Source organism: Palaemon carinicauda, chromosome 42 (genome assembly GCF_036898095.1).
Source record: "Palaemon carinicauda isolate YSFRI2023 chromosome 42, ASM3689809v2, whole genome shotgun sequence".
Lineage (NCBI taxonomy): Eukaryota > Metazoa > Arthropoda > Malacostraca > Decapoda > Palaemonidae > Palaemon > Palaemon carinicauda.
In genome coordinates this window covers 8,934,331-9,005,651 of record NC_090766.1, presented here as the reverse complement: position 1 = coordinate 9,005,651, position 71,321 = coordinate 8,934,331, and the positions used below count along the sequence as shown (strand labels likewise).

The window sequence follows — 71,321 nt, the reverse complement described above, 5'->3', positions numbered from 1 at the left end:
TAAGAGAGTTTACGCCTGTCCTAACCAGCTAAATACAACCCTCAGAAGGAGTTGGGTGCTAAGGTCCGTCGTACCTAAAATCTTTTTACTCAGTTTCTCCCTGCTTGAACTTTCTTTAGGTGTTCTACATCAGAGGTGCAGCCAGCTACCTGTTGAACCATGTTATATATTAAAGGAATGGAAATATACTAGTCAATTAACCATTTTGTTAGGTTTTTGAATGACTTGTCTACGGTAAGGGACCCTCTGGTAATCATAGGCGAAGACTAGCATAACTAGAAGTGATTCTCTTGGGTTGGTTTAAATGAAAGCTATTGTTTAGGGTGATGTACAGCAGGTTTTAGGGGAAAATTAGAATAACATTGCAACTATGTCATTGATTATTAATAGAGGTGCCATTGCAAAGACAGTTCTTGAACGTGAATATGGTAGACAGCCTGGTACATTAAATGTTGATATGGTCAACAACAACTGCCCATATGCCATTCAGGTACATATGGGTATGCTAATGTAGAGGACCTAGCTATGTCTGGCAGCAGGGTAAGGCCCCTGATGAACAGTCTTGGCCCACTATAGGAACTTCTACTTCCTGAGTGGGACGTCATGAAGCTCCTTGGAACTCTTAAAAGCACACTGTATGAATCTTATTCGGAGGCGTCCCATTACGATCTGACAGACACTATTCCGGCTTGCAGTTGCGTCTGTGAAGGGTTGCAGAATTAATTAGTATTTCTTATGCAGTTTGTCATACATCATTTTGTCCATGCATGGGACAAATATTCTATGGATATTTATTTTTCATTGACCTATTAGTAATGGCCTACTCTAACTCTAGTTCCATCCCTATACCACAGATGTAAGGAGGTTAACAGTAATCAGGACTTTTGATCCTCAGGTTTGGTTATAGGAACTTTCTCTTAATGATACGTTTCGCATTGTTTTCGTAGACATAAAAACCACAAATCTGTATTGTTGCCTTGACTATCTCACATGCCCGTATGTCAAATTGAAGGGAGCTCTGCTTGTCCGGTGGGCAGGGCTTGCACGCCATCTGGCGACCAATTACGTTTATACAGTATTGATAGAAATAACGGCTTTTTCAGCTTCGTCGATGGTATACTTATTTAAGGTCTCCCATTTGTATGGGTTAGGAAAAAATCCAAATCGCTTTAAATTTTGTGATATTTTTCTTACGGGGCACTTCAAATGTTTTCACCGACACTTAAGGGGGGAACTTATTTGTAAGCAGTGTCACAACGATAGGATATGCTTTATTATTTCTTGTTTACTTTCCCTCATTATGAGAGTCAAAAGGATAGGCACTTCAAAAACACTACATTTGTAGAAATAGTTTTTACTATTAAAAAGTGAAAAACTAAATTTTTAATCATATTGCAGGAATTATTCAATTGATAATTAACCCTTTTACCCCCTAAGGACGTACTGGTACGTTTCACAAAAGCCATCCCTTTACCCCCATGGACGTACCAGTAAGTCCTTGCAAAAAAATGCTATAAAACTTTTTTTTTCATATTTTTGATAAATTTTTGAGAAAATTCAGGCATTTTCCAAGAGAATGAGACCAACTTGACCTCTCTATGACAAAAATTAACGCTGTTAGAGCAATTTAAAAACTATATGCTGCAAAATGTGCTGGGAAAAAAATAACCCCTTGGGGGTTAAGGGTTGGAAATTTCCAAATAGCCTGGGGGTAAAAGGGTTAATTATTTAAAAAAATTTACATTTTAATAATTTTGCTTTGAACGATAGTACTCTTTATTTTTAATAATTTTCCAACACCTACCAGATGTCCTGCCATTGTGTACGATGCTGGTCTGATAGTTACATAATGTTCTCAATTGACTTATCCTAATTGTAGGTCTGAATTAATATTTGTTCTCTTACAGATAAATTGTTAATATGAAAATGGCACGCGTGTACGTGGGTGGGTTGCACTACAACTGCAGGGAGAGAGATCTCGAGCGTTTCTTCAAAAGATACGGAAGACTAAGAGATTGCTTACTCAAAAATGGATATGGCTTTGTAGTAAGTCCCTTTTATATTTTAATAATGTTTTATTCAAGGTTTTGTTATGCCTAAAACTACTGAAACATATACTGTAATATATTTTAATTTCAAATCTCTTGGGTGTGCTTTCAAGCTAACTTCATCTGATGTGTTTTGATAATGTTTTATTCAAGGTTTTGTTATGCCCAAAAGTACTTGAACATATACTGTAATATATTTTGATTTCGAATCGCTTGGGTGTGCTTTCAATCTAACTTTATCTGATGTGTTTACAAAAGTAAGTCTGTTGATTGCAGGAGTTTGAGGATGAACGAGATGCCGACGATGCTGTCTATGAAATGAATGGACGTGAGCTTCTGGGCGAGAGGTAATGTAGACACTGATTGATTTTTTTACGGTTTCAACTACATACTTTATCAAAAGAGAATCATATGGGAGTATCTTCAACATGAAGAACTAGTAGTAGTTAAGGGAAACTGGATTACATACCCATTAACTTTTGCCGACCCTTACTCTTCCACCATTGAAGTAGATAATGTGATGTAACTTTAATGTGTACTTTTAAACTTTTTATTTTTTGTAGACTGGGTAATGTTGGTTTTGTATCATGGATGATTGAAAGATTGCTCCATTTTAACAGTGTGATGGGCACCTCATTCTGAAATGATTGCTAATTATTGGTATAATTTTGTTGTTACAGATTGTTATGTCACTCTTGGAGGTTTAAAGTTCTCGTAAATATGGACTTATTTATGAGAACTAGACCTCCAAGAGTGACATAACATAATCTGGTAACAACAGAATATAATTCAGTGACAAAAGCTTAAATTTTCGGTAAATCATTCTTCCTCCGCACCTTTGTGCCCCCGTCTATTGAATCGTTAGCGAATGTATCACGGAGACTAGACCCTTGTTGGTAGAGATTTCTTAATCTTGGAGATTGACTTGTTGGATGAAGACACACTCTCTCCAAGTAGTCCTTAGTCAACTTTTTAGATAAGACCATGGGAAGTTAAACAATTTACCTTTACAAGTAATGAAAGTTAAATCACATTCCTTAAAATGTAGATAGTGGAGAATGGAGCAACAAAAAGTTTTTAATGAATAAGTGACAATTTTTCAGATTTGTTAATCCACATCAAACTTATTTTAGCCTTCTACTTTAGGTTATTCTTGCTTTGTACCCTTTTAATGGAATGCCTCCCTTACTACTAGTAATTAAAACACTTAGAGCATTCTTATCAATATACATTCAGTGTTCAATAAGTGACAGATAATGTGTTATTACTTTTATTATCACTTGCAAAGCTTCAACCCTAGTTGGAAAAACAGTATGCTATAAGCCCAAGGGCTCCAACAGGGAAAGTAGCTCAGTGAGCAAAGGAAATGAGAAAAATAAACTACGAGACATAATGAACAAAATCTAATGGATGAAAATCTCAAAATAACAAAGAAAACTTAGAATATTGTGCCCGAGTCTACCCTCGTGCATTTAAAATCTAATGGATGAAAATCTCAAAATAACAAAGAAAACTTAGAATATTGTGCCCGAGTCTACCTTCATGCATTTAAAATCCAATATTGTATTCAAGTGTTCTTTATGCTAGTCTTGTCTGGTTATTGGAACATTTTTATTTGTGAAGTTCTTGTGGTTTTTGGTTGTTTTGATAAGGATGCAAACCTCAACTCATTTTTCTTAAAAGTATATTTTCTACTTTGAGAAGGATGCAAACCTCAATTCATTTTTCTTAAAAGTTTATTTTCTACTTTGAGAAGGATGCAAACCTCAACTCATTTTTCTTAAAAGTATATTTTCTACTTTGAGAAGGATGCAAACCTCAACTCATTTTTCTTAAAAGTATATTTTCTACTTGCTTTTTATAGAATTTTGATCAATTATATTTTGAAAGTTTTTTTTTTGTATAAAGCTAGCATGTTTGGGCAAGGTTTGGAAATCTTAGTACCTAAGGTTTAAAACTTTTTCCTTTTATTACAACTGCATCACATAGACAGCAAATTTACTTTTGAGAAACACATTAGGTCTGTCTTCTTCAATTGCACAAAAAATTGGCTTATTGAGAAAGTCTTGTAAGATTTTCGGTGATCAATCTATTCTGAAGTGTTTTAATTCTTTCATTCTACCTTGTTTTGAGTATTGTTCTCCTGTCTGGTGTTCAGCTGCTGATTCTCATCTTAATTTGTTGGACAGAAACTTACGGTCTATTAAATTTCTTATTCCTGATCTAGATATTAATCTTTGGCACCATTGATCAATTAGTTCATTATGCATGCTGCATAAGATTTTTCATAACTCTGACCATCTTTTACGTTCAGATCTCCCTGGACAATTCTATCCTGTTTGTAATACTAGGCAGGCAGTTAATTCTAATAGCTAGGCCTTCTCCATCATGAGGCTCAATACTACACAGTATTCCAGAAGTTTTATTCCAGCTGTTACTAAGTAGTGGAATGATCTTCCTAATCGGGTAGTTGAATCGGTAGAACTTCATAAGTTCAGAGTTGGAGCAAATGGTTTCATGTTGGTCAGGCTGACATGAGTTTTTATTGTTTATATATGACATATCTGTTTTTCACGTTAATAGTTTATATAGGACATATCTGTTTTGATGCTGTTACTGTTTTTAGATTGATATATTGTTCATTTATTCATTTCCTTATTTCCTTTCCTCACTGGGCTATTTTTCCCTGTTGGAGCCCTTGGGCTTACAGCATCTTGCTTTTCCAACTAGGGTTGTAGCTTGGCTAGTAATAATAATAATAATAAATGTTGAAGACCTTGTGCTTTCACTAATTTATGCAAGATGAAAGTTCCCAGAAATCTAGTGTAGACAAAAACATGCTGTCGACCTGAGCTAGCACGCTGCCTGACCCCGGGGTCGCCTCGGGCATGTACCACACTGCCAGAGGTTGACCCCGTAGAAAACGAGAAGAGGGAGATAAACTATACAAAAAGCTGGTCGGTTAGGTAGAGTTAACCAGTAACTCCTAAGAAGGTAGTTCTAGGTAAGTATGTTAGGAAAAATACAAATGACTTAAAAATTTGTGATATTGTAATTAATATGCCTCCTTTTTTTTATAGGGTTACTGTAGAACATGCCAGAGGTTTGCCAAGGAGAGGTGGATATTCAGGTTATGGTGGCCGTGACCGAGAACGAGACAGACGTCCAGCTTGGCTTGAGAGGTGAGGAATGTCCAGCTTCAGAAGTTTTGGAAAGGGAGTCAATAGTGAGATCTTTCCCCAAGTGAAATTTTTGTATGTAGCCTCATATTGCATCCATGACTTCTAGTTTAAAATATATTAAAACGGCGAAGCCTGTCCTTTATAGGTAAAGCTCCGATTAACAATAGCTGGGTGAAGATAATAGGTATCCACTGTAGTTAAAGGCTTTTAACCTTTTCAATTAAATTATTGCTTGTCATAAACCTTCAATATATTCCCGTCCAGTAGAATGTTGGCAACCTAGCTTTCATCCATAAGTAAAATTATTTTGTGTCCCGTACAGTTATGTAAAATGTATTCAGTTTTACAGATGCTGTATATAAATCAACTGTCAGAACATTCAGGTGTAATATTTTTGATTGATAATCCCCCAGTGTTATCCTCCCAATTAAATCATACTCTTTTGATGGTTTAAAAAATCCACAATGCCTGACCTAGCTTAATTTTATTGTTTTTTTCTGTAACGGTTTACCTTTGCCCTTTTTTTGTTTTTGTTTTTTTGGGGGGGTTAAGGTGGCTTTTCTTATTGCAATACTTAATCAGACCATCGAGCTGAAAAACTAGACCACAACGCTTGCTGGAAGAATCGATTCTTGAATACGTGTTGGTTGTTATCCCTTTAACCCCCAGGCCATATGGAACTTTCCAACCCTTAACCCCCAGGCCTTTTTTTTTTTCAAGCATATTTTGCAATATTTTAAATTGCTCTTATCTGCCTTAATTTTCATCATAGAGAGGTCAGGTTGGTCTCATTCTTTTGGAAAATGCCTGAAGTTTCTCATAAAGTTATCATAAATATCCAAAAAAAATGTAAATAGCAGTTTTTTGCAAGGACGTACTGGTACGTCCATGGGGGTAAAGGGATGGGTTTTGTGAAACGTACCAGTACGTCCATTGGGGGTAAAAAGGTTAAGGTCATCTAGAATGCGATGCAATTTATGTATTTTCTTCAATCCTCCAGCTAATTTTTAGGACTATAGATACAGTATATAGGAATATCCAATGCCTTCTAGTATTTGCAATCCAGAAAGTCCTCAACTTAAATAAAAAAAAATGGGCCAGGGTAGGCTTTGCCTGACTCGCATTCCGTTTCATATTGCATGTGTCTTGTTCATTGCATTATATTATATAATATTGGTTCAAGTTTTTCATTATGAACGTTAGAGGCAATATCAAGTTTTTCATTATGAACGTCAGAGGCAATATCAAGTTTTTCATTATGAACGTCAGAGGCAATATCAAGTTTTTCATTATGAACGTTAAGAGGCGATATCAAGTTTTTCATTATGAACGTTAAGAGGCGATATCAAGTTTTTCATTATGAACGTTAGAGGCGATATCAAGTTTTTCATTATGAACGTTAGAGGCGATATCAAGTTTTTCATTATGAACGTTAGAGGCGATATCAAGTTTTTCATTATGAACGTTAGAGGCGATATCAAGTTTTTCATTATGAACGTTAGAGGCGATATCAAGTTTTTCATTATGAACGTTAGAGGCGATATCAAGTTTTTCATTATGAACGTTAGAGGCGATATCAAGTTTTTCATTATGAACGTTAGAGGCGATATCAAGTTTTTCATTATGAACGTTAGAGGCGATATCAAGTTTTTCATTATGAACGTTAGAGGCGATATCAAGTTTTTCATTATGAACGTTAGAGGCGATATCAAGTTTTTCATTATGAACGTTAGAGGCAATATCAAGTTTTTCATTATGAACGTTAGAGGCAATATCAAGTTTTTCATTATGAACGTTAGAGGCAATATCATGTTTTTCCTTATGAACGTTAAGAGGCAATATCAAGTTTTTCATTATGAACGTTAGAGGCAATATCAAGTTTTTCATTTATGCAATTTCTTGGAGTTTGTGATTTCAGTTGGTTTTTTCTATATCCAAGTGTTTGTCATTGGGAAAAAAAAGTACACCGATGGCTGTATTTGAAAGGAGCCTATATGCTAGAAGACCTTTCTGAAAGATTTGAGTTCTCTAACCATTAACTGCATAAGGCTCAAAGGCAGGGAAGCAATTATAAAAAAAATAGTTGTAATTATTAGGTCTTATACTTAAGCTCGTTTTGAACTACCTGTAGTTACTAGTATAAAACATTCCATTGATTGGAACGTATTCAGTAACAAAAGTTCAGATACGTCAAAAAGTATATATAAAAGCATCTATAACTCTTATGAAGATTGATAACAAATACATAAAGGTTTTCTTTTTTACCTTCAGTTCAGTGGTCTGGTTAATTGTTTCAATATATTGAATAATTGCAAATAATAAGTTTCATTATGTACATAAAGGTTAGTCGATTGTAGAAGGAAAATCGCTGGTTTTTGTGGATTTTTTCCCATCTATTTGTTATTGGTGGAAGGTATGAAAATTTGACAGTATGCTTATACCTTTTATGCCATCCTGGTTTGTAGCACGTACATTTCTCCTTTGGGTGTTGAATTGTTTGATGGTCAAATACGGGAACACGGTTCCTCATGCGATTGTTTTTACTACAGGTAGCATCAATAACTTTTAAATCTAGGTTTTTTTTAATTAGTTTTGAATTTATTACATTGTGGAGTAAGGTATGTGTTATAAAAACAATTCTTTGAAGGTTAAAAGATTTTGATTAGTTTTTATAGTTCCAATTAGATAATCGTAATGATTTAAGAATATTTCAATGTAATTCTAAGTAGTTTCTAGATAGTACAACAAACACATGTACTAGATTCATTCCAAGAGTATGTCGGGGAGATTTCATGTGGACACAATCTTTCAACATTTTCCAAAGCTGTACTGCATTCTCTCAGTGAAAAGTACTCAAATTTCATTGTTTAGTCCTAACAAATTCTTTTAGGGTACTTTTAGATATACAGGTCCTTAACTTACAAACTTAATAAGTTCCGGAAAGCTGTTTCTAAGGCAAATTTTGGCCTAGGGTGGCCGTAACCTGAATCTCATGTCTATGATTTCCCGCTACAAAAGTCTGTGCTGTCTTGGCATGCGATCTCAGTCGTGCGTTTGCTTTTGTATGCGATTTCACCTGATAGTAGCGATATCGTGCTGAGAAGCAAGAACCATTAGATTTTCTAAACAATATATTCATACATGCATATACCATATACCAAGGCACTTCCCCCAATGTTGGGGGTTAGCAGACATCAAATAAATGAAACATAAAAGGGGGCCTCTCCTCTCTACGTTCCTCCCAGCTTGAGAGGAGAGGTCCCCTTTTTTTATTTCATTTGTTTGATGTTGGCTACCCCCCAAAATTGGGGGAAGTGCCAATATATACCAGGAATAATTAAGAAATATTAACCAATCATTGATGTTAGCGTGCGAAGTTCAAGATTACCGCTTTCCAGTACATTCGGAGAGCTTGATGTTTTTATTTTTTGGAGCGAAGCAAGCGCACGGCGAAGCAAGGACCATTAGTTTTTTTTTATTGAGATCGCGTACCAAAGTAAAATAATGTCTAACGTCACACCATAAATGAGATTGCATCCCTAAACAGCACCCAAACGTCAATGAATAGTTGGGTTTCATATAAAATAGATATCAGGTTGTTACAATTGTCATTTTGCTTTCTGCATTGAATGATAGTTTTATCACAATATTTCTTTATCTTGTATCTGGATTTATGTAAGTTGGGGACCTGTAAAACATTCACAAAGATGAACCTCGGTTGGTGAAAATTAGGGTTTTTTATTTTAATGTAATGCTTGTTGCATCCCATATTTTAATTTGATTTTTGCTTCCATTCCTGTTTTGTGGATTTTCTGTTTATACCCATAAGTTGACCTGCATAATGATTTTATTTCCCCTTTTAAGAATTTATTGCTAATAGATTTCAATTCTTGGCCTGGTTACCGACTTCATCCCAGGCTCTGATTTCTATAGATACTTGTAAACTATTGGTGTAACATTGGTCGAGATCATTAATATGTTTGCAAGGCTATTTAGTATTCATGTGATTTTAAAAGTATTAGCTAAATTGAAACTAGTTCAAAACTATTAAAGTAAACTATATGTTCAATAGTTTGGGTGATTATAGTCCATACAGACCAAATTATTCTTTAACTTTTGTTCATGATTAAGTTACAAGGTACTGATTTTCTTAAAAAATGTTCTGTACAGTGAATTTTTATTTTTCATTCCATTAATATTTCTGTAACATAAAAATTTTCTCTTAAGATTATTTGTCATTATGTGTAGCAATATATTTTGTTTATTGTAAGGCTATAAAACCAAATATTTTTTTGGTTCTCAATTGTGAAATTTTAACTTTTGGTAAAACATTGTTATTCACTTGTTAAAGAGCGAAGTGGAGTAAGCCAAGTGACCTTCACCGCAGGTACGGCCCACCAACAAGGACGCCTTATCGAGTCATCGTAGAAAACCTGTCGTCTCGCATAAGCTGGCAGGTGGGTCCCAATCACTGGTCTCTGCTCCCCCCACAACTTCCTTCCACAACCATCTATCGAGGGCTCGCGGTGGTGTCTCACACGCTGTTTGGGGGACGAAGGTGGATTCGGTAGTTGTAGAGAATATGGATTTAAATTCTGCATAAAATTTTTTTGGAAAAGTGGTAATGTAGTTCTTAACAGTTAAGTTTCAGATTCTCACAGCAGGGGCAAAAGTAAAAGTAACGGTCGTTCAGAATTTACTTGGATGAGAAGCGTCTTGTGCCCGAGATTCCCCCTCTCTCCCTGCCTGGGTGCGTCAGGATCCCAAACTTAATAAGTCGGGTCAAGACTTGTCGTGCTGTGGTGAGGTAAAAAAGACATCTCTCTCTATCTCACTCTCTCAGGTATTATTGGTCTTAGCGTAGCTCTGCTCTGGACTAACTGCAATTCTTTGAAATTGTGATTGGAGATGTTTTGATTGTATTGTACTGTCAGTAGTCCTGTAATGTTCTTTTTTTTTCATCATGAATAAGTGTACTTTTGAAAGTTTATTGTTGATGTAGACTATTAAGAAAAATTGGATTTGAGAAAAAAAATCTTGGAATGTCCAAAACATGATTGAAAATTAGGTAGATACATTTTAACAATGCCTAGGGTTTCGTTTAATGAATGTTGATTGCAATGGAATTAGAATGCCTCTTAATGTTTATAAAAAAAAAAAGCCAGTGTCTAGGCTGAAGATAGAATGTTTTGAATCATCTTATCCTTTATTTTTGTGCTATTACAGTCTGGTACTGCCAATACAGGGAAGCACAAAGACAAACCGATAAGCCTTGGGCACAATTTTCCAAATTAGTTTTCCTAAACTAAGGACCCATCGACTGGAGGTATTCTGGTGGTGTAAAAAATGTAAAACAAAACTACTGTACCTGGTTGAAGGGTGGGTGTAGTGCCATGTACTGTCTGGGTTATGCTGTGTTAGGTAAGAATATTTTTTTCTACTGTTTATAAAAGAGTTGCGATATACCCTGGGGTGTATCATCTCTAGCTGGTCATAATTTTTTAGTTACTTGTCATACCAGCTTTCAAGCAAAAGTTTTAAGAAAATTACTTATAAAATTTTTTGAAATATTAATGCTATAGTATATGTTCATAAACTTAAAAAGTATGTTTGCATGTTGAATACGGTATAATGTAAGCACAGTACATTATATTTGTCATGAAGGGAAGAAAATTATCCAGCAAGGTTGAAGTGCACATTCTCAGAGTTGTAAATACTGCCTTTTGAGTCCCATTCATTTAATTACTCTAGTCCAATTTAGATTTGTATTTTCCTAATTTTTTAAGTTAGACTAAATGCTACAGGAGTTTGAAGAGCATTTTTGAAAATGGTAGATTATTATATGTATAGTCTTAATTGGAAAACCCTTTTTGGCTGTATAACTTGAGTGAAAATGTGTGTAGGCTGGTGTAAGTCAAGGTTGACCTATGAATGTGTGTACATTTTTCCTTTTTCAAGAATGAATGTGGTTAGTGTTGTGGCAAATGTTTAGTAGTATTTATACTGAAATAATTAAATTATTACTTTTCATAATTTATTACTAGAATTTATAAGCAGTAGTCTTTGAACAATAAAGGATTAGTAGAATTGATTTCACTTCAACAAGAAGAAATTTTCATGACTAATAGTTAAAGAAATAAATTGCTGATAAGTTTTTAGAGACAAAATAATCAGGATATTTTTCAGGCTTAGTCAGAAACATTTAGGTAATAAAATTCATGAAGCTCCTGTAGTTTTAAGGTTTATGCTTTTTACTCATTACCAAAAAGAGGAATAATTAGGAACATGAATGGACTCAAAATTATATATTGCTTGGATAAAATTAAAGTGTCAAGGAAAAAGGAAATGCCCTTTCTTAATGTCAGGGTGAGATTGTTAGGTTGTATATATATACATAATAACTAATGCATTTACATGATTGGTGAAATTTTAAAAAAAGGAAATATATACTTGTGGTAGAGTTATCACAGGGATTGATCTTATAAAAATTATTAAAATAGAACTAGTGTGGTGTGAGTAGGCGATGAAGTAGTAGGTTTATGAGTTACTGTGTGTGTGTGTTTGCAATGCATCATCCTGCAGCAATCTATTTTAAACTGTGCGCCTATGTTTTAAGATGGCCCCCCCCACACCCGGTGAGTGAGAAGTGAGGTGGACGGGAGAGGCCCGGGAGGTTACCCAAGAACACCCGGACGTACCCCTGCTGTCCCACAGTGTCCCAGGGGGCCGGCCCGTCCCACCCAGCTGGACCGAGGGCCTGTGACCAATATACTGCGTAGCATGAGTTACGCCCACGTTAGGGTATAACTACTTGCTGTTGACTTCATTCATAATGATTATATCATCAGTGGTTTGAGAAAGTCCCTTTCTTTGCTTTTCCTTCATTTCCTCCTTGGTTCTTATTTTGTTTTTATAAAGAATTTTTTTTATTTTCATCTTTTTGTATGAATGCTTGCAATAGTTCCGTGTTGTAGCTGAAGAAGCATCATCCTTTTCATTGTCATTTTACATTTAGCTTTCCCATTTTATAAATGCTAGGCCACATTGAATATACAGTTCAGGATAGCTAGATTTCAAATCTATCATCTTAAAACCTGGGAATAAGAGAAAGGTAGAGGTGTAAGAGAAGCATGTTGGTGATGGGGCGGTCACAGATCTCACTGTTGGAAATATAGAACAAATTTTAATTATTTTCTCTGAATTCTACATCTCATATCTTTCAGTTGGTTAGGGAGGGTGGGCATGGCAGTTCAACACATGTGCATGACTGTCTGTTGACAGACTAAATGGAAATTAGCACAGAAACATGTTTAAAAAAAAGAAAGAATGCTCAGAGAGACTTGTGTCAGAGATAGCTTAGCTAAACATCTTTGAGATATTTAATTGACTGTGACCTATCAGATTTCTCACACAAATGACAAAGCTATTATCATAGGTTCCTCATGATTAGGCATATTAATTTCAAGTCCTTTTTGGTAGTCAGCTAATTAGAGTAAATGGTTCATTTGACTTGAAAATAACTGAATGATGAGGTCCACTAATCTTCTCCTTTTTCTCAATGCTGCAGGATCTTAAGGACTACATGCGTAAAGCAGGAGAAATCACATTTGCAGACGCTCACAAACATCGTCGGTATGAAGGGTATGTTTTTTTTTCCCTCGTGGTTATTACCGGGAAATGTTTTTGAGGAATTGCTATTATTGACGTTACGGGAGGTCCTTAACTTACATTCTACTGAAAATAATGAAGATAAGATAAAGAAGTACAAAATTTCTAACCACCAGACATTAATTTTATATGAAACAAGACAATTTGTTGATGTTTTATAGCTGGGAATCATAGGCATTCGATTCATGTTAAGCTCACCTTGACCAACAATCTAAAGAGTATCTAAATTACAAACAACTTCTCAAAACCTAATACATCTGTAAGTAGAGGACCTACTGTATTACACGAATTACTTGTTTTTAACTTTTACGAAACTCCTTACAGAGTAGTTGAATTCGCAACCCGGTCAGACATGAAACGCGCCATCAGAGAGCTCGACGACACGGAGCTCAATGGACGGAGGATTCGTTTGATAGAAGATCGCCCATCGCGTTCCAGGTCCAAATCGCGCCGCAGGTCTCGCTCACGAGGCAGATCGTATTCTCGTTCCAGGTGCCGTGGAAACTTCTTTTTTTTTTTTTTTTTTTTTTTTTTTAAGACGATAACTTGAAATTTTTGAAGAATATGTTTTTCTTGAATTTGTAATAAATGTAATTTTGTTTTCAGATTGAGGTCTAGTTAACTTTATTTTTATTCAATAGCTTGAAGTTTATGAGAATTTGATTTTTAATTCAATTTGAAATTAACTTTTTCAGATCAACGTAATTTTGCGATCAGTCAGTAGCTTGAAATTTATAAGATTTTTATGTATTTATTCATAATGTACTTAATTTTCACACAATTTTTCTCCAGTTTAAAATTTTAAGAATTTTATATATATCTTGAATTCGTAAAAAATGTAATTTTTGAGGTCAAGGTCTAGTTAACAGTATTTTTTCTTCAGTCGATCGCTAGAAATTTTGTTTTAATTTTTAATAAACTTAATTTCTTTTTCAGATCAAGGTCACGTTCAAGGAGTAGGTCTCGTTCACGAGGCTCTCGCAGAACCCGGTCACACTCCAGGTCAAGGAGTAGGTCCAGGTCCAGAGATTCAAGGTCTAGAAGCAGGTCAAAATCAAGATCAAGGTCAAGATCCAAGTCCAAGTCAAGATCTAGGTCAAGGTCCAAGTCGAGGTATGCATTGTCGCATTTGTTAACCCTTTTACCCCCAAAGGACGTACCGGTACGTTTCACAAAACTCGTCCCCTTACCCCATTGGACGTACCGGTACGTTCCTGCAAAAAATGCTATTTAATTTTTTTTTTTCCATATTTTTGATAATTTTTTGAGGAACTTCAGGCATTTTCCAAGAGAATGAGACCAACTTGACCTCTCTATGACGAAAATTAAGGTTGATAGAGCAATTTAGAAAATATATACTGCAATGGTGTGAAGAAAGCTCTGGGTGATAGGAGGATAGATGTGAGAGAGGCAAGAGGGCGTGCTAGAAATAGGAATGAATGGCGAGCGATTGTGACGCAGTTCCTGTAGGCCCTGCTGCTTCCTCCGATGCTTTAGATGACCGCGGAGGTAGCAGCAGTAGGGGATTCAGCATTATGAAGCTTCATCTGTGGTGGATAATGTGGGAGGGTGGGCTGTGGCACCCTAGCAGTACCAGCTGAACTCTGTTGAGTCCCTTGTTAGGCTGGGAGGAACGTAGAGAGTAGAGGTCCCCTTTTTTGTTTTTGTTCCATTTGTTGATGTCGGCTACCCCCAAAAATGGCGGGAAGTGCCTTGGTATATGTTTGTATGTATGAACTTTTGATCCAATATCCGAGGTATACGATTTCAGCTAGGTTATGTTTTTATCTCGATATAAGTCAAGGACCTTTGAGTTTAAAGTTATTTACTATTTGAATGGTTGTCCTTGGTGGGGCATCTTACCGGTCACAATTTTTATAACTAAATTTATAAGAAATAATTGTTATGGCACGATCTTTAAGCATCTTACCGGGTACATTTTTTATAACTAAATTGATAAGAAATAATTGTTATGGAGGCACGATCTTTAGTTTATTTGCTTGAATAGTTCCCGCGTCCTAAGACACTACAAGTGGTAAGACGAACCCCATGATTAGGAAAGTAGTTTTGGGGAAAGAAGAAATAAAGGATTTTATAACCTACCATAACAGTAATTTCTTGTCTGCTTTCAAGTTTGATTTTTCGTGTCTAAATTTTCAGATTTTGGGTGTATAATGAAATGTTAGGTTAATATGAATTGGCTGTACACGTTTCTTTTTGTTTCTTTTTTACATTATGAAAACCACTAAACTAGTTGTAGTTGCCACCACATAGCGTAACATCCAATGTTTTGAAGTGTTTGTTTACATGTAAGCAACGTTGCCAAATGTTCCTGATAGAATTCCGGTGATATTTCCTAAATTATTGTATGTACACATTTTCATACAAAATTTATTGATTAAATAATTATTGTAGGCTTATATTTTAGGTTTGGTGATTGGTAGTGCTTTCCTAGAGTATTTAAGTGTTGGTTGTCAAAATCCCTTTATACAACTTGATCTTAATGATAAGTTGTAAGGTGATTTCTGGAGGCATTTTACGAGAAATGCGGCAAGTGGTTAATATCCTTTAGTAATTCTACTCTTTGTCTTTCAGCGATGCCAAGAGGTCAAGGTCGAGGTCACACGACAGGGATAGTCGCTCGAGGTCAAGGTCTCGCGAACCATCCAAAGAACCAGAGGATAAACCCAAAGAGGAAAATGATAGACACAGCCGTTCTAGAAGTAGATCACGGTCTAGAAGTCCCTATGAAAAAGACGAAGACGCTCACATGCGTTCGAGGTCACCATCACCCCAGAGAGAGAGCCGTTCTCGTTCCAGATCCAGATCCCGAAGGTCTAGGTCCCGGTCGCACTCGCGTTCCCGATCACGAACACCGCAGGAGAATGGCCACGACGGGACCGAAGAAGATTAGATTAAGAAGTGAAGGTCTTTTGTAGGAATATTTTTTTTGGGTGACTTTTTTTTTTTTCGTTTTTTTTTTACTGTCTGCACAGTAGTCAAGTGAAAGTGGCAGATAAAACCTAGATGAATTACGGATTCTGTTGTTTTCTTTACGTATAGAAAGTCGTGGAGCAAGATTTTATTTTATTTTATTTCCAAATAAAGCAGATATTACAACAACTTGTATTGACATGATTAGGATAAAGGACCCCAGTTGTATGCTTGAACATTCGAGGTTGTCATAGGCATTTTCTAATTGTCACTTGTTTAGCGAATAGTTGCATAATGTTGCGTATCCCCTTTATAACATGGTGCGGTAGAGATCTTTCTCGCCACCATTCAAAACCCGTTCCCTAAGTTTTTTTTTTTATACTTGATTTTTCTTTTATACACATTTCTTACTTTTGTGTTTGGATAAAAGTACAAAGTAATACCCTGCTTTAAAAATGAATATGTTGACTGAAACGCTTGGTCTTGGGATAAAATTGTGGAATCATGATTATATATATTTCTATACTTTGTATCACTCTGATGCCACAATTCCACCTTTTTAGTTATATCATGTACTTTAGTTGTTGTATGTACTTTATATAATATATATATGGATACCACTTACTGCATTTTTACCAGTAAGCGGACTAGTAATTTCTCCCTGTGAGTGTTAAAAAAGTTCTTGTTCTCTTTGAGGGGATTACATTACAACCAGGAGTTTCACTTTCAAATATTTAGCAAATTAAAAAGATTCTGTATGCCATTGTGGAAAAAAATAAAAAGGTTAGCTGTACGTTTTGTTTTGCTAGCTTCTATCGGTGTAAGAATTATATATAACTAACCAAAGTACTTTCTAAACATTCGTTCCATGTGCAAGTTTTATTGATAGTGTAGTAAATTGTAGCTGCTTAACCCTTTTACCCCCAAAGGACGTACTGGTACGTTTCACAAAACCCATCCCTTTACCCCCATGGACGTACCGGTACGTCCTAGTAAAAAAATGCTATAAAAAAATTTTTTTCATATTTATAATTTTTTAAAAAAATTCAGGCATTTTCCAAGAGAATGAGACCAACCTGACCTCTCTTATGACAAAAATTAAGGCTTAGCAATTTGAAAAAAAATGTGCTGGGAAAAAAATAACCCTTTGAGGGTTAGGGGGTGGAAATTTCCAAAGAGCCTGGGGGTAAAAGGGTTAAACATTATTGGATAAGTTGTTAAAAGGTTGTAGATTTTAACAACTTAGTGTTTTTGCAATACTTTGTGAATGTGCAATTGAATGGGCAGTCATGAGAAATACTTGAATGTAAATTTAATTCAACTTAATGGAATTGATTGTTTTGGTTTTTTCATTTATTGTTTATTAATTGCCAAGCTACAGCCGTTGTTGGAAAAGCAGGATCCTATAAAAATAGCCCAGTGAGGAAAGGAAACAAAGAAAAATTAAATATTTTAAAAACAGTATCATTAAAATAAGTATCCTGTATAAACTATGAAAACTTTTCCAAACCAAGAAGAGGAGGAATAAGATAGAATAGTGTGCTCGAGTGTACCCTCAAGCAAGAGAACTCCAACCCAGGTCAGTGGAAGACGATAGTACAGAGGCTATGGCACTACAAAGATTTAAAAATTTGTTCGTATTAATTCAATTTGGTGGTCTTATTGAAACTACAGCATAACCACCATAAAAGTTTTATTGTCACCTCAAATCTTTGAAGAAAGTGAGACGTATAGGAAATTATAAGAGATATCTCTCTTGTGCGCTGTAGAAACCCAGTAAGATTGTCGTCCACCAAGGACTGCACCCCTCCTTTATCAGTATTTCCCATAGGGAAGGGTCCCTTTAAGGCATTGTAAAAAGGGTGCAAATTTGTCAGACCTGTACGATTTTTGAAGTGTAAGTTTTTGCAATATTGTGCTATGGGACAATATATGACGAGACCTGTACGATATTTAAAGTGTAAGTTATTGCAATATTGTGCTATGGGACAATATAAGACGAGACCTGTACGATATTTGAAGTGTAATTTATTGCAATATTTTGCTATGGACATTATACTGCATCATGCTGGTTCAGTGACTCGGATTCTTGAGCTTAATGATAATTATATTTCATTGTTTAATATTCAACCAAAAATCCCATTTGTTCTGGCACAAATACGAAACCTTCATCCTTTACATGCAGTATGAGAGCGAAGCTGGAGAACATAGCTGTGGGAACTTGATAAAGAGATGCAAGCAGGTGGGCGAGGATTTCCCCCCCCCCCTCCATGCTCACTGAGTAGTCACTTTGATACCAGCAGTCCTTAAGAACAGACTTTCTTCCATTGGCTGAATATCCTACGGTTAATTGTTTTCTAGCATGGTTACTTCTGTACTCTATACTTAGGCCTGGTAGTGATACTTACAGCGTCTTGGGACGTTGTCCTTTGGTCGGAGACATGTCAAACGGCAGGCTAATATGCTTCCCTTGAGTCGTACTTCTTCGACGTTGGAAAGAACAAGCTTCCTCCTGAAGGATGACTACAGTATCCTTTGTTGAATCAACATTCTCTGACCAGATTGGAATGCTGATCACTGGACTTTGCCTGCGATCGGCTTGCTTTTTTAGTAACTTGAACGTGTTCACCCCTATGGAAGAGACATGATATAATTGTCTCCCTCGCGCCTCCTTATGGAACGGGTGACCCACCGAAGGATCCCTGTGTTGGTAAGTAACATGTCTCAACTAGCAGTGTGTGCACTTAATAGTTTATGCATACAAGCTCTTCGGAATGTGTGCGTCAGTCTTCAAATGCACTAGCATGCTCTTCGGAATGTGTGCGTGTCTTCAAATGCACTAGCATGACTGCACAGACACACCCAAAAGTGCTTGTAAGGTGACTACTGTAGACCCCTGGTGTGTTCAGCCTGTTGAAGGGTTTTAGAACAGGTAGATTGCAATGCCTCGCCATTCTGTGCCTCTTAGGCACCTCCTAAGGTTCAAGACGGTCAAGGATTGAGTGAATTCTTTGACCAGAGACCTTAGACTGCGTGAGCTAGCACACCCTGTGCGCGCTCTAGGTCTTATATGTAAATTATGATTGGCAGGTCTATCCAGTAGACTTCCCTGACTGTCAACTTCTGATTACTCTTGGGTGATCCTCACCCATAATCCCATTGTGATTCAGATCGCCCAGATTAGTTTCGCTGACAATTAACTATCCCCGATACAATTGGTGTCAACCTTACATCCTCTCTATTCGTCATTGTAAAGTTCCAATAGGGGACATGTTCAATCATCCAAGAAACGAATATATAACTTTCAGATCCGCTCTTTACACCTCGGAGGACAGGTTTCCATATCCCTTACCCTCTTTGAAAGGCTTACTCCGTAAAGAAATTCATAACCTTTGGCTGATACAGGACCACAGATCTTGTATATCCGAAAAAGATTCTCAAAGTTTTAGGGAGATCAAGACTGGATGTAATCTGATTGTTCTTACCAAAGGGAAATACTTGGATTGTATCATTAGGGAAATTGCAAATTACTTTTAAAATGTGTAATATTATTTAAGGCCTGAATTTGTACACTATTACAATTGTGCATATTATTATCACAAGGCTATCAGGCGTGCTTATTTGAAGCACTTTCTCACAAACATAAGCACACCAAGGCTCAATTTTGTGCATTCAGCTTTTTTTTGACGGTGTCTGCGTGGAGGCAAACTTTTGTACATCGTTTGTCTCAGGACTGTAGTCTGTTAGCTCTATACACACTGAAGAAAACACACCAGTCTTTCTTTTTTGACTATTAGTTCTTTAGGACCGATCAGTTGGAGTTACACAAAGTCACTCAGTGTTGGCCTTCACCGAGAACAAAAAGAAAAATGCGCTCTTTTGTGCTTTCTCCTCAGCTGTTCGCAACTGATCATCTTTCAAATGAAAACGGTTGCTCATTTTTGGAACGTTATCACACATGCATGCAATGTGAGCACTTTATGGAACGTTACCTGTTCATTATCGCTAACCTGTTAGCGATCACTTGCTGTAACGGGAGCTCCATCTCTTTAGTTCACGCTCCCATTGGTGTGGTGAGCACATGATTGAGAGAGCATTATGATTCTGTGATTTTGGAATGTTACCTTACAAACTTCAACCTTGACTGTTTGGGTCGCTGCTTGCTATCAATTGCCCATCATTTGCCTGTCTGCTAGACAGCTATCCCATGGAAGTACAGTAATGCTATTAGCCCCGGTAATTCATTCCCACACATGCAACCTGAGGGAAGGGCTAAGGTTTTAAAGTAAAGAGAATACAAATTTTCCTATGAAAATACAAATCTAAATAGAGAACTCTGAATTGTATAGTTAAAATAATTACAAATTACACTACTTTTAGATTGATCAATTTTGGGCTTAGCAGACACGGCGCCACTCAAAACTAGTGGTTGCTTTTAGGCATGTAACTTTAGCAGCACTCCTAGCTATTTGCATGTTGTTTCCCGTACTGGATGACTTGTGAGCCCCGACCCTGTTTATGCTCTCCGCTGTACTCTCTCGAGTATGCTTGGTACAGCTAGTAAAGATTTGCCCGCTCACAAATTATTCGTTTCTTCATCACAGTCTAAGGACTTGCTAAGCCTGGGATAAAAAAGTGTTGACTGACCATATCGTAGCAGACAAGGTCAAAAGTGTAACCAATATGGGGGGAGGAAAGTGGGGCCAGTTATTAACTTGCTTCAAGAGTACTGTACATGTGAGATAATTGTAATTTACTCATAAGCTGGTTGGCAAGGCCCTGAGTGAGGAAAGCACGCAAAACAGTTCCACAGTTTTGATTCTTCCACTAGAGGCGGCAGTCACAGAACCTACCTGTGGGAGGGTGCCTGCAACCTTGATAAAGGAGGGGTCGATATCACGGGACAGACCAGTCCAGTGTGGGTTCTGCCTCCTGTTGAACAACTCGTCTCCTTTAATTTATCATCAATGATGTCATCGTCCGACCGCCAGGGATGGGGGGAAGGACGTAGCTCTCCAGGTAGAGGTTCAGGCTGTTATAGAAGGGCACTCTCCAGAGTGCTCGCGTGTACCTAAGCGTACGCACAAGAATCCTCTCACGATTTCACCTCTAGAAGGTCAACGACGGCTACTCAGGCTGCTTCATTGGACTTAAATATAGTAAAGGTGTCGGGGGACGGGATACCAGACCAGTTGTAAATCTTTCAGACCTGAATGAGTTTGTTTGACCAACTTTGTCTGAGATAGAGAAGCCAGACACAATCATGCCATTGGATCTCATAATATCGATCAGTCTGAAGGATGCGTACTTCCAGATTACAATCTATCCTGGCTCCATGAAGTATCTCAGTTTTGTCATGCCGAGCAGAATATACCAATTCAAAGTTCTTTGCATTGATATCTCAACAAGTCTTCACCATAGTTATTGGCACACATCAACAGCACTTGGTCTTCTGCGTTACCCGAACGATTGGTTAATTGTTGCTGACTCGGTGGAGGACTTTTCAAGCAGGACAAACTCCTTACCTTTCGATCGTGATCTGGGAATTGTGAAAAGGAAGAAGTTTGCCTAGTTCACAAACAGAGTATAATTTATTTTGGAATAGACATTGACGTCATTGTGGGAAGTCTTCACGTCTCAGGGCAAACGAGCACACCTTTGAGAGATGGCTTTTCCCTCTCCTTCAACAGGCCACCGCAGCTTTGGCCTAAGTGGCTGGAACATCTAGCCTCCATGGAACGTCTCATTCTGAAAGATCGTCTCCACCTGCACCCTCTTCAATAGGAGCTGAAGACACAGCCACACTGGTCACAGGACTGCACCCCTCCTTTATCAGTATTTCCCATAGGGAAGGGTCCCTTTAAGGCATTGTAATTATTGCGTTTCCCCTTAACTGTGATACTCCCCCTCTGAAGGAGTGTTGGGAATTTAGACATTTACCATCTCGGTAAAATTAACTACCTGTCATTAGTGTGTTCACCTGTGTCCCAACTTCATAGCGTCACACTGGCTGATCGCTCTCATGAGAGAGAAAAGGAGAGGAAAAAAGGCCAGAAGTTCCCACTCTTAAACCTCTGACATACGATTAAACTGCCATCTTAGATATGATGCTTTTGTCCTGACAGAAATGCGAAGCTGCCATGTATCCTATGGAGACTATCCATGGACCTGAGGGTGCAATTCTAAAGGTAGTGTCTTGAAGATGGTCTGCCTGCAACACTTGGCCAACTAAGTGGTTGTTTTTGAAGGCTAAAGTGGTAATAATCCCTCACACTTCATGAGCTCCAGGAGGGGCAGGGAAGGAAAGTACATCCTTTAGATCTCTTAAGGTTCTATTGATGGTTTCACAAAGCGAGAAGATGATATTTTTGGAGATTTTCTAATTTGTCTTCCCTGTACTTACCAAGAGATTTTGTGAGTGGAATATACGTGATCTCGTACGCTTTGTGTAGAGCCTTGCAGGACACGAGCAAGATTATCGGTCATCTTTAACAATAAGACTGAAAATGAGTCAAATGTAGTCACTGATTGACGGGTCCCAAGTTTTGTTGTGGCCTGATTGGTAACGTCTCTGCCTGGTGTTTGCCAGTCGGGGGTTCGAGTCTCGCTCACTCGTTAGTGCCATTAGTGTCTGCAACCTTACCATCCTTGTGAGCTGAGGTTTGGGGGAGCTGTTGAGTCATCAGCAGCCATTGTCTGGCCTTCCCTGGTCCTAGCTTGGGTGGAGAGGGGTCTTGGGCGCTGATCATATGATATATGGTCAGTCTCTAGGGCATTGTCCTGCTTGATAGGCCAATGTCTCTGTCCCTTGCCTCTGCCATTCATGAGCGGCTTTTGAATCTTTAAACAAGATCTGCTTCTACCACTGAGAATGTGACACTAAGTAAAGTTTATGTGTCGCTTTCCCACTCATTTAGTTGAAGAAATGCCAGCAAGAATACCATTCTAAGGGTCAGGTCCCTATCTGAGGCTCCCCTCAATGGTTTGTATGGACCTTTACCAAGTGATATAAGCTGCCGGGTCTCATTCCAAGCAGGGATCTGATTTCCGTAGGGGCATGATCGTTTAAAATTCTATGTCGAAGCTGATAATCTCCTTGAGGAAGACAGATTTACAGTACTCCTTTCAGTCTGAAAATGTGACTGGAAGCCGAGCAATAGTCTTTAACCATCAACACCAAGAGTTCATCATCCCTCAGGTACACAAGAAAATCTGCAACTAGTGGAACAGAGGCCTCCAGTGGAGAAGTGTTCCTCCTAAGACACCAGTCACAGGACGAACCTGAAGGAGAATGGTCGCACTTAAATCTCCTGGTCCTCCTATTCTGCGTACATTGCAAATTGAGTTCAAAGTGCAGCGGTGCCTTTACACAAACATGAGAATGAGGATCAACCTCACCTTACTCATAAAGGTGACACAGTATCCATCTTACCGCCCTGGACATGTCTGCATGCTTTGTTGTTTCACACTCAAACTGTAAAGAGGGAAAATAAATATTGGTGAAAAACTTCAGGCCGATTGGAGAGCGTCGAAAGAACATCTGTACAGCTTGACTGCCAAGATCAGAATGAAGGCTCTGTCCTAACACCCATACCACCAGTGGCTGCCAGAACCTCGACAATTCTGCATTGGCCATTTCCAGCTTTCCCTTTCATCAGAATCTTACCCCTATTAGAGGACGAGGTTTTGCATTTGCGTAGGAACAAATCCGTATTGGATTACCTGTTCTAGCCTTTTACAGGATAGTCCTTTGAGACCGAACAGCACATTAACCCCCGTAAAAAGAATGATTCAATCTTTAAGATGTAATAAAAGGTAAGATTTATTTTGTATACAGTATATTGATTTAGGTCCACAAAATAACTCCTCAGGATGAACATAAACATAAAAAAATAAACTTCCATAAATAGAAAGTGGAAATTGCCATCAAAATCCTGTATAAAGAATAGAATTTTAATAAATAAAATCAATATGAGGATATATTATAGTTCATTTATTATAAAATGATGAAGATGAATATGAGAAGTGAAAATTGGGACAAAATAAAATGGAAGTTACACACGACAGCTTGAGAGGAGGACACCAAATGTAGTACACGAAAAACAAAGCAGTATGGCTAGCTAAAAGCCCCACTGATATAAAACGTTTAAATGCCATGTGAGGGAAACTTTAGCAATGATTCCCCCTCAGTGAACGAAGGATGGACACCAACATTTCGGTATGGAGAAGGACACTCCAAAATCAAACCATTGTTCTCTATTCTTGGGTAGTGCCATAGCCTCTGTACCATGGTCTTACACTGCCTTGGGTTAGAGTTCTCTTGCTTGAGGGTACACTCGGGCACACTTTTCTATCTAGTTCCTCTTCCTCTTGTTCTCTTAAAGTTTTTTATAGTTTAAATAGGAAATATTTATTTGAATATTGTTACTATTCCTAAAATATTTTATTTTTCCTTATTTCCTTTCCTCCTTTCCTCACTGGGCTATTTTCCCTGTTGGGGCCCCTGGGCTTATAACATCCTGCTTATAATAATACATAATAATAATAATGATGGGAAAACCTGTTGTATATTACTATAAACTCATCTCTTTTTCTAGCTTTTCCAGCATCAACTCTATCCGCCCTCTCATAACCGGTTGTCCTTTCTTAGTCTTCTGATTGAGTTTCTTGAAACGCTTCAGCCGTTCTTCCTTCCGTCTAATTTTGGCCAATGCTATTTCCTTCTTTTTCTGAAAAAAGGCCTCCTTTTTCTCCTTCCTTTCGGCAACTTTCTGATGGTACTGAAGTCTCGCCCGTTTCAAACTTGACATTTTTTGTTTTCTGTAAAGATGATTCTATTGAGCTCATGTATTCTTTAAAATTTTGTTTTGCAATACTTTTTATATATATGAATTTCATAAGTTTCAGTCCTAGCATATAAATTTATGGTATCTAATAACATTTACATGTATTGAATAGAATTTAAAATATATAATCATCAAAATTAATACAGTATATGATACTTTTAACATCGTTAAAATTTTGGTAAGGAGATACCCTTTCGATAATATTAAAGATGATAGAACCACACTATCAGAGGCCCAAAAAATCCTCTTAACATAAACCGTAACACGAAATGAGATTCAAGTTGCTTTTAACATGAGAATTATGGATTCAAGAAGGGGACCTCTAGCAGTCCTGAAGTATAACGGCATTTCTCGAGGCATGGGCATAGCTCTAATAATACAAACTTGCTACTAATCCTCTCTCTTCTTTAAATGACTCAAAAATGCATAGCACAATGAATGTCAAGTAATACTTATTAAAATATTGTATGTAATATTACTTGATATTCAGTGGTTGATCTTTATATTGTAATTAAAAGGAAGTAGCACAGCAGGTTCTCAAATTACAAAGCTAATAAGTTCCAAGAACTTGAATTACCGGGTATGTTAAATTTTGGCCTAGGTTAAGCTCAATCTGAATTGCATGACTGGTTTTTAGCTACAAAATTCAACACATAGATTTCATATGAAATAGATATCACGTTATTACAAATGTTTTGCTTAATATATTAAATTATAATATTTTCATTACAGTATTTCTGTATCTTATCTTTGTAATTTTCACTTAGGTTTGTGCTTGTATCCCTAAAAGTTTGTAGTTTGAGGACCTTCTGTATTGCATTAAGTAAAGTAATGCAATACAGAAGGTCCTCAAACTACAAATTTTCGGAGATACAAAAGTTTGTAGTTTGAGGACCTTCTGTATTGCATTAAGTAAAGTAATGCAATACAGAAGGTCCTCAAACTACAAACTTTTGGAGATACAAAAGTTTGTAGTTTGAGGAACTGTGTTGCATTACTTTACTTGATAGAAAATTAACTTGACCTAAGCCTCTTCTTCATCATACTTCAAGTAGAAAATTAATTTTAAACCAAAACATTGATATATTGATCTTAAAATTACGAGAGCCTTACTTTTTTTCAGAAAAAGCAGTTTCCTCCTCTTCATTCTCATTTATTTTGTCCTCAACAGGTGGGTCTGGAATCATTTCTCGTTCATTTCTCACAGCTTCATCTAGAAATTATTAAAAAAAAATATTAAATAAGGTAATTCAAAAGATTTTAAAGTTTTTTACAGCCTACACAATTTTGTTTAATCACAAACCCATTTCTTTCGTATTGTCTTTTCTCGTGCCCTCCAAAAATCCAACATTCATGATCAGAAAGAAAAAGAATACCTAGAAATTATTAAGAAAGTATTAGATAAAATAATTTCAAAGATTTTAAAGGGTTTTTACAGCCTACACAACTTTGTTTAATCACATAATGATTTCTTTAATATTAGTTCACGTGTCCCCAAAAAATCTGACATTCATGATCAGAAAGATCAAGAATGCTCCTCCTTCTAAAGGTGGCTGACGGACTCACTGTAAAGAATTTGACTGCTGAAAATCTACCCCAAACATTACAGGCTGTGTAAAAATTCACTGGGTTTATGCAAATATCACAAATATTAATCAAGATTTAAATGGTTTCTAGAGCATAAATTTTGATTTAGAAAATGAAATTCTTTTATATATATATATATATATATATATATATATATATATATATATATATATATATATATATATATATATATATATATATATATATACATACTGTATATATATATATATTATATATATATATATATATGAGATTCTTTTATATATATATATATATATATATATATATATATATATATATATATATATATATATATATATATATATATATATATATATATAATATAATATATATATATATATATAATATATATATATATATAATATATATATATATATATATATATATATATATATATATATATATATATATATAAATTATATAAGGACTCACCTTGTACCGTTCTCTTCATTTCTTTCCTCTCTTGCCATTTTTTCTCCTTGTAATACTGTCGTACAAATGCCTTCTTCTGCAAGAGAGCTCGGCCATGACCTAGTGGGAACAAAATAAAAGTTTTCAAAGTTTCCTATTTTAAAGAACACAACTGAATTTTCTATGGATTAGAAGTAAGACCATTTGAACTCCTTAGCAAACAGGAAAATCAGTGTACCAAATTTACAACTCATACATATTTACTGATATTTATTTCTTTAGATAAATTTTGAGTCAGGATGAACACAGAAAATAAAATATAACATTGGATAATTATAATACAGTACCCTTTAAATTTTGTTGTATTTTAGGAAAAGTCTAATTGCAAGATTTAAATATGTACTGGATTCCATAACCTAAATGACATAGTAGGTATTTTGGGTACTCTATAGACCATAAATTTAATTTATTACATTAGTTAACAACAACAAATTTCCTCATTAGCCATCAATCATATATACCCAAATTTGCTTTCACAGATGACTTTTAACTATTATTATTATTATTACTAGCTAAACTACAACCCTAGTTGGAAAAGCAAGATGCTACAAGCCCAAGGATTCCAACATGGCAAAATAGCCCAGTGAGGAAAGGAAATAAATATATGATATGAGAAATACGGAACAATTAATACACAATATTTTGAAAACAGTAACAATATCAATACAAATATTTCATAAATAAACTATAAGACTTATTTCAGCCTTTTCACCATAAAAACATTTGCTGCAAGTTTGAACTTTTGAAGTTCTACCAATTCAACTACCCGATTAGGAAAATCATTACACAATTTGGTCACAGCTGAAATTAAAACTTCTAGAATACTGTGTAGTATTGAGCCTCATGGTGGAGAAGCCCTGACTATTAAAATTGACTGCATATGTCACTTATAACCCCAATTATGATTAACTTACTTTCCTCATATTTCATAGTTTATGGTATTTAGGGGTTGCTGTGGCCTGATTGGTAACGTCTCTGCCTGGTGTTTGCCAGTAGGGGGTTCGAGTCCCGCTCAGACTCGTTAGTACCATTAGTGTCTGCAACCTTACTATCCTTGTGAACTAAGGTTGGGGGGAGCCTATAGGTCTATCTGCCGAGTCATCAGCAGCCACTGCCTGGCCCTCCCTAGTCCTAGCTTGGGTGGAGAGGAGGCTTGGGCACTGATCATATAATATATGGTCGGTCTCTAGGGCATTGTCCTAATTGCTAGGGCAATGTCACTGTCCCTTGCCTCTGTCATTCATGAGCGACCTTTAAACCTTCAAAGGTAACCGCTTTATATATAATTCCCCATATCATTAAAAGGATCACCATCATTATTCTAATAATGTTTATTGTTCAACTGCTAATTCATGGTTCATTTCAGCCTTTTCTACTCATATAAAATCTTCATCTTAGCAGCTACTTCCATTAGTGGCTTTGAGGTGACAGTTAACTGTAATTATGGCATAAATTTTTACTGATAACTTTACATTAATAATGTTTCAGCATCTGTTTCAATGATTACCTAACTGTATAAAGTACAGGGTACTGTACAATATATATATATTTCTACTTTTCACAGTTTATTCTGTATCTCTTCTTCTTTGCCCAAGTACATACACTAACTACCTGATAAGTTGTTATCTAGTTAGCACACACATCACCTATTCCCCTCATAGAAAAATAATTGTATCATTCTTCAGCAAACAGTCTAGAGAGGCCAAGGCCGAAGCTGCCATGGATGCCGACTCATAGGCCGAGCAACCTTGAGGCCCCCAGCAGAGAGCAAATTGACGAAGCTACCTGCAGAGGTGCAGACGCGTTGTTCTACGCCATATAAAACCTCCGCTATCTAAAGAGTGGGGATGGCACAGTCTTGTTTGACATGCTAGAACAGAGTGAATTCTCAGAACCACAGATCTGATCATTCACCTGGTCCAAAGCGAAGTCCACAAGATCCGATCAAATCAACTACAATGAGGGCTTCGATCCTTAAGGGGCACCAAAGTGCCAATCAATTACCGAGGGTGGGGCCACAGTCACCTTCCCAAGGACGTTGCACTCACGAATGACGGCAACGACCTTCAAAAAGGAGCTCTGTGACTCAGGGTAGTCAGCCTCTGTGGGCTACGGACAAAGATCCGTAGTCCTAGAGACATCCTGTCCCTGAGAAGCTCTTCTAAGAGAAGGCCACTTTAAAATCAAACCATTGTTCTCTAGTCTTTGGTAGTGCCATAGCCTCTACCATGGTCTTCCAAAGTCTTGCTTGTATGTATACTCAAGCAAGTGAAGCTTGAGCTTACACTCAGGCACAATATTCTATTTGTCTCCTTTCCTCACTGTTGGAGCCCTTGGGCTTACGGCATCCTGCTTTTCCAACTAGGATTGTAGCTTAGCTAGTAGTAATAATAATAATAATAATAATAATAATATGAACTGAATAATCTTCCGTGCTAACTTCCTTTTGGTATTAAACAGATATCTATTTATAAGAATAGTTACAGAAACATTACAAAACCAATTGACCAACATACCTTCCTGTTGACTTCCATAGTTTTTCTTATACTTTTGTTTGAAGTATTCTCTTTTGTTGAAAGTTGTTTTTCTTCTAGAATCCATGTCTTACTACAATCTTTTACACATACTCTGTAAGAAACAAACAACAATGAGAATCTTCCTCTTACAAAGAATTTCACAACAGTTTATATCATGTAAAATAATATGCCAACTACCTTAAATTAACTATTACTAAAGGAACAGAAAATCTTCAGAACATAACAAATTTCTTAATTAATTTGTAGTTTTCCTAACCATACAAACATTCGACCTTTAACCCTTTTACCCCCAAAGGACGTACTGGTACGTTTCACAAAAGCCATCCCTTTACCCCCATGGACGTACCGGTACATCCTTGCAAAAAAAATGCTATAAAATTTTTTTTTTTATATTTTTGATAATTTTTTTGTGAAAATTCAGGCATTTTCCAAGAGAATGAGACCAACCTGACCTCTCTATGACAAAAATTAGGGCTGTTGGAGCAATTTAAAAAATATATACTGCAAAATGTGCTGGGAAAAAAATAACCCCCTGGGGGTTAAGGGTTGGAAATTTCCAAATAGCCTGGGGGTAAAAGGGTTAATAGGAGACTTATCCTGAGCTATGGAACACCATACCCTAACCAATCTGGCTCGTTCGGTTCTCTAAACTAGGAAATGTCAAATATACTTTGGTCCTGCAGAGGAGCAAAAGTCATGACTCCTATTCAACCTCCCAATTACCTGAGCATAAAGATCTCGGAGCTGTTAGGGTAGGCCTCCAATACAGTGGCATTTATAAGATTGACGGGAATTCAAACGTTTTCTCCATCCTTCCCCTTGTAAAGATGGATGAGGGAGATACTTAAAAACAAAATAATGTAAAAAAAAAAAAAGGTGCTCTACTGAGTAGCTTACCATTGCTAGTCATAGTCGGCTCCATAATGGAGGACAGGAAAAAGACCAGACATTCCCATCTTTCATTATTGGACATATGCCGTGACCACTATCTAAATCAAGATGCTTCTTGGCTCACAAAAGAGCTAGACTTGCTATCACAGTTCCTGAGGAGAAAGTGTCCAAGGACACTGTACTCCTCAAGGTAGCGGGAAGTAAAGCTTGTCCGGCGTTTCCTGACTCATGCTTTCAGCACTTGAGCCACGGACAGATTCTTCTTGAAGATGAGAATGGAGCCAATTCCTCTGATTTTGTGATCTCACACTCTTGACGGACCGTTCACAGTTCCTTCCAAGGAAGGGTATGAGTGTCTAATGGTTTCATGAAGCCAAAATTAGACAGTACTTTTGGAGATCATTTTCTTCCCTCTACCACGGCTAAGGAATAACCTAATGTGCTTACAGGACAGAGAAATAGGTCATCCCGATTGCTAGTTGTATCTTGGAGGGAAGAGATAGAGGATTCGAACCTCGGGTCATGGACTGCAATAGGCATCCAAAAAGCGAGGTTGAGAACGTTTAATCACTAGCACTCACTAGGATACCTGTTGCTCACGTGTGTTTGAAGATTCAGTACTCTAGAACTCTGCAACAACATCATATTCGACAGTAGCAGCAGTGTGAACCAATATTATTGGCATGCACCACAGTCTATCTTCTGAATGAGAGAGAGAGAGATCTCAACCAACAGTACAGTATGTATAGCACTGTCTCTCTCTTTCTCATAGGGAGAGGAACGGTAAGAGTTAAGTTAACTCCTACCGATCAGACCTCCTTAACTTTACGATGACATCTTCTAATCAAACTCCTCAAAAGTCGCAGTGAAGACAAAGAAAAGGGAGACCCTAAAGTCTGTCTCCTAAGTCATGTAGGCAGAAGACACTCGTGAGGACCACACAACAACCAGGTGATATGTTCTCAGAGCTTTCTGGAATTGGTACATACCGAAAGGAAGATGAGCGGTAGTCTACCAACGGAACACCGAAGATGTCAAAGGAAAAACCTTCCTTAGGTTCATATTGTCAGTTACAAACACGAGGGATAGAACAGCAACAGACATGCCACTCGAAAGGAATAAGTACATAGGTGCGGCAGGTAGCACAGAAACTGTAACACAATTATAGTTATCGGTATGGCTGCAATTCCAATCATGATATAGAACAGTATCCCGTGGACACGACTGTAAGACCAATACACCTGTATTCAAATTGAAAGAAAAAGCATAATATTAAAACAGCCACATGCAGAATGTGCAGTGGGTGGATTGCAAAAACGAAGTCTAAGAAGGATTCTCTAGCATCAAAGGGTTTGCCTAAGCTGATGCCAAAAAAAACTCTTAAGCTCTTTCTTCCCTTCTTCGAGAACGAAGCCGGCTGTTTCACCTACGGTTTCTCCAGAGGCTCCGTCCTCTAGGGAACCCGTTGGGGGAAGGGAGACTGCCATCAACCCTCCTGGATTGGTTCTGACCAGGTGGCAGTATGGTACTCACCAGAGGCCAAAGTCAACATGAAGGTTATGCTACCTGTTGGTTGGGCTGGGCTTCCCTACTACCCACCAACTAGCAGTGTTTACCTTGTAGCTTAACAGCCATTTCCAACTTGGTTGAAGACATATTCCTACTACAGTACATGTCGAAGTTTTGTATTACATGTAAGAACAAATCACTGAAATAATAACCAGCATGGTTGGCGTGCACAGAACATCATGTACCACTTGCCAGAACAGAGAAGCAAGGAGATAATTATTGGGGAGTTAAGCGAGCCACGGCAGAGTAAAGACCATTTGAGGGACGTAATATAAATTGTAGGTAACTATGATACCTACATGAATTATATACAGTATCTTCCAAATGATTAATCTTGTATTAAGCATTTCTATCTATTAGTATTGCTGAAAATCACTAATTTTTAGAGTTTCCCCACCCACAAACCCGTTCCCCATTGGGATCACCCATAATTATTTTTATGGATATGAAAGCTCATAAATGGGAGTGGTTTGCCCCAATATTCATAGGTAGAAATAGATAAATCACAAGATATTGAGTAGGAAAAATATGTTTCATTATAGAATACCTGTACTAAGGATGATGATGATATCTAGCGCAAAGCCATAACTTTTCAGTTATGGAGGGTGACCCACCATGATTCATAAAATATGGATTTCCCCCAGGAATTATCATCAAAAATTGATCAAAACACAACAAAATACATTTAAAAAAGTCGGGGTGTACGTATGATAGCAGCCATCTGCATGTATGATTATGACTAACTTACGATACGGCAGTTTAAGGGCGGTAGTAGGGGGTGTTAGCGTCCCCCCTATTAGTTAAGTAGGTAAGGAAACGGCTTGTAGGTTAGGTTAGGAGGGGAAGTTAAGCTTAGTTGATGTCCATTTATGATACACAAGGGAGGAACTGGCCGCTGTTATACAAAGGCTCCAAAAAGTCTTTTTTTCTAAAGACTTTTTATTGTATTGTTCTATAAGTTTACCTTTTCTACATTAAGGATTAATGAGATGTACAGTATATTATGATTCTAGTTAACATACCACCCCACAACGGTATTACAAACGAAAACCAAATGATATGTACTGTAGCCACATATACATTAGTGAAAAACTAAACTTGGCTTGGGGTTAAGGTTCAGTTCAGTTCAGTTGTTGGGTGGAGGGATTCGCCCTTCCATCGGCACCTCCTTAGCTTTCTTTTTTATTCTAATTCTTTTATTCTCTCTTTTTTTTCCACATCTGATAAATATATTCTTTTCTTTTCTCTATTCCTTCTTTCTTAAACAGCACGTTTCCTATTATCTTCTATTTTTCTTCATACGGCTGCTGTAATTCTATTATTTTCCTTCTCTCGTCGCTGAGGTCTGGACAGTCAAGAATGAAATGGGCGAGGTCTTCAGTGTCTGCCCCACATGGCTTAAATTTCTACCCTTCCTCCTAATTCATGTCTTTTCCTTTCATTTAATCTTAAACAGTTGGCCCTAGCTCTATACATAATAACGGAACCAGGTTTGTTGTGATAAAAATTTCTTCTCCTATTGGACCTTTTTCTTGTTTGTATATTTCTAAAATAGGAGCCTTTGTATATCAGTGGCCAGTTCCTTATTTGGGTTAAAAATGGACATTAACTACCCTAAACTTTCCCCCCTAACCTAACCTACAAGCCGTGTCCTTACCTAACGGAGGGGCTAACGGCCCCCTTACACTCCCGTATTCTAAGTTAGCCATAATAATACATACAGGTGGCCGCTATCATACATACACCCCCTGGAGCCTTTGTATATCAGGTGCCAGTTCCTCACATTTATTAAAAATAGACATCAACTAATCTAAACATTTCCCCCTAACCTAACCTACTTACCTAACAGGGGGGTGGGGGGGCTGACGCCCCCTGTGACTCCCCCTTACACTGCCGTATTCTAAGTTAGGCATAATAATACATACAGGTAGCCACTATTGTACATACACCCTTAACCCCTAAACTATTTTTCTCTTTTATCTCATCCCTCCACATTTTATCATCTACTTCTCTAATCTGTACTGTAGAGCAACGTAACCTGGCCTGGACTATGAAGGGGGCTACACTAACCTAGCCTGGACTCTGAAGGGGGCCTTCACTAACCTACCTGGACTATGAAGGGGGCCTACACTAACCTAGCCTGGACTATGAAGGGGGGCTACACTAACCTAGCCTGGACTCTGAAGGGGGGCTACACTAACCTAGCCTGGACTATGAAGGGGGGCTACACTAACCTAGCCTGGACTATGAAGGGGGGCTACACTAACCTAGCCTGGACTATGAAAGGGGGCTACACTAACCTAGCCTGGACTATGAAGGGGGGCTACACTAACCTAGCCTGGACTATGAAGGGGGGCTACACTAACCTAGCCTGGACTCTGAAGGGGGACTACACTAACCTAGCCTGGACTATGAAGGGGGCCTACACTAACCTAGCCTGGACTATGAAGGGGGGCTACACTAACCTAGCCTGGACTATGAAGGGGGGCTACACTAACCTAGCCACGTCTCTCATAAAATATAATCCACGATAATATCCAAGAAACAGCTATAATTAATTTAGTTTGTCTTACCATACGATGCTGGAGTAAATTCACTAGATTTAAACGAAGAATATTGTGATTTAATAACTTGAAAATTTTACAAAATAAACGTGTCTGGGGGAACAGTAGTAGTAGTGAGGGAAGATATACCTATACAACGGTACGGTAATCTACGGTTACTTGGCTCGTTTTAGTTTGATTTCTCTATGATACAAATAAAATTGAAAAAAAACTTATATTTGCATAATTTTCCCCTGCAAATATTTATGTACAATTAAATATTACCCACTAATTCGTTATTGAAGCTAGTGTAACGCAAATTTCTTGTGAGAACTGATATTTCCATCATTAATCTTTCCATAGCCCCTTAAGTTATAACTAGCTTATGTTCTCAACCTTTTGTAAGGCTCATATATATATATATATATATATATATATATATATATATATATATATATATATATATATATATATATATATATATATATATACTTTTACTTTTAGGGGTTTATTTCTCGCCCTCCATCAGACACTGAGTCTGTTCAGGCGGGCCTTGCTTTGTGAAAATAATTTCTTTCCGGTTTATATTTTGTTCTGTATCTTTTCAGTTATTCGCTAGCATTTGTATTTAGGCTTAATAGTCTTCTGATTACTATTATAACGATTTCCAAAGAGATAAGTTTTCAGGTTTTCCTTGAAATCTACCACATTTTTGCTATTCTTGACATCAAGTGGAAGGTCGTTCTTCATCCTATTATATGATTCACACTAATTTCGAATAGTCTATATGGATGATTGACATGTCTAACTCTTACAGCAGCGCTAGTAGCTTGAGGGTTAATTATATTTAGGTAAATATCATATACAACTTGCTTGTGTGGAGCTTCACTTATTGAGCTATTTGGGAAAGGGTCGTTTCCTCAATATGTATTCTTCATCTCTCTCATAACCTTTAACAAGTCACGCATATTTATTTCCTTAAATTTCTTTTAACTTCTTACCCTCCTTCACTGGCATAACTGACTGTCCTTTTAGCTGATTTTGGAGGAAACCTCTATAAATTTTTTCATTTTTTTTCATTAAAGAATATAGCAAATTTCTCTGGCACAGACATTTTCAGGCAAGACATATCTTTTCTTTAATCCCATCAAATCATCTATGTTTTTGTGAAACTCCCTCATGTTATTAGTTTTTTTACTTTCGTCGTTGTAGAATTTTTTTTCTAACAGGATGTTATAGTCATTTCTGGCCTTATTATATAGTGTTCTGGCTTGTGAGGATTTGGCTCTTTTCCATCTACCTTCCATCTTACGTCTGTCTTTTTGCATTTGATAGCTCACTATTATACCATCTAACATTTTCGTGTACTAGTGTTTGTTTGCTCTTTATAGGACACTTGGCATCTTACATTTTTCCAAAATTGTCATTATATTTTTTTGGTATAACACCCAACACATTCTCTATCTACCACATGTTCACATTGTATGTAAGAGACAGAAAAAGAGCAACATGGTTACAAGAACAAAGTAAAATAAATAATATTCTACCCACATAAGAAAAAAGAAATGGATGTGGCCAGGAATGGTAAATACCAGAGTTTCATTTTACGGTGGATGGAGGGGATTTTATTATATATAATATAATATTTATTTAATAAGAAGCTCTTTTAATACTTTTTTTTCATGTTTTGTGGTCCTTTACCTTTATTTTGAGTTAAATTTTCATTAATGTTCACGCGCTCTGGAGATTAATCGAGGTTATACACTCCTTTGTTGCGTATGAAGTCGGGGAGCCATTTGCTCAAAACTTTTATTTATGTTTTGTGTTAGGTTAAGAAGCCTTTTTAATATTTTTTTTTTCATGTTTTGTGATCCTTTAACTTTATTTTTAATTAAATTTTCATTAATGTTCACGTACTCCCGAGATTAATCGAAATTATACACTCCTTTGTAGCGTATGAAGTCAGGGAGCCATTTGTTCAAACCTTTTGTTTACGTTTTGTGTTTACAGCTTGGCATGTGTTCACTCCTCCGTTTGAATTGGAAAAGTGAAGTGATTGTCTATATTTCACGTTAATTTTAAGAAAATAGTGGTATTTCAGTGAGTAATCAACCCCCTCTTTATTCCCCATATGTTATAATAGAAGGGCGTTACCTCAATTAATCAAAATTTGCATGTTTTGTTTAGCCCTTACCTCAAGCGGGCCATATACGATCCAGCCTGCTAGTCCAGCATCATATTTAATCATACGAAGCCTTATTTCTTATGTATATTCCTAATTTACGAACATGAACAAGAAACTCGCTTGTGCAGCGATAATTATCGCTTTAGAATGCGACACCGTAAAGGTTAAAAGAAAAAGAAAGACGTGGGTGAACGACTGGCTCAAGAAAAGGCGGACGGTTTCACAAGAGACATTATCGAAGGAACTTGTGCTGTCATCGCCAGGGGATTATAAAAACGTTTTAAGGATGGATAATGAAACGTTCTCCGAGTTATTGGGATTAGTAACGCCATACATTGCAAAACGGAATACCAATATGAGAGAGGCCATACCGCCGTCTCAGAGACTTTCGAGCACCCTGCAGTTCCTCGCCACAGGACAGACTTTTGAAGACCTGAAATTTACCACCTGCATATCTGCGCAGTGTCTTGGCAAAATTATACAAGAGACATGCAGTGCGATAATAGAGGTGCTCAAAGACAACATTAAGGTAAGAATGCGGTAAAGTTTTACTGTATAGAATGCATCTGGTTTTCATATTTTACGCTTTCAGTAATAGTTCATTATTTATATATTTTTATGAATGCAGAATATAGATATAAACATGTTGTGCAATGTATATTTGTAGCCTTTGTGTAATGATAGACCAGGTTTTCCTCATGCATAGAAAATGGGAATTTCATTCACATTTTGTAGGCATTCGTAAGCCGTGTCTGTCGTTCTGCAAAATCTCTACACAAGAACGCCTAACCTAAACTTTCCCTCTTAACCTACAAGCCATGTATGTTTATATATATATATATATATATATATATATATATATATATATATATATATATTATATATATATATATACAGTATATACATATATATATATATATATATATATATATATATATATATATATATATATATATATATATGTATACATATATATGAATAATTATTTATTACAAATGTGGTTTAGTATAAGGCACAAATGAAACACATGAAATTCTTGTAATGATATTAAATAGAGTTGTGGTAGACAAGAGGATTTTTTTTTAGATAATAGAAATGGCAAATGAATCTGAAATGTAGCATAACTCCACTCTCATTGTGCCATTTTTAGTCAATGTTTCCTTCGCCTAGGAAAAGAAAAAAAAAGATCTTTAGATAATGATACAATACAATAGGTTACATGTAACAAAACTGCTTGCCATATAACACAGAAAATATGAAATTCTTATTCAGAAACATCTACAGTAATTCATTAAGGCCTAATCTTTTCACGAAGCAATAATAATAGACCTATTGTTAATAATCAGTAGAACTTCAAAAGTTCAAACTTGCATCTAATGTTTTTGTGTTGAACAGGCTTACATAAGTCTTTTTATAGTTATATATATGAAATAACTGTTTTAATGTTGTTAATGTTTTTAAAATGTTTTATTTCAGTTGTTCATTACTTATATTATTTATTTATTTCCTTTCCTTACTGGGCTATTTTTCCCAGTTGGAGCCCTTTGGCTTATAGCATCTTGCTTTTCCAACTAGGGTTGTAGCTTAGCTAGTAATAATAATGATAAGAATGCTTCATTAATTTACAATCGATATTGGGGATCGTTAAAAAGCCCCATAAGATTAACTGGTGTAGGTATGTTGCCCCCAGTGATATTTTGAACATTAATTTGTTCCGTAACTGAAATACAAACCACGCTATTTAATGTGGGTAATTACTTTCGGCGTAGCTAAAATGACGAGCCATTAGAATCTTAACGAGGGTTTACTACCCCACCGCTAGTTAGCGGGGGTTTAGGGAGGGTAGCTTGCTTACTCCCCCCCCCCCCCATCACACACACCTGTGCTGGGCTCACTTTGCTCTCGGCTCGGGTACTAGACGGCCGTGTTTGCTGTCACCCTCGCCTTCTCTGACAGCCATTATCTGATCTTTTGTTTGCTTTTTCTTTGACTGAGTGCTTGTGAAGTTGGCCTCTGCGATGCGTAAGTGTCCTGGTTTACCTGACCGCCCTTGTGGAACTTATATGTCGGCGGTCGAAACGGACCCACACACCTTGTGTCCTTACTGTAGGGGCCAACGGTGTGATAAGAGTAACATATGTGGTGAGTGTAGGGAGTGGTCTATCTCCCAGTGGGAGAGGTTTTTCCAGCGCCGGAAGAAGAAATCCAAAATGGATATTTCTTTTTCGAAGATTTCTTTGAAAGGAGAAAATCCAAAGGGCTCTTCTTCCGTGCCCCAAACCTCCTCCAAAGCTCCCACTCGATCGGTTTCTTCCGAGAAACTGTCGAGTGGTAGCGTAGGCAGCAGTTCTGTTGACCGATCTCGGGGTTTGGGAGAGGGAGTTGCCTCCCATAGCGAGGCAGCTCCTCCTTCTCCCCTGGGGGAGGATATTAATTCTCATGTTAATGTAACTAATCATGATTTGTTGCAGCTTTGGGCTTCCTTGGGGCTTGAGGGTTCGCCCTCCAAGGAAGCCTTGTTTGACATGATCAAATTGGGAGCAGCTGTCAAACAATCGCCGACTTTAGCAGAGGTCGATCCTCTGTCTATCGTCGACGTTGTTGTGGCAGAGGCTTCTGATGAGTTATATCAAACCTCTGCTCCTGATGTTGCCGATGTAGCTGAAGGCTTAGTTCCCCTCCTCCAAACATCCTTCGAGGGAGGAACTAAGTCCAACGGTCTCTCCTGCAGGTGATTCTCCCCCTCGGGGGAGTTCACTGACAGAGACTCCTCTTCAGAGAACTGCTGGTCAGCCTGCTGACCCCACGGCCCCCAGAGGGCGTATAAGGCGCAAAGTCCGCCTTCCTCTTTGCCGTAGAGGACTTCCTTTGCCTCAGAAGGGTGTTAGGAGGCGCCTCTTCGGCTCGTCATCCCCGCAGTCTGCCGCAGAGGAACCTTGTCGTCGTTCACTGACCCTGTCAGCTACATCCTTGGACCTCTCCGCAGATCGTTCGCGATCTCCTTCGGTGGAAGGTCGTCCTTGCAAAGGACACGCCGACCTTCCACCCGCCAGACCCGCTGACCTGCCGTCGCCGTTCCTGGCCGCTGATGCGCTGTGGGCGCCTACGAATCCTGTTTTCAAACGGGCACAAGGGACTTTCTCTAATTGAGACTAAGTCCCTTACGTGCCATCGATCTCCTACGCGTCAGCGCGCAATTGCACGCAAGCGCTCACCAGTTCCAGATTTTGTTAGAGCGCGCCAGCGCTCTTCTGCGCTCCAGCGCTCACCTGTGTGCCAACGCTCTCCTGCCCGCCAGCATGCCGCTGCGCGCCCTCATCCTGATGCGCGCCCATGATCTCCTGCGCCCCAGCACTTGCCTGCGCGCCAACGATCTCCTGTGCGCCCACGATCTTCGGATCTGGGCGCAAAGGGGAAGATAATCTCTTCCCCTGCTCGCCAGCATTCGCCATCCTTCACCTACGCGCCATCGCACGCAGTCTCCATCGCGTGTCCTGCGCGCCCTCCTGTTGCTATTTTGGATGTGCGCCCTCATGCGCGCCCACGCGCAAGGGATATTTCCTCTGCGCGCGCCCAACGTTATCGCCCTCACGGGCTCAGCGTGATCCTGTGCGCCTGCGTGTGCAGGCGCTTATTCAGCTTGCTGCGCGCCCGCTGCTGTCACCAGAACGCGCCCCTGCGCGCCATCGATCGCCCACGCGCGCCCTCACCTGCACGCCATCGCTCGCCCACGCGCCAATGTGTGCCCTCACCTGCGCACCAGCGCTCGCCCGCGAGCAATTGCCCGCAAGCGATTTAGGTAGAATCCCATCGCGCGACCACCAGCGCGATCCCACGCGCAAGGCTACTGGACGACGCGCGGCTAGGTCATCGTCATCGCTTCCCCCCCCCACAAGCGCAGAACAGCGCTCTCGCTGGAGGGAGGGAGATCTCCGGATTGGTCCAGGAACTTGCCTTCTTCTTTTCAGGCCGACCCTGCTTTGGTAACTTCTCCTAGGGATCGAACGATCCCCTTCCCTCCAGAGGGAGTATCTGATAGCGCAGCTGTCAGTCGGCAGCCCTGGTTTGGGTCCCTGTCAGAGCGGTCGTACAGGCTTTTAAGCCTGTTCTCTCTGAACTGGGACACAAATCAGTGGCAGTTTCGACTCCCCTGAAGAGTAAGAGAGGAGTAGCGGACGTGGTAACTTCTCCAAGGGCGAAGTTGACTCCTCGGAAGTCTTTGAGGAAGGCCTCCTCCCCCCTCAGACTTTTTCTCCCTCCCCTTCGGACGAAGATTTTCCGTCCTCAGGGGAGTCCCGTGAGGTGAGGCGTTCCCCCATCGCACCAATGAGGGAAACCCCACCTCGTGCAGAGAAGTCTTCTCGGGTAAGGGTGGAGAAGAGCCTCCCACCATCACTGCTGGAGTTCTGTATCCCTCCCAGGAGAGAGTCGAAGGACTCCAAGACAATTCCGAAATCATCCTCAAGGATTAGACCAGAGCTAGCCAAGCTCTCGGAGAATGTCCACGAGTCCCCCCGAGAAGAGCCTTCAGGGACAGGAGACTTCGCTGCCAGCCCTTCAGGAGGAGAGCTTCAGGAGTCAGAACACGCGTTCTGGCAGGTTCTGACCCTTATGAGGCATCTCAATGGGTTCTCGGACCCAGAGATTCCTCCTCGTGAGGGCAAGGACACGGTCCTGGACCGAGTCTTTGGTACTCAGAAACCCTCTAGGGCCAGTGCGGCTTTGCCTTGGTCCCAAGGGGTTAAGAGTGCCAGGGATAAGGTCGAGGGCCAGCTCTCCGAGCTTGCCTCCTCCAGCCGGTAACAAACTCCTCCCGCCTCCTCGTGTCCATCAGAGGAGGTACTTCGACATCATGGAGGAGACTTCTTTAGCTCTTCCTTTGCACCATTCCTTGGAAGAGCTTACCAGGTGAGTCCCTCTTGAGAGACTCTCCACCCGGCAAGTGTCTTTCTCGGCTACGGAGATCCTCAGCCAGGAGAAGGTGGCGAAGTGTGCCATGCAGGCAACTTCGTGGCTGGACATCTGGCTAGGGTCTCTGGGCATCCTGTTACGATCTGAGGACCTGTCCAAGGAAGAGAACCAGGAGAGCCATGGAGACCTTTCTACTCTTAGGCACTCGTACCATTGAGTTTCTAGCCCACCAAGTCTTGAACTTGTGGGATAATACCATCTTGAAGCTTCGAGATGCGGTGTCTGAGAGATTCCACCGGAAAGTCCCCAGCACCGAGATCAACAGGCTCAGACATTCTTCCATTTTGGGGAGAAATCTGTTTGAGCCTAAGGACGTGGAGCAAGCAGCTGAGAGGTGGAGGAAGTCCAACCAGGACTCTCTCCTACATAGGGCTTTACAATCTAAGCCCTATAAACCTCCAACAACCCAGCAACCACGCCCTACCAAGTCTACGAAACCGGCAACGGCAGCGAAGACAACGGTGTCAAAGCCCTTCCCTGTCAAGGACAAGAAAGGCAAAAAGTCCTCAAGGGGAAAAAAAAATCCTTGAGGGAGTGGCCAGTGGGGGGATGCCTACAAAGTTGCGCAAGCAGGTGGCAGCAACTCGGGGGCCGATTCCTGGACGATTTCCGGAATCAGTCAAGGATATCGCGTAACGTTCATAACATCTCTACCTCCCCTGACAGTGGATCCAGTGTCGTTGAGCTCCCTTGCTATGGGATCGGCAAGTGGGCAAGCCCTTCGGGCAGAAGTCGAGACCATGTTAAAGAAGGGCGCTCTCCAAGAGGTCGTCGACGGGTCCCCAGGCTTCTTCAGTCGACTCTTTCTTGTAAAGAAGGCGTTTGGAGGCTGGTGACCAGTCATCGACCTCTCAGCTCTGAACAGGTTTGTCAAGCAGACCCCGTTCAGCATGGAGACGGCAGACATGGTCAGACTTGCAGTGAGACCGCAAGATTCCATGTGTACACTGTATCTGAAGGATGCTTACTTCCAGATCCCAGTCCATCCGTCTTCAAGGAAGTACTTAAGATTCTGCCTAGACAACAAGATCTACCAGTTCAAGGTGCTGTTTCGGTCTCTCCACAGCACCTCAGGTTTTCACCAGAGTGTTCACCCTTATATCATCGTGGGCACACAGGATCAGCATCCGTCTCCTCCGTTATCTGGACGACTGGCTGATCCTAGCAGACTCGGAGTCAGCCCTTCTTCGACACCGAGACAAACTTCTGGGACTTTGCCAAGATCTAGGGATCATGGTAAATCTCGAGAAGTCTTCTCTGCTTCCTACTCAAAGACTGGTATATCTAGGCATGATAATAGACACCAATCTCCACAAAGCCTTCCCGTCAGACGACAGGATAGCAAGGCTGAGGAGGGTCGCGAGTCCTTTCCTCAGACGAGATGAACTCCCAGCCCAATCGTGGTTACGTCTCCTCGGTCACCTCTCATCCCTGGCCCGTCTAGTTCCCAACGGTTGCCTCAGAATGAGATCTCTTCAATGGCGACTCAAGTCCCGGTGGAATCAAGGACACGATTCCCCGGACGTCATGATCCCGATGGGTCCTGCGGAACAGACGGATCTTCAGTGGTGGGTGACAGACGAGAACCTACGAAAGGGAGTGGATCTTCTTGTCCTCCACCGGATTTGATGCTGTTTTCGGACGCTTCAAAGAAAGGGTGGGGGGCCCACGTTCTGCACCACAGGACCTCAGGCCTGTGGTCAGAATCAGAAAAGTGCCTCCATATAAATCTGCTAGAAATGAAGGCCGTACTCCTGACCCTTCAACAGTTCCAACAATACCTGGCGGGTCACTCTGTGGTGGTGATGAGCGACAACACCACAGTAGTGGCTTAGATCAACAAGCAGGGAGGTACCTTTTCAGAGCAGCTATCCCATCTCGCAGTAGAGATACTGAGATGGACCGAAGTCCAATTGATTCCACTATAGGCTCGCTTCATTCCAGGCAAGAGGAATGTGCTCGCCGACAATCTGAGCAGAGCGTCTCAGATAGTGAGTACCGAGTGGTCTTTGGATCATCTAGTAGCCAACAAAGTCCTGACTTTGTGGGGTTCCCCGACTGTGGATCTGTTCGCTACAGCGCTGAACTTCAAGCTCCCGCTGTACTGCTCCCCAGTCCCGGATCCCAAGGCACTCTGGCAAGATGCCTTTCAACAATGGTGGGACAACATCGACGTATACGCCTTTCCCCCGTTCTATCTGATGAGGAGGGTACTCAACAAGACCAGAATATCGGTCAATCTCTCGATGACCCTCATAGTTGCGCTGTGGCATCACGTTAACGACCGGACAGGTAATTACCCACCTGTCAGTGGTGGGGGACCGCCGGTCGGTAGCTGCTGTTTACCCTCAATCGAATTCTATCCGTCGCAGTGGTAACACCACTGCTCCTGCTTTATTTGCCTGGCAGACTAGCCTTTCTTTTTTGATTAATCCTTTTTCTTTTTCTTTGTTAGATGATGTCCTCTATTTTGAGGAAGTGTTTATGGCGCCTTTATATCACCGCTGAATGTGGATCCTCTTTCACTATGCCCCGTTACGGAGGTCATGGGTGTTCTGCTACCCTGCGGAGGATGGGTCCCCCTGCCAAGTATGTAGAAGTGGTCTTCGCAGTACCTCCTCCTCCTCCTCCTCCACTTCATTGTCCTTCCCTCTTCGGAGGCTAGGAGGGAGAGAGAGAAGAGGAAAAGGAGAGCTCGCTCTCCTTTGCCCAGTCGTTCTCTCCGGTGTCTCAGGCGACATAGGAAGAGACATAATCGTTCTTGCTCTTCCTCGCCTTCTGTCTCTTCACGTGATGTCTCGCCGCAAGACTAAGCGCTCTCGTCACAAACTTAAGAGTGCTTCCTCCTTACCCTATCATAGGGCATCAAGAGCTTATGCGCCAACATGCGCATACGCTCCAACAAGAGCATAGCTCCATCACGCGCCATGTGCTCTCCTGCGCGCCACCAATCTTCTGCTCAATGGCGCTCTCCTGCGCGCCAGTGCTCTCCTATGCACTCCCGTGCGCCAACATTGTCCTGCACGTGTGCATATGTGCCCAACACCTCACTCTCCTGCCCGCCATACTGCGCACCATCCTACGCGCCAGGTAAAACCTGCGCGTCAAATTTCTACTGCTAAAAGGACTTCTGACAAATCAGCCATGCTGCCTTCTCCCGCGCGCCAACCCTTACCAACGCGCCAGCGCTTATCATCGCGCTAGCGCTTACCAACAGGCCAGCGCTTTCCAACGCGCCAGCCTTCTCCCGCATCCGCAAAGATATGCGCGCACGCCCCATTTGATTCCAATATGCGGGAAATTTTCTCCTGCACGCACGCGCCCTACGGCTGGCACATACGTGCGAGATCACTCTCCCGCACGCCCGTTTACGCCTTCACCTAGATATTCTCACTGAAGAGACAGGCGAAATAGGAAGAGACATTATCATTCTCGCTCTTTCTCGCCTTCTGTCTCTCCCCGAGACTTCTTGCCTCAAGATTATTTACACTCGTGCCACAAACCTGAGAAGAACGATCCCTCTCGTCATCGTTCTGCCTCACTGCCGTCGTCGTGCGAGGGATCATCTAAGAAACCAGCAGCGCGGCCAAGGGCAAAGCACGTCCTAAACTCGAACCCTCTTCTTTGCATAATATTTTGAGGGTCTCCGTCCACTCTAGAAAAAGTCAGATAGAGCGCTTCTCCTTGCTTTACTCTTTATCTTCACAGAGATCGCTCTCGCCTTTGAATTCTCGATCTCTGACCCTTTGGGGTCTCGTGACAAGGAAACTTCGGTTTTCTGGTACGCTATCCCTTCGTTTTCTCACAGCGAGTTGCTGAAACCTCGGGCTCTCGTGCATTTTAGTCTTGTTGACACTTCGGTGTCTCGTGACAAGGGAGATTAACGTTTTCCCGTTGCTCTAGCTCTTCGGGTTCTCGCGACACAACCTCTAGGGGCACGCATGATCACGCTGAACCTTCGGGTTCTCGCAACACAACCTCTAGGGGCACGCACGATCACGCTGAACCTTCGGGTTCTCGTGACACAAGTCTTTAAGAGTGTTACTCTTAGGTCAGAGAGTTTTCGGACTCTTGTCTCGCGGAGTGTTCGGGTACGCCTATCCAACACTGCGCCCATGACAATCAAGAGTTTTACTCTTATGGCAGAGTCTTCAGACCCCAGTTACGCAGGTGTGTGCACACAATTAGCACTACACACGCAAATCTCCGGTCATACACTCGCGGGGTCAATCCCTCGCTCCCGTGTTTCAGACAGGACAACCTCCCTAATTCCTTTGCCCCCTAATGAGTTAAGGATTTCGAGTCTCTCGGAAACCTTGAAAGAAGATGCAGAGGTTCGGCCCTTCTTCTCTTCGGTTGAGAGCAGAAGGGAAAGGGGAAACGTGTTAGAGAGGCTAAAAGAAAACACCCAGATAGCAGTGACATAGAACGCGATGCCGAGGACTTCGGCCGCTCCGTTCGTTATCCTGCGCTTCATGTGGCAGCTCATGAGCTGCCCATGTTACGAGGTAACGCTCGTTGTCAACCTGCAAGATCAACTTATTGGGAAACTTAGATTGCTGACAGGAGGTTCGCCTCCTGGGATTAGAGATCCTTCCCTTACGAGGGAGGGATAACCCTCCTCGGAATTGGACTGCGTAAGAGATCCATCCCCCTTCCGAAGGAAAGCTTCCCCACTTCAGCCAGTCAGCAACCTTCCCTCCTTCGTAAGGAGTTGCGAACAGCTCAATGAGTTATACCTCTGCTATTTCGTCCTTGAAGACTGTGCTTTCTTCCCTGGAGCTGGGGAAAAGCAAGTCTACGGCTTGTTCCTCCTTCGGGGCGAACTTCTCCCTGGGAGTATGCTTGGCTCAGGCGATGTCCTTCATCGGGAGGACTTCTCTCTCGTCCACGAGAGGAGATTATTACGGCTAGGTTTTTTCCGTAAGGCTGGGAGAAAACTTTCCTTAGGTGATGCCCTCCTTCAGAAGATCTTTTCTCTCGTTCGCGAGAGAGAGATTATTAAGCCTATGCTTTTTTCCCATAGAACTGGGAGAAAGCTTGTCTTAAGCCAGGTCCCCTTTTGGGAGGACTCCTTTCTCGTTCACGAGAGGGAGTTTTTTACATGAGAGGGAGATTTTTACGCCTACGTTTTTTCCTTAGAACTAGGAGAAAACTTGTCTTAAATGATGCCCTCCTTCGGGAGAACTTCTCTCTCGTTCGCGAAAGAGAGATCATCACGCCTATGCATTTTTCCCATAGAACTGGGAGAAAGTTTACCTTAGGCGATGTCCTCCTTCGGGAGGACCTCTCCCTCGTTCGCGAGAGAGAAATTATTACACCTACGCTTTTCCCCATAGAGAGGGGAGAAATCTTGTCCGTGGTTATATCCTCCTTCGGGTGGACTTCTCCCTCGTTTGAGAGAGAGAAGTTACTATACCTACGCTTTTCCCCATAGAGCAGGGAGAAAGCTTGTTTTAGGTGATCTCCTTCGGTAGAGCCTTCCTACCACTCATGAGAAGGAAACTTGTAGGAGTTGGCTGATCCATGCTCCTCCCTCTTACGCTTTTGTTCCTCCTCCAGGGGCGGAGCGAGAGCCTTGTATTAGACGACATTCTCCTTCGGGAGAACAATCTACCCTGCGGAGGAGTTATTTTCATCCCTGACGTTCTTCCTCTCGTGCTGTAAGGAGACGTCTTTTTAAACCTACTGGTTCCCCTCACACTGGCCCCTCGGGGTCTCGTGACGATCACCCTTTCGGCGGGTGTGATCGGGAACCTTTAAACTTTCGTCATGTTTATCCTACGGGCTCTCATGACTTTAGGAGTCCTTCGGGCCTCTGTCGCGTTGGACTTTCGAGTTCACACGACTTGGAACCTTCAGGTTTCAGTTATGCTGAGTAGTCAGGTTCTCGTAACAATTAGCACAGAGTGTCCGTGCACGCACACAATTAGTGCTATGCACGCGACCATCGTCATTAAGAGTTTTACTCTTATGACAGAGCCTTCCGACTCTCGTCAACGGTATTCGCCATTACCTTCAACCACTCCAACTTCTACCATTCTTCCCCTTCCGATAAGAAAGTACAAGGGGTAAGATATAAGGTTTTTCTGCTACTCGCGTCTCCACTTTTTCCTGTAATAACACGCAAGGAATTATCGCAGCCGGAGGATTCCCCAGGAGAGCTGTTGTCAAGGGACTTAGAATCCTCCTACTTAAGGACTCTAAGAACTATGGGTTATATCTCATGCCTCGGCGATTTACTTATGTCTCCTCGACCCTTTGACTCTCCAGCCATAGACAGGCTATGTAGTGACAGTCTGGGGTTCGAGTCCCACCCAGACTCGTTAGTGCCATCAGTGCCTACAACCTTACCATCCTTGTAAGCTAAGGTTTGGGGGTTTTGGGGGCAGCCTATAGATCTCTCTGCTGAGTCTTCAGCAGCCACTGCCTGGGCTTCCCTGGTTCTAGCTGGGATGGTGAGGAGGCTTGGTCGTTGACCATATATGGTTAGCCTCTAGGACATTGTCCTAACGGCTAGTGTTATGACACTGTCCCTTGCCTCTGCTTTTCTTGAGCGACCTTTAAACCTGGTCGGTTCTCCGAGATCAGAGACGGCAACCTTCTCCTCTGATCTTGGATCCCCTCACGGCGAGGCTCACACCAGGTTAATTCTCGAAGAGACACTCTACTCTTCCAGGCTCTTCTCAGTCACAGAAGCCTCGGCAAGGGAAGCGACTTCACTGTCCCTTCTGGCTCGACACGTGGTCTGATACAGTCGACTACCTTACGAGCCACGAGGACTTGTCAAACCTAAACTGCTGGGGCTATGATAATGGATTTCTTAACCGCTACAACAGCACTACAACAGCGACAATGTGGAGCAATTGGTTTCTCAAAAGGAAGGATCAGTAATTCCCAGACTTCCTTTTGTACCTCAGTGTGGAAAGCTTCTCTCAGTCTCGGCGATTAAAGGCTATCGCGTAGCCTTGAGCCTCATCTGTAAACGGAGAAGGGGTTGACCTCTCCGCCTCATAAGTCATCACCTTGGTTGTTTCGGGGTTTGGAGTGATCTTGTCCCCCAGTTGAGATTAGACCATCTCCTTGAGACGTGTCTTACGTTCGCTGAAGGGTCTGCCCTATGAGCCCTTAAGGGCCTCAGACTACTCTCTCAACCTTAAGACCGTCTTCCTCGTACCTCTGTCCTCCGCTAAAAGGGTCAGTGAGCTACATGGTCTGTCTTACGTCACCCATTCTAAGAGATGGGAGGGGGGGGGGACGAGTGTCTCGCAACTTCGTACCGGGCTTGGTGGCTAGACTCATAATCCTTCATCTTCCGATGAGAGATTTTGAGAATTTCCACACTCAATAAGGTAACACAGAATGCAGTCCAGTCGTTACTATGCCCAGTCAGGGCGTCGAAGAAATATCTGAAGCGCACCAGACTTTTCAGACCACGTCTCCGTCATCTCTTCCTTGTACCAACAGGGTAAAGAAGAGAATCTCTCGCAACTCCATATCTTTCTGGCTCAAGAAAGTTATTGCGAGGTCTTTTCACGGAGACCCAGAGGCAGCGCAACCCAGAGCCCATCAAGTTAGGGGAGTGGCTGCCTCTCTGGCGTTTAAGAGAAATTTCTCAGTCTCCCAAGTCTTAAGTGTTGGGGTCTGGAAACGACAATCTACATTCACTGCTCACTATTTGAGCGACGTGACACATAGGTCTCTAGACACCCTTTCTATAGGGCCTATTGTGACAGATCATCAGGTACTGTAACTACCTTACACCCTTGCAGGGGACAGTAACCATTGGTTGAGGATTCTGGGTTACACTAGATTTTAAGAAGGACATACATCGATCTTCTTCGTCTCCTTCTCCCCTACATCTGGGGATCTTAGCCTGTATCCAGTTTCAGCTGGACTCGCCAATGGAAATAAGGTATGATACTCATCTGATTCCTCTCACAGGGTATAAGTTATACTCGTGGTCACAAGGTTTCCCCTTTGCAAGGTCAGGGTAATCCTAAGTTTGAAGGGGTCCGAGTCGAATGTTCCTGACCCACTTCATCCTGGAACATTTGTTTCCATGAAGCTACAAACCTTCAGTCGTACTGAGATTCTGGGGATCTACAAAGAAAGAAGATTAACGGAAGATTGTTGGTTCAAAAGAGTCTAGTCTGAGGACCATCTTCCCTAGGGATAGGGAACTCCTTGGCCACCCTGGCCTCAAGACTAAGTCTCCTATAGTAAAGAATGAGGGTTTGTATTTAGTGTAGGAACAAATGACAAACTTATAACAGAGTTTGTATTTTTCCTAACATACAAACCCGAATTCTTTACACAAATCTTCCCTCCATCACTGCCCCCCTAGGATAGTCCTTGCTAGAATCCGATTGAAGGTAAACAGCAGCTACTGACCGGTGGTCCCCCACCACTGACAGGTGGGTAATTACCTGTCCGGTCGTTAATGACCTTGTTAAGGTTTTTCTGCCATATTTTCCAGCTCGCGCTAGAATATCTCCTATAGTAAAGAATTCGGGTTTGTATCTTAGGAAAAATACAAACTCTGTTATAAGTTTGTCATTTTATGACAGTATTTCCTTATCTAATTACAGTATACAAACTGTTGATACGATACAATACCTGAGATTTAGGATTTCTGTGTTGGATTTGTGTTTATATCTCCGAACATTTGTAAGTTGATGACCTGCTACGATGTTGAAGCAATTCCCTTAATGACTGTTAAAACGTGTTAGTGGTCTGCTTTGTTAAAGGGCATTTGGCTTATTTATTTTGATTGATTGTCTGTGAAGTAAACCTAAGCTACCTTCAAAGAGGATGACATTTATCTCTCTCTCTCTCTCTCTCTCTCTCTCTCTCTCTCTCTCTCTCTCTCTCTCTCTCTCTCTCTCTCTCTCTCTCTCTCTCTTTTTTTATTTTTGCGTAAATTTGTCGTTTCTCATTGAGTTTTCAGAAGTCTTGCCTCCAAAATATTTGCTTAATTATCTCTTGCATCATCACTTTGACTCAGATGACTGCAAGCTAATTCTAGTAGCCCATTTCTTTTAGCTTCAATAATATTCTTTCTTTTCTTACATCTGTGGGTTGGTTTTCGCCAAACTGTCTCTGTATGTACTTACTTCCTGAGAAAAAAAGAGTAGCAATGATGATAATGATGATGCTGATGGTAATTATTATGATATTGCTGTTAATGATAACAAAAAAAAACATACAGCAACAACTACAAGAATAACAGTAATAACATTAATATCAACAACAATGACAGGATTACTAATAGGCTAAGAAATAAACGTTCTCTCTCTCTCTCTCTCTCTCTCTCTCTCTCTCTCTCTCTCTCTCTCTCTCTCTCTCTCTCTCTCTCTGGGAAAACAAAGTTTGTAACAAGAATTTTTTCTTCTTACAGATGCCACAAAGTGAAGAAGAATGGATGAATGAGTCAGAGTCATATGAAAAATTATGCAACTTTCCTCGGTGTTTGGGGGCCATAGATGGCAAGCACATCAAAATAGCTAAACCGCGAGGGTCTTTTTCCAACTACTACAATTATAAACGTTCATTTAGCCTAGTCTTGATGGCACTGGTCAATTCGAATTACGAATTCATGATGGTCGATGTAGGGACAAACGGTCGAGTGTCTGACGGAGACGTTTTCGCAAATACCCAATTCTCCGAACAGCTGAAAGGGAAGGCATTGCATATCCCTGAACCAAGGGCTCTGCCTGACAGCAATGTTGTTGTACCTTATGTTTTTGTTGGGGACAACCCGTTTCCATTGATGGACAATATTATGAAACCTTATGCCCATACAAATCTATCAAAAGAAGAGGAAATATTCAATTTCCGGTTATCGAGAGCTAGTCGGATTGTTGAAAATGCCTTTAGCATATTGGTGAGCAGGTTCCAAATTATTCAGAATACCATAAAATTGTGCCCAGAAAAGGCATCAGTAGTTGTTTTAGCTTGTTGCTATTTACATAACTATTTATGCCAGAAAAACTGTACCCTCTATTTAGAAGGCATTAAAGATGAAAATGCTATGGCAGTGGTAGAAGAAAGGCAATTATTTTCATTAGAACCAATTAATGTGCAATATACATCATCCTCAGCAAAGGAAGTAAGAAATAAATATACCCATTACTTTAATAATGTTGGTGCTGTTCCATGCCAGTAAACTTTCAAAAAGAATATAAGTACAAACATGCTTGACATACATACATACATACATACATATACCAAGGCACTTCCCCCAATTTTGGGGGGTAGCCGACATCAACAAATGAAACAAAACAAAAAAGGGGACCTCTACTCTCTACGTTCCTCCAGCCTAACAAGGGACTCAACCGAGTTCAGGTGGTACTGCTAGGGTGCCACAGCCCACCCTCCCACATTATCCACCACAGATGAAGCTTCATAATGCTGAATCCCCTACTGCTTCTACCTCCACGGTCATCTAAGGCATCGGAGGCAGCAGCAGGACATGGTTGACATACAGTACACAGGTCTATTTTGCCCTATCTTAAGTCACTTCTCCAGTTTTATATAGGTTTGTTTGCCAAAATTAACTATTTTTAAGCAGGATTTCTCTGGCTTATATGTAAGTGTAATTAATATAAGCCAAAAATATATAACCATGTGTGGAAACTTAATGAATTTTGACAACCATCTTTAACAAATACTTATTCAAAATTGTGTTATAAACTCTAAGTCCCTTAAGCGCCAGGTTTCCCCTGTGCGCCAATGTTCACCTGCGTGCTAGCGCACTACTGCGCGCAAGCGCTCACCGGTTGCTGTCTCATCTCGCCAGCGCTCTCCTGCACGCCCACGATCTCCTGTTCGCCCTGCAGTTCCAGAGACTATGCGCCCACGATCTCCTGCTCGCCAACGGACCTCTGCGCGCCCTCGGCCTGATACACGCCATGGACGCCCTCGGTCTCCTGCTCTTCAGTGATCTCCTGTGCGCCAGCGCTCTCCTGCTCGCCAGCGCTCTCCTGCTCGTCAGCGCTCTCTTGCTCGCCAGCGCTCTCTTGCTCGCCAGCGCTCTCCTGCTCGTCATCGCTCTCCTGCTCGTCAGCGCTCTCCTGCTTGTCATCGCTCGCCCTCGATCTTCGGATCACGGCTCCAAGGAGAAGTCTTCTTCCTCTCCTGCTCGCCAGCGCTCTCCTCCACGATTGCCGACTCACCATCAGACCTCGCCTTCTCGGCATCCCTTGCCTACGCGCCATCGCCCGCAGTCTCCATCGTGCGCCCACGCGCCCACTGCCAGAACTTCGGTTCCTGATGAGCGCCCTTCTGCGCGTCCGCGCGCTAGGGATATTCCCCCTGCACGCTAGGGATATTCCCCCTGCACGCACGCGCCCTACGGCTTTGCCCTTACGGGCCCTTCAACATCTTGTGGCTGCACTCCATCCGAGGTCTCCGGAACGCGCACCAACACGCCCACGTGCCCAGTCACCTACGCGCCCTGTCGCCTGCGCGCCCACACGCTCTGACGCCTGCGCGCCCACACGCTCTGACGCCTGCGCGCCCACGAGCTCCTTCTCCTGCGCGCCATCGTTCGCCCACGCGCCAACGCGCAAACTCGCCAACGTGCCCCCTTGCCTACGCGCCATCGCTCGCCCGCGCGCCTGTGCCCACGCGCGCGCGCGAGCAATCGCCTCCCGAGCTAGGCAATGGCTTATTGCGTACCCAGTACGATGCCCAGCGCGAACCACAGCGTACGCCCACACAGGATCCGGCAGTAAGATGCGTCAGGTCATCTTCATCGCGTCCCCCCTCCCAAGCGCAGGACAGCGCACTCAACGGAGGGAGGATAATCTCCGGACAGGTCCAGGATCTTTTCTTCTACAGCTTCTTCTTTTCAGGCAGTTTCCACTCCTAGGGATCTTACGATCCCGTTCCCTCCAGAGGGTGTCTCTGACAGCGCTGCTGTCAGTCGGCTGCCCTGGTTTGGGCCCTTGATCAGAGCGGTTGCGCAGGCTTTCAAGCCCGCTTTCTCTGAACTAGGCCTCAAATCAGCAGCTATCTCGGCCCCCCTGAGAGGAAGAGAGGAGTGGACGACGTGGTTACTTTTCCAAGGGCGAAACTGGTTCCTCGGAAGCCGTCGAGGAAGGCTTCCTCCCCTCCCCAGACTTTCTCTCCATCCCCCGTGGACGAGGGTTTTCTGTCCTCAGGGGATTCTCGTGAGGTGAGGCGTTCTCCCATCGCACCAATGGGAGAAACCCCACCTGGCGCCGAGAAGTCTCCTAGGGTGGAGGCGGAGAAGAGCCCCCACCATCTTTGTTGGAATTCTGCATCCCTCCTAGGAGGGAGTCGAAGGACTCCAAGACGGTTCTGAAATCTTCTTCGAGGATCAGACCAGAACCAGCTAAGCCCGCGGAGAACGTCCACGAGTCCCCCCAAGAAGAGCCTTTGGGGACTGGAGACCTTGCTGCTAGTCCATCAGGAGGAGAGCCGCAGGAGTCGGAGCATGCCTTTTGGCAAGTTTTGGCTCTGATGAGGAACCTTAACAGATTTTTGGATCCGGAGATTCCTCCTCGAGAGGGCAAGGACGCGGTTCTGGACGGAGTCTTTGGTACTCAAAAGCCCCCTTAAAACCAGCGCGGCTTTGCCCTGGTCCCAGGGGGTCAAGAGTGCCAGAGATAAGGTCGAGAGCCAGCTCTCCGAGCTAGTCTCCTCCAGCCGTTCCAGCGCCGGAAACAAACTCCTCCCACCTCCTCGTGTCCATCAAAGGAGGTACTTTGAAATCATCGAGGAATCCTGTTTAGCTCTTCCCCTCCACCACTCGGGGGAAGAGCTCTCCAGGGGAGTCCCTCTCGAGAGACTCTCCAACCGGCCAGTGTCGTTCTCGGCCTCGGAGATTCTCTGCCAGGAGAAGGTAACGAAGTGTGCCATGCAGGCTACTTCGTGGCTGGATATCTGGCTGGGATCTCTTGGCATCCTGATACGATCCGAAGACTTGTCTAAGGAGAGTACCAGGAAGGCCTTGGAGACCTTCCTTCTCTCAGGCACTCGTACCATCGAGTTTCTGGCCCACCAAGTCTCGAACTTGTGGGCTAACACTATCCTGAAATGCCGTGATACGGTGTCTGAAAGATTCAACTCGAAGGTCCCCAACACCGAGGTCAGTAAGCTCAGACATTCCTCCCTTTTGGGGAGTACAGTGTAGTCTGTTTGAGCCGAAAGATGTAGAGCAGGCGGCTGAGAGGTGGAGGAAGTCCAACCAGGACTCCCTACTCCAGAGGGCTTTAACATCAAAGCCCTATAAGCCTCCAGCACCTCAACAACTTCGCCCTGCAAAGACGACAAAGCCGGCAGTAGCAGCAAAGGCAGCGGTGTCCAAACAGCCCTTTCCCGTCAAGGACAGGAGAGGCAAGAAGTCCTCCAGGGGAGGCAAGAATCCTAGGGGGAGTGGCCGAGGCCGCAAACGCTAGGATTGGCAGTCCCCCCACATGTCCACCAGTGGGGACATGACTCCAAAGTTGCGCGAACAGGTGGCAGCAACTCGGGGCCTGGACGATCTCCGTGATCAGCCAAGGATATTGCATCCCGTTCATAACATATCTTCCTCCCCTGACAGCGAATCCAGTGTCATTGAGCTCTCTTGCCATGGGATCGGCAAGAGGGCAAGGCCTTTGGGCAGAAGTCAAGACCATGTTGAAGAAGGACGCTCTCCAAGAGGTCGTCGACGGGTCCCCAGGCTTCTACAGTCGACTCTTTCTTGTAAAGAAGGCGTCTGGAGGGTGGAGACCAATCATCGACCTCTCGGCTCTAAACAGGTTTGTCAAGCAGACCCCGTTCAGCATGGAGACGGCAGACACGGTCAGACTCGCAGTGAGACCGCGAGACTTCATGTGCACACTGGATCTGAAGGACGCGTACTTCCAGATCCCAATCCATCCGTCTTCAAGGAAGTACCTAAGATTCAGCCTAGACAACAAGATCTACCAGTTCAAGGTGCTGTGCTTCGGTCTCTCCACAGCACCTCAGGTTTTCACCAGAGTGTTCACCCTGATATCTTCGTGGGCACACAAGATCGGCATCCGTCTCCTCCGTTATCTGGACGACTGGCTGATTTTAGCAGACTTGGAGTCAACCCTTCTTCGACACCGAGACAAACTTCTGGGGATTTGCCAAAATCTAGGGATCATGGTAAATCTCGAGAAGTCTTCTCTGCTTCCTTCCCAAAGACTGGCATATCTAGGCATGATATTGGACACCAATCTCCACAGAGCCTTCCCTTCAGACGACAGGATAGCAAGGCTGAGGAAGGTCGCAAGTCCTTTCCTCAGACGAGACGAACTCCCAGCCCAATCGTGGTTACGTCTCCTCCACCATCTCTCATCCTTGGTCCGTCTAGTTCCCAACGGTCACCTCAGAATGAGATCCCTGCGATGGCGACTCAAGTCCCGGTGGAGTCAAGGACACGATTCCCCGGACGTCTTGATCCCTATGGGTCTCGCGGAACAGACGGACCTTCAGTGGTGGGTGGCAGACGAGAACCTACGAAAGGGAGTGGATCTTCTCGTCCTCCCCCCGGATTTGATGCTGTTTTCGGACGCCTCAAAGAAAGGGTGGGGGCCCCACGTTCTGAACCACAGGACCTCAGGCCTGTGGGCAGAATCAGAAAAGTGCCTCCATATAAATCTGCTAGAAATGAAGGCCGTTTTTCTGGCCCTTCAACAGTTCCAACAGCACCTGGCTGGTCACTCTGTGGTGGTGATGAGCGACAACACCACAGTAGTTGCTTACATCAACAAGCAGGGAGGTACCTTTTCAGAACAGCTATCCCATCTTGCAGTAGAGATTCTGAGATGGACCGAAGTCCACTCGATTCCACTTTTGGTTCGCTTCATTCCAGGCAAAAGGAATGTGCTCGCCGACAGTCTGAGCAGAGCGTCTCAGATAGTGAGTACCGAGTGGTCTTTGGATCATCAAGTAGCCAACACCTTATCTTAGGGATGATTCTGATTCTAGTTTGCTATCTGTCTAATAACCTCCCATTGAAATTGGTGTGATAGAGTTTAAAATAATTCCTTGTGTGCTTTGCTACAATACATTTCTGGGTTCCCCGATTGTGGATCTGTTCGCGACAGCGTTGAACTTCAAACTGCCGCTGTACTGTTTCCCAGTCCCGGACCCCAAGGCTCTCTGGCAAGATGCTTTCCAACAACGGTGGGACAACATCGACGTATACGCCTTTCCCCCGTTCTGTCTGATGAGGAGGGTACTCAACAAGACCAGACTATCGGTCAACCTCTCGATGACACTCATAGCTCCGCTGTGGCATCACACGGAATGGTTCCCAGACCTTCTGCAACTCCTTACGGAGCCTCCGAGAGAATTCCCTCCACGACACGAGCTACTCAAACAACCACACGCCAACATCTTTCACAAAGCCGTAGCTTCGCTTCGGCTTCACGCCTGGAGACTATCCAGCATCCCTTGCAGAGAGAAGATTTTCGCAACAAGTTGCGGAAAGGATGTCTGGACACCTGCGAAAGTCATCCGCAGGAGTCTACCAGGCGAAGTGGAGAGTTTTCTGTGGTTGGTGTCGTGGAAGGGGTATCTCTCCACTCGATGCCACTATTCCAGCAATAGCAGAGTTCCTCGTGTATTTGCGAGAAGAAATGCGCCTTTCAGTCTCGGCAGTGAAAGGCTATCGCTCAGCCTTAAGTCTAGCCTTCAGGCTCAAAGGAGTGGACATGTCTTCTTCGCTAGAACTTTCCCTACTCATACGTAGTTATGAACTTACCTGCCCTCAGTCGGAAGTGAGACCTCCTCCATGGAACGTGGTTCGAGTCCTCAGGTCTCTTTAGAGACCTCCCTACGAACCATTACGCCAGGCTTCAGATCGCCACCTGACTTGGAAGACGGTGTTCCTACTAGCTTTGGCGTCAGCCAAGCGAGTTAGTAAACTTCATGGTCTCTCGTATGACATCGCCCACTCAAGGGGATGGGGGGAGGTAACGTTCAGCTTCGTCCCTGAGTTTATTGCTAAGACTCAGAATCTGGGAGTAGCGGACCCTCGCTTCGACTCCGGATTTCGAGTCTTCGTTCCGTAACAGATGACCCAGACCATCTCCTACTGTGCCCAGTAAGGATTCTGAGGCTATACCTGAAGAGAACAGCTACAGTTCGTCCCCAAGTGCGGGCTTTGTTTGTCAGCACTGGGAGATCGAAGAGGAGGGTTACCAAGAACACCATCTCAGCATGGATTCGAAAGGCGATCCATCTGTCCCTGAATCCTGGCCCTCCTCCATCACGTCGTCCTAGAGGTCATGATGTCAGGGGAGTAGCTACCTCCATGGCCTTCAAGAAAAACTTCTCAGTGACGCAGGTTCTGCAAGCAGGGGTATGGAAGCGTCAAACGACCTTCACAGCCCACTACCTGCAAGACGTGGCCCACAGGAGGCTCGATACGTTCTCTATCGGCCCTGTGGTGGCTGCACAACAGCTGGTTTAAACCTCAGGCTCCTTAATGGACAAGTAGCAGAGGGTTGAGGGCATTGTTACCCGGTTTTAGTCTGCATGAATGAAAAGGTATGCCTGGTCCTTATTCTTTTCTTCATCCTCCCCTCTCTTGGGGAAAGCAGCATCCTGGGTTCTCTGCACAGCTGACCTCAAACCACTGCAGGTAAATCATGTTCCCTTGTGTTCCTAGTATTAAGTTAATTCTTCGCGTCACCATACCCTGACGAGGTGGTATTGGGAGAGTCCTACCCTTAAGTTTCTATCTAATGAACTTCAGGTCAACTTCCTAGGACAAGTCACACTTTTTTTCCTTCACACACAGCTTACGTAGGCCGCAGCCCTTGCATAGCGAGGTGCAGGGACTCTTTATTGTTGAGTGCTGACACACTCAGATAATGAGTCCCCGGGCAAAGCCAAACGCCAGTAAGGCTGGGACTTGTTCCACCCTTCCTAAGGGTTAAGTCACCCACTTTAAATAGCGTGGTTTGTATTCCAGTTACGGAACAAATGATAAATTCGTAGATAATTTGGATTTTTCCTAACTATACAAACCTTAGCTATTTAATCAAACTTGACCGCCAGCCCTGTCCCCCATGAAGTCTTACCTCTAAGCGAAGTGAAGCTTACAACAGGTGTGTGAAGGGGGAGGGTAGCTAACTACTCTCTCTACCCCCCGCTAACTAGCGGTGGGGTAATAATCCCTCATTAAATTTTTATGGCTCGTCCTTTCAGCTACGCCGAAAGTAATTACCCACTTTAAATAGCTAAGGTTTGTATAGTTAGGAAAAATACAAATTATCTACGAATTTGTCAGATTTCCTTATCTTATTACAGTATACAAACTTTTGATACAATACAATACCTGAGATTTAGGATTTCTGTGTTGGATTTGTGTTTATATCTCCAAACATTTGTAAGCTGAGGACCTGCTACAATGTTGAAGCGATTCCCTTAATGACTGTTAAAACGTGTTGATGATCTGCTTTGTTAAAGAGCATTTGGCTAATTTATTTTGACTGATTGTCTGTGAAGTAAACCTAAACTACCTTCAAAGAGGATGACATTTATCTCTCTCTCTCTCTCTCTCTCTCTCTCTCTCGCTCTCTCTCTCTCTCTCTCTCTCTCTCTCTCTCTCTCTCTCTCTCTCTCTCTCTCTCTCTCTCTCTCTCTCTCTCTTTTCTTTTGCGTAAATTTGTCATTTCTCATTGAGTTTTCTGAAATCTTGCCTCCAAAATTTTTGCTGAATTACCTCTTGCATCATCACTTTGACTCAGATGACTGCAAGCTAATTCTAGTAGCCCATTTCTTTTAGCTTCAATAATATTCTTTCTTTTCTTACATCTGTGGGTTGCTTTTGCCAAACTGTCTCTGTATGTACTTGCTTCCTGAGAAAGAAGCATAGCAATGATGATATTGATGATGCTGATGGTAATTATAATGATATTGCTGTTAATGATAAAAAAAAAACAACTACAAGAATAACAGTAATAACATTAATATCAACAACAATGATAGGATTACTAATAGGCTAAGAAATAAACCTTCTCTCTCTCTCTCTCTCTCTCTCTCTCTCTCTCTCTCTCTCTCTCTCTCTCTCTCTCTCTCTCTCTCTCTCTCTTTGTGAAAACAAAATTTGTAATGAGAATTTTTTCTTCTTACAGATGCCACAAAGTGAAGAAGAATGGATGAATGAGTCAGAGTCATATGAAAAATTATGCAACTTTCCTCAGTGTTTGGGGGCCATAGATGGCAAGCATATCAAAATAGCTAAACCGCGAGGATCTTTTTCCAACTACTACAATTATAAACATTCATTTAGCCTAGTTTTGATGGCACTGGTCAATTCAAATTACGAATTCATGATGGTCGATGTAGGGACAAACGGTCGAGTGTCTGACGGAGACGTTTTCGCAAATACCCAATTCTCCAAACAGCTGAAAGGGAAGGCATTGCATATCCCTGAACCAAGGGCTCTGCCTGACAGCAATGTTGTTGTACCTTATGTTTTTGTTGGGGATGACCCATTTCCGTTAATGGAAAATATTATGAAACCCTATGCCCATATAAACCTATCAAAAGAAGAGGAAATATTCAATCTCCGGTTATTAAGGGCTAGTCGGATTGTTGAAGATGCCTTTGGCATATTGGTGAGCAGGTTCCAAATTATTCAGAATACCATAAAATTGTGCCCAGAAAAGGCATCAGTAATTGTTTTAGCTTGTTGCTATTTACATAACTATTTATGCCAGAAAAACTGTACCCTCTATTTAGAAGGCATTAAAGATGAAAATGCTAAGGCAATGGTAGAAGAAAGGCAATTATTTTCATTGGAACCAACTAATGTGCAAAATACATCATCCTCAGCAAAGGAAGTAAGAAATAGATATAGCCACTACTTTAATAATGTTGGTGCTGTTCCGTGCCAGTAAACTTGCAAAAAGAATATAAGTACAAACATGCTTGACATGCATACATACATACATACATACATACATATACCAAGGCACTTCCCCCAATTTTGGGGGGTAGCCGACATCAACAAATGAAACAAAACAAAAAAGGGGACCTCTACTCTCTACGTTCCTCCAGCCTAACAAGGGACTCAACCGAGTTCAGGTGGTACTGCTAGGGGGCCACAGCCCACCCTCCCACATTATCCACCACAGATGAAGCTTCATAATGCTGAATCCCCTACTGCAGCTACCTCCGCGGTCATCTAAGGCATCGGAGGCAGCAGCAGGACATGGTTGACATACAGTACACAGGTCTATTTTGCCCTATCTTAAGTCACTTCTCCAGTTTTATATAGGTTTGTTTGCCAAAATTAACTATTTTTAAGCAGGATTTCTCTGGCTTATATGTAAGTGTAATTAATATAAGCCAAAAATATATAACCATGTATGGAAACTTAATGAATTTTGACAACCATCTTTAACAAATACTTATTCAAAATTGTGTTATAAACTCTAAGTTTTATGTATGCCTAAACATAATTTGATTCGTAAAAATGCAGTTTTCAGACATAAGTCTATTTTGCAATATCTTAATTCACTTGGCCCATTTTATATAGGTTTCTTGTGCCAAAATTAACTATTTTTAAGCACGATTTCTCTGGCTTACTTCTAAGCGTAATTAATATAAGCCGAAAATATATAACCATGTATGGAAACTTAATGAATTTTGACAACTATCTTTAACAAATATGCATTCAGAGTTATGTGTTATAAACTTTAAGTTTCATATAGACCTAATCATAATTTTATTTGTACTAGGCAAAGTAGCCAACAGATCTATGATGAAAATGAACTTAGGCCTTCAGTGCTTGCCAAGATATATGGTAGAAATAGGACACGACAGATGAATATGACAAGTGCTTGAATGTAGGATATTGAAACATGTAATAAAATAGTAAAAGAAGCATTAATAATAGGATAAGGGATGAATAAACCTTAAAAATTACAGATGCATTTCCATTCTCTTCCTCGCTATCTGAAGAAGAAATCCATTCTTCCTGTACTTCATGTATTTCCTGATCTCGTAGGAGACGGAGATCCTCAAAATACCACAAACTTGGTACATATATATAGTCTGTGTCTGCTCCAGATTTTTCACCACTAAGATGACAAATTTGGAAGTAATTTGTATTTTTCCCGATACAAACTTGGAGCTATTTATACAAATTGGCCCGTCAGCCCTGTCCCCCAAGAAAGTCTTGCCTGAAAGCAAAGTGGGTGCTTAGCCCAGGCGTGTGAAGGACCCACCTCTCCTGCTAACTAGCGTTTGGGGTGGTTATCCTCGCTAAAAACATGATCTCATTTTCTAACATTTTCCCTGAGATATGATCTCATTTTCTAACATTTTTCCTGAAATAGGATCTCATTTTCTAACATTTTCCTTGAAGTATGATCTCATTTTCTAACATTTTCCTTGAAATATGATCACATTTTCCAATGTTTTCCTTGAAATATGGTTTTTTCAATATTTAACTTAGCCGGTGATTATAATAGCTGCAGCTCTGCTGCTCGACAGAAAACTCTACGGAAAAAATCCGCCAGCGATCGCTATACAGGTAGGGGGTGTACTTCAACAGCGCCATCTGTCGTCCAGATACCCAGTACTCATTGTAAACAAAGAACTCAATTTTCTCTCTGTCGTGCTACCGGCAAGACCTACTAATTCGCTGTTGCTAACTGGATTTGTTTTCACAACTATTTGGTGAAGTACACTATTCTAGTTTTGAGCTTTCGCTGTGCAGGCTTTCTCTTCAATAAATCCTTGCATTCTTTTTTTGATTACGGATTATTTGTTGATGACTTTGGATAGTTTTTGAATTCCCCTTTGACCAATTCAAAATGGCTGACCCTTCTCAAGTCCCAAAATTCAGGAAGTGTAATGCTAGGGACTGTTCAAGGCGTCTTCCGAAGGCCTCTATCGATCCTCACACTGTTTGTTCCAATTGTCGGGATAAAACCTGTCAATTGGAAGATCGATGTGAGGAATGCGTTGGGCTTTCGGAATTCGATTTTATCGAATTCCAAAAATATACACGTAGGCTAGAGAGAGATAGAGTCAGGAGAAGTTCCTCTCGTTCTGTTGAATTTTCCTCTCCTCATGCCCCACAACCTATTCCTTCCCCTGTAGTGGTTGCTCCTAATCCCCCTTCTGGCACTCAGGAACCTTCGATGGCTGATATGATGCGTGCCATCCAAGCTCTGGGTGAGAGAGTTGAGTCCCTGGCTAGTGACCGTAACCAGCTCATGGCGGACGTCAAGGAGCTGAAGTGTAAAAGTGCAGTGGGAAGTGATAAAGTGAGTGATAGTGTTGTGGATAGTGTTGCGCTTGAGGGTTCGTCTGTTCGTGCCTGTCGTCCTCCTAGTCCGGGACCTCTTGCAAGCTCCCAAGTCCAGGGGAGAAGCAATGTCGTACGACCAATGGGTTCGAGAGGCTTTAATCAGCGAACAGATGTTCCCTCTGTGGTTTCGGGCGTATCTACCCAAGATCGCCCCTACCACACAAAGACGAGAGAGCCCATTTATACCTCGTCTGCGGAAGAGGTTTCTCGCAAGAAACCATGGACCGAGGTCTCACGACCGTTAAAGCGCAAGTCGGTCCCTTCCGCGCAAGTCCAACGGCCCAGCTGTAGCCACTGGGTCAGTTCGGACTCGCTGCAGTCTTCCGATGACTGCCCACCTCCTAAGAGAGGCAAAGCGGTACCGCCTCAGACAGTTACACCGTCTGTCGCCGCACCTGCTCCTGCAGACCCTAAGTGGTCTTTGCTGCAGAACATGCAGTCCCAATTAACGTCTCTGATGCAGGACTTGCGTGCGGAGAAGGTTGCTGCCGCACCAGCTAGTACAGCCTCTTGCCTACAACCAACCACACACTCGGTTGTGCGTCCTGTGGACGCTGAGGCGACCTTCTTGCGCTCTCCAGTGGAGAGAGTTCCGCCACCCATGCGTTCCAGTGTACCCTGCCAGCCGCATGTTGACGTTCAGCGACGCACGGAACCTTCCGTTGACGTTCGCGAGGTACAACAACCGCCAGAGTTGTTTTGTTTTGACGCGGTGCGTCAACCTCCGCAACCCAGTGTGGTTGCCACTGCTCACCCACATCAGGCTAGACAGTCTGGAGTAGACGCTGTGCGTCCCCGCGCTGTTATGGTTGTTGCCAGCTCACAGACTGGGCAACAGTTCCATGACGTTGCGTCCGGCTCAGTCACGCATGCACCCGTGCGACCGGACTCAGCTAACCAGCCATTACCTACTCCTTTGCCGCTTCCTCCTCAATACTCGGATGATGGACTTTCGGATGATGATGGTGCTGCTCACGTTGATGAACCACATTCGGATCTTGATGAGCCTAAGTCCACGCAACCCTCTTTGGACTTTAGAAAGGTTTTGGCTCTGTTCAAAGAGATGTTTCCAGACCAGTTTGTGTCTGTGGCTCCGCGCTCTCCTCCGTCAGAGTTTGTTTTGGGTATGCCGTCATCTTCGCCTGCCTTTACAAGACTCGTCCTCTCTCGCTCGTCCAAGAGAGCTTTACGAGTGATGGGAGAATGGGTGCAGTCCAAAAAGAGTCTAGGGAAGACAGCCTTTACGTTTCCCCCTGCTAGACTCTCCTCTAGGTCGAGCGTCTGGTATGCCACGGGAGAAGTTCTCGGCTTGGGAGTTCCTGCCTCTGCCCAGGGCGACTTCTCAAGTCTTGTAGACTCTCCCCGTAGGCTAGCTATGAGACGCTCAAAAATATGTTGGTCATCTTCGGACCTAGACCACCTTTTGAAAGGGATATTTAGAGCCTTCGAGGTCTTCAACTTTTTAGACTGGTGTCTGGGAGCTCTAAGCAGGAAGATCTCTCCGACAGACAAGGAGACTTCCTTGCTCATCATGTCCTGCATGGACAAGGCCATACGTGACGGGTCTAATGAGCTTGCTGCATCGTTCGTATCCGGAGTCCTCAAGAAGCGTGAGAACCTTTGCTCTTTCCTGTCAGCTGGAGTTACACCTTGCCAAAGATCAGAACTTCTGTTTGCTCCTCTTTCTAAGTGCCTCTTTCCAGAGGACTTGATTAAGGAGATTGCTGCTTCTTTGATTCAGAAGGACACTCATGATCTGGTTGCGTCCTCTGCTCGCAAAGCCACCCCTTTGCCTACCTTGTCAGCTAGACCAAGGATGGACACTCCAGCGTCCCGATTTATTCCGCCCTTTCGTGGCAGAGCCTCCAGCAGAGGAGGTGCTCGTGCCGAAGGGAGACGTGGAAAGAAGAAAGGAACCAAGTCCTTTAAAGGCAGAGTCTGACTGCCATCTTCTTCAGACAGCAGTGGGAGCCAGACTCAAGAACTTCTGGCAGACCTGGGAGAAGAGAGGCGCAGATGCACAATCTGTGAAGTTGCTCAGAGAGGGGTACAAGATCCCGTTTGTACGAAAACCCCCTCTAGCAACGTCTCCCATCGATCTCTCTCCCAGGTACAGAGAGGAAGACAAGAGACGAGCATTGAAACAAGAAGTGTCTCTCTTACTAGAAAAGGGAGCGGTAGTCAAAGTCCTGGACCATCAAACCCCGGGCTTCTACAACCGCCTCTTCTTAGTGGCAAAGAAGACAGGAGGGTGGAGGCCGGTGCTAGACGTCAGTGCGCTGAATGTCTTTGTCACAAAGCAGACGTTCTCCATGGAGACCACAAAGTCCGTTCTAGCAGCGGTCAGAAGGGAAGACTGGATGGTCTCTTTAGACCTAAGGGACGCATACTTCCACGTCCCCATCCACCCAGACTCCCAACCTTTTCTGAGATTTGTTTACGAAAAGGTTGTCTACCAGTTTCAAGCCCTGTGCTTTGGCCTAAGCACAGCTCCTCTTGTGTTTACGAGGCTGATGAGGAATATAGCTAAATTCCTGCATTTAGCGGACATCCGAGCCTCCCTCTATTTGGACGACTGGCTTCTAAGAGCTTCTTCCAGTCGTCGCTGTCTGAAGGATCTAAAGTGGACTCTAGATCTGACCAAGGAATTGGGTCTCCTTGTCAATTTGGAAAAGTCTCAAGTGGTCCCATCCCAAACTATTGTGTATTTAGGGATGGAGATTCACAGTCTAGCTTTTCGAGCTTTTCCGTCGGCCCCCAGAACAAACCAAGCCCAGTTATGCATCCAGAACATGCTGAAGAAGGAACGATGTTCAGTCAGGCAGTGGATGAGTCTGATAGGGACACTATCATCCCTGGAACAGTTCGTATCGTTAGGAAGACTACACCTCCGTCCTCTTCAATATCACCTAGCTGTTTACTGGAAAAAGGACAAGACGCTAGAAGCGGTCTCGATCCCCATTTCCGAGAAGATGAAGTCTTGCCTGACTTGGTGGAAGGACAGTATCAGCCTCAGAGAGGGTCTGCCCCTGGCTGTTCAGACTCCCAACCACGTTCTCTTCTCGGACGCATCGGACACAGGCTGGGGCGCGACATTAGACGGTCGGGAATGCTCGGGAACTTGGAACTCGAGTCAAAGGACAATGCATATCAACTGCAAGGAGCTACTGGCAGTTCATCTGGCCTTGAAAAGCTTCAAGTCTCTCCTTCAAGGCAAAGTGGTGGAGGTGAACTCGGACAACACCACGGCTTTGGCGTACATCTCCAAGCAAGGAGGGACCCACTCTATGACGTTGTACGAGATCGCAAGGGACCTCCTCACCTGGTCAAAAGGTCAAAACATTTCGCTAGTAACGAGGTTCATCCAAGGCAACTTGAATGTCATGGCAGATTGCCTCAGTCGGAAGGGACAAATCATTCCAACAGAATGGACCCTACACAAGGATGTGTGCAAGAGACTTTGGGCCACATGGGGCCAGCCAACCATAGATCTCTTCACAACCTCGATGACCAAGAGGCTCCCAATATATTGCTCACCAATCCTGGACCCAGCAGCAGTTCATATAGATGCCTTTCTCCTAGATTGGTCACATCTAGACCTTTATGCATTCCCCCCGTTCAAGATTGTCAACAAGGTACTGCAGAAGTTCGCCTCTCACGAAGGGACAAGGTTGACGTTAGTTGCTCCCCTCTGGCCCGCGAGAGAATGGTTCACCGAGGTACTTCGATGGCTAGTGGACGTTCCCAGAACTCTTCCTCTAAGGGTGGACCTTCTACGTCAGCCACACGTAAAGAAGGTACACCAAGGCCTCCACGCTCTTCGTCTGACTGCCTTCAGACTATCGAAAGACTCTCGAGAGCTAGAGGCTTTTCGAAGGAGGCAGCCAGGGCGATTGCTAGAGCAAGGAGGACATCCACCCTTAGAGTCTACCAGTCGAAGTGGGAGGTCTTCCGAAACTGGTGCAAGTCAGTATCTGTATCCTCGACCAGTACCTCTGTAACTCAAATAGCTGACTTCCTTTTATACCTGAGGAAAGAACGATCTCTTTCAGCTCCCACTATCAAGGGTTACAGAAGCATGTTGGCATCAGTCTTCCGTCACAGAGGCTTAGATCTTTCCAACAACAAAGATCTACAGGACCTCCATAGGTCTTTTGAGACCACGAAGGAGCGTCGTTTGGCTACACCTGGTTGGAATTTAGACGTGGTACTAAGATTCCTCATGTCAGAAAGGTTCGAGCCGCTACAATCAGCCTCCTTTAAAGATCTCACCTTAAAGACTCTTTTCCTGGTTTGCTTAGCCACAGCTAAAAGAGTCAGTGAGATTCACGCCTTTAGCAGGAACATCGGATTTTCATCTGAAACGGCTACATGTTCTCTACAACTTGGTTTTCTAGCCAAAAACGAGCTACCTTCTCGTCCTTGGCCGAAATCGTTCGATAATCCAAGCCTATCGAATATGGTTGGAAATGCACTAGAGTCTTATGCCCTGTGAGAGCTCTTAAGTTCTATTTAAGACGAACTAAACCTTTACGAGGACAGTCAGAAGCTTTATGGTGTTCAGTTAAGAAACCATCTTTGCCTATGTCAAAGAATGCTTTATCCTATTTTATCAGACTGTTAATACGAGAAGCTCATTCACATCTGAGTGAGGAAGACCAAGCTTTGCTGAAGGTAAGGACACATGAAGTCAGAGCTGTCGCAACTTCAGTGGCCTTTAAACAAAATAGATCTCTGCGAAGTATAATGGACGCAACCTATTGGAGAAGCAAGTCAGTGTTCGCGTCTTTTTATCTTAAAGATGTCCAGTCTCTTTACGAGGACTGCTACACTCTGGGACCATTCGTAGCAGCGAGTGCAGTAGTGGGTGAGGGCTCAACCACTACAATCCCCTAATTCCATAACCTTTTTAATCTTTCTCTTGAAATGTTTTTTATTGTTGTTTTTGGGTTGTCCGGAAGGCTAAGAAGCCTTTCGCATCCTGGTTGATTTGGCGGGTGGTCAAATTCTTTTCTTGAGAAGCGCCTAGATTAGAGGTTTTGATGAGGTCCTGTGGTATGGGTTGCAACCCTTCATACTTCAGATCCTAGGGGTCGCTCAGCATCCTAAGAGGATCGCGAGGCTCCGTAAGGAAGACGTACTTAAAAAGGCAGAGTAATTGTTCAAGTCGACTTCCTTACCAGGTACCTATTTATTTTGTTTTTGTTATTTTGATAACTTCTAAAATGAAATAAAAAAATCCTTAGCTCATAATGATGTAAACATTTATTGCTGGTCTCTACCCACCCCGCTGGGTGTGAATCAGCTATTATAATCACCGGCTAAGTTAAATATTGAAAAATGTTATTTTGATTCTAAAATAAATTTTTGAATATACTTACCCGGTGATTATAAATTAAAGGACCCTCCCTTCCTCCCCAATAGAGACGCAGTGGACCGAGGAGAAAATTGAGTTCTTTGTTTACAATGAGTACTGGGTATCTGGACGACAGATGGCGCTGTTGAAGTACACCCCCTACCTGTATAGCGATCGCTGGCGGATTTTTTCCGTAGAGTTTTCTGTCGAGCAGCAGAGCTGCAGCTATTATAATCACCGGTAAGTATATTAAAAAATTTATTTTAGAATCAAAATAACATATTTATACAAATTGGCCCGCCAGCCCTGTCCCCCAAGAAAGTCTTGCCTGAAAGCAAAGTGGGTGCTTAGCCCAGGCGTGTGAAGGACCCACCCATCCCTCTAACTAGCGTTTGGGGTGGTTATCCTCGCTAAAAACTTCCCTCCCTCTAACTAGCGTTTGGGGTGGTTATCCTCGCTAAAAACTTCCCTCCCTCTAACTAGCGTTTGGGGTGGTTATCCTCGCTAAAAACTTATGGCTCATCTTTCAGCTTTGCCGAAAGTATTATCCCCTGTAAATAGCGAAGGGTTTGTATATAGTGACGGAACAAATCTTTAATTCTCGCCTATAGCAAGTACAGAAAGAATTAATCTTTCTTGGGACATTGAGCTTGATAGTTGATCATTTTATCTATTAATTTCTCATGAATTCCTACTTGAGAGTTTAATTTTTATATGCATCACTCTTTATCATTCAAAGAGCAGGAAACTCTGTATCATCATCATCAGCCTTAAATAATCCACTGAAGGACAAAGGCCTCAGACATGTCCTTCCACTCATGTCTGTTAATGATCTTTCTGTGCCAGTTTATACCCGTAAATTTTCTTGGCGCAGCAATCCATCATCTTCTCTTCCTTCTCTTACTCGTTTTGCAATGCAATCTCAAGGGAACCATTATGTTATTCTTACTGATCATCTATTATCTGTCATTCTCATTATATGTCCTGCCCATGTCCATTTCTTTTTCTTATGTATTATTATAATATCCTCTACTTTAGTTTGTTCTTGTATCCATGTTGCTCTTTTTCTGTCTCTTATATTTGCCTGTTACTACTGTAGGAAAACTCCTGATGGGAAAATTATGGTGTCAGAAACTTTCTTGGGATGAGTATGTTCCCGAGGCGTTACTTGGCAATGGGAAAAAAAAGATTGTTTTGACCCTTCTCAGCATTTTATTTTAGATTTTCTCAGGTCACATGTTAATGAGGACTTGGTGAATTCCTTGTTCGTATTTTTGTGATGCTTTCAAGGCCTGCTTTGGATTTGTCATTTATAGTGTACTGTATATGATGGTAAATCGCAGTTTTTTTTTTTTTTTTTTTTTTTTTTTTTTAAGCACCTATAAAAGGTAAACTTTGCCTTCTCTGAAACTTATGGCAGTTTATTTAGCCTTAAAATATCTGTCTAATTCTTGATTCATTTCACTTCCTTGATTTCAATCAAATAATCTTTGCAGTGGATTCACAAATTGTTTTGCATTGGTTACATACAGTCTGGTGTCATACATACATACATACATACATATACCAAGGCACTTCCCCCAATTTTGGGGGGGTAGCCGACATCAACAAATGAAACAAAAAAAAAAAAAAAAAAAAAGGGGACCTCTACTCTCTACGTTCCCCCAGCCTAACAAGGGACTCAACCGAGTTCAGCTGGTACTGCTAGGGTGCCACAGCCCACCCTCCCACATTATCCACCACAGATGAAGCTTCATAATGCTGAATCCCCTACTGCTGCTACCTCCGCGGTCATCTAAGGCATCGGAGGCAGCAGCAGGGCCTACCGGAACTGCATCACAATCGCTCGTGTCATAGTAACAGAAAATATCTGTGCTCGTAATCGTATGAAGGATATTTCTCCATTCAAAAGGCACCTTCATGAAAAGTATGGGTTAACGGTGAACTTCAGTATGTCAGAAGCATGTCAGAAACGAGTATAATTCTTGTGATATTCTAACCCATGGATTAAGTCTCCTTGAGTTTTAAAAGAAACTTAAATTCTGGCTTCAGGGGCCTTCATGATTGCCTTTACTGTTTACTGCTTGGTCTGAAAGTACTCTTGGATGCCAATCAGAGGAAAATAGATTACTCATAGTCTCCTTAAACCAGTTTTCAGTACTGTATTATCATTATTACTTGCTAAGCTACAACCCTAGTTGGAAAAGCAGGATGCTATAAGTCCAGGGACCCCAACAGGGAAAATAGCCCAGTGAGGAAAGGAAATAAGGAAAAATAAAATATTTTATGCACAGTAATATTAAAATAAATAAACTAAAACTAACAAAACAAGAGGAAGATAAATACGATAGAATAGTGTGCCTGAGTGTACCCTCAAGCAAGAGAATTCTAACCCAAGACAGTGGGAGACCATGGTACACAGGCTATGGCACTACCCAAGACTAGAGAACAATGGTTTGATTTTGGAGTGTCCTTCTCCTAGAAGAGCTATGGCACTACCCAAGACTAGAGAACAATGGTTTGATTTTGGAGTGTCCTTCTCCTAGAAGAGCTGCTTACCATAGCTAGAGAGTCTCTTCTACCCTTCCCTAGAGGAAAGTGGCCGCTGAACAATGACAGTGCAGTAACCTCTTGGTGAAGAAGAATTGTTTGATAATCTAAGTGTTGTCAGGTGTATGAGGACAGATGAGAATCTGTAAAGAATAGGCCAGACTATTCGGTGTTTGTATAGGGAAAGGGAAAATGAACCATAACCAGAAAGAAGGATTCAATGTAGTACTGTCTGGCCACTCGGTAGTAAATGTTAATGTAGCAGAACCTTTTGAGATTGTGATTGATAGTACAGTACCAGATATTCAGACCGCAATGAACTTTTTTGTGTTGCTGGACTTGTCTTCAAAACATGCTTCAGACTCGGAAAAAGGTTGGTAACCCTTTTTTTTTAACTGGGAAACTTTTTGTTGAAAGAAATACAGATAATTTCTTCCCCTTGTGAGCTCCAATACCTTTTGGATTCATCCGGAGTTAAACCTATTCGTACATTGGTTGACAATTTAGATTTATTTTTGAATGATAATTTAATCTTTCGCTCAAGGGTAAGAATAGGAAAATCACTCCTGTTTGATTTTGAGTTGATGAATCCAGTATTTTTATCATCATTTGACTAAGTTATAAGTAGAATTTTATCATAAAC

General features: G+C 42.1%; 4 protein-coding genes across 6 annotated transcripts in view; 3 read left to right on the top strand and 1 right to left on the bottom strand.

The window, feature by feature from the left end:
- LOC137632934 (serine/arginine-rich splicing factor 6-like) overlaps nt 1-16,625 on the top strand; it is a 23,200-nt gene extending 6,575 nt beyond the window's left edge. The window contains exons 2-9 of one of the 3 annotated variants that reach the window (XM_068365036.1): nt 1,908-2,046; nt 2,325-2,395; nt 5,129-5,230; nt 9,618-9,687; nt 12,798-12,871; nt 13,223-13,390; nt 13,835-14,011; nt 15,494-16,625. In XM_068365036.1, coding sequence (XP_068221137.1) covers nt 1,921-2,046; nt 2,325-2,395; nt 5,129-5,230; nt 9,618-9,687; nt 12,798-12,871; nt 13,223-13,390; nt 13,835-14,011; nt 15,494-15,812 — 1,107 coding nt within the window. In that variant the 5' untranslated portion in view covers nt 1,908-1,920 and the 3' untranslated portion in view covers nt 15,813-16,625. Of the gene's footprint in view, nt 1-1,907; nt 2,047-2,324; nt 2,396-5,128; nt 5,231-9,581; nt 9,688-12,797; nt 12,872-13,222; nt 13,391-13,834; nt 14,012-15,493 lie in introns of all 3 variants that reach the window. The other 2 variants (XM_068365035.1, XM_068365034.1) reach the window with 2 other exon arrangements.
- Nucleotides 16,626-23,675: 7,050 nt separating this feature from the next.
- Nucleotides 23,676-34,463, bottom strand: LOC137633293 (uncharacterized). The gene is made up of 5 exons (XM_068365515.1): nt 34,328-34,463; nt 29,274-29,385; nt 26,719-26,817; nt 25,792-25,891; nt 23,676-24,652 (listed from the first exon to the last, which is right to left on the bottom strand). The coding sequence occupies exons 2-5, from the start codon at nt 29,356-29,358 to the stop codon at nt 24,406-24,408; spliced, it is 531 nt and encodes a 176-aa protein (XP_068221616.1). The 5' UTR covers nt 29,359-29,385; nt 34,328-34,463; the 3' UTR covers nt 23,676-24,405.
- A 1,844-nt stretch (nt 34,464-36,307) lies between these two features.
- LOC137633300 (uncharacterized) lies at nt 36,308-52,125 on the top strand. Its single transcript, XM_068365523.1, has 2 exons — nt 36,308-37,011; nt 50,854-52,125. Exons 1-2 carry the CDS (start codon nt 36,586-36,588, stop codon nt 51,619-51,621), a joined length of 1,194 nt encoding a protein of 397 aa, XP_068221624.1. The 5' UTR covers nt 36,308-36,585; the 3' UTR covers nt 51,622-52,125.
- Nucleotides 52,126-59,327: 7,202 nt separating this feature from the next.
- LOC137632877 (uncharacterized) lies at nt 59,328-60,349 on the top strand. The gene is made up of 2 exons (XM_068364972.1): nt 59,328-59,348; nt 59,582-60,349. Exons 1-2 carry the CDS (start codon nt 59,328-59,330, stop codon nt 60,347-60,349), a joined length of 789 nt encoding a protein of 262 aa, XP_068221073.1.
- Nucleotides 60,350-71,321: the final 10,972 nt, after the last annotated feature.

What these genes read in the sequence shown, in the direction of transcription:
- LOC137633293 (XM_068365515.1), bottom strand. Translation starts at nt 29,358, where the DNA reads ATGGATTCTAGAAGAAAAACAACTTTCAACAAAAGAGAATACTTCAAA. An exon ending in AATGAAGAGAACGGTACAAG is followed by an intron (nt 25,892 to 26,718) that starts GTGAGTCCTTAT and finishes AATAATTTCTAG; the next exon opens with ATGAAGCTGTGAGAAATGAA. An exon ending in ACTGCTTTTTCTGAAAAAAA is followed by an intron (nt 24,653 to 25,791) that starts GTAAGGCTCTCG and finishes TCATCTTTACAG; the next exon opens with AAAACAAAAAATGTCAAGTT.
- LOC137633300 (XM_068365523.1), top strand. Translation starts at nt 36,586, where the DNA reads ATGAACAAGAAACTCGCTTGTGCAGCGATAATTATCGCTTTAGAATGC. An exon ending in TGCTCAAAGACAACATTAAG is followed by an intron (nt 37,012 to 50,853) that starts GTAAGAATGCGG and finishes TTCTTCTTACAG; the next exon opens with ATGCCACAAAGTGAAGAAGA.
- LOC137632877 (XM_068364972.1), top strand. Translation starts at nt 59,328, where the DNA reads ATGATATTGATGATGCTGATG. An exon ending in TGATATTGATGATGCTGATG is followed by an intron (nt 59,349 to 59,581) that starts GTAATTATAATG and finishes TTCTTCTTACAG; the next exon opens with ATGCCACAAAGTGAAGAAGA.